The sequence below is a fragment of the Falco cherrug genome, chromosome 8, assembly GCF_023634085.1.
Source record: "Falco cherrug isolate bFalChe1 chromosome 8, bFalChe1.pri, whole genome shotgun sequence".
NCBI classification, from domain to species: domain Eukaryota; kingdom Metazoa; phylum Chordata; class Aves; order Falconiformes; family Falconidae; genus Falco; species Falco cherrug.
Window position 1 is genome coordinate 27,803,426 of NC_073704.1, and position 72,089 is coordinate 27,875,514.

The window sequence follows — 72,089 nt, forward strand, 5'->3', positions numbered from 1 at the left end:
CTCTGAAGGACTGTACAGCCCCATTCCTGATTCAGTCTGGTGTTTAAATCACTGTGATCCCAGCTCAGGCATCCTACTGCTGCTGGGGAGTAACGAGGGTTCATCAGATCATCAGAAATTACCTCACCTGTCTCCTGGCTGGCAAGAACCTGTGTTTATGGCAACACTCAGGACAGCAAACTAACAACAAGGACAGCATTTTTACAGTGAAGTTTAAAGTCTCAGTCAAAAATAATGGACCATAATATGCCAAACTGCCCATTGGTTCAAACAGAGGGTCGGCAGTAAAAATGCTTTCCAGTGTCTTGTGTACATCAGACCTATACACTAATAACCTCGTAAAAAAGAAATATTTAATACTGAACATTCATAAAGGAGCTGAATAAGGGCCTTATCCAGTATCTGTGGAAGTCAGTGGAAAAACTCCCCTTGATACCAGTGAGCTCTGAATCTATGATTTGGTATCACGAGGACAGCACATGGTGCTGATCCCAGAGACAGATGTGGTTTTCAGTAAGGGTAACAATCATTCTTCTATGGCCTCAAAGGTGCCAGGCCATAAAAATAAACAACTTGCACCAAAGCTGTAACACAGTTTAGAGTGAAAAGGACTTCTCTGTTTCAATTATGGTGCATGGATGGGTTACCTACTGCTAGAAGAGGAGGGTGTGAAAAATAAGGACTCCCAGCTTCCTTCTCTAACTGTGCCTCAGTGTCTTTTTACAGCTCAGAGGACATCAGTTTTTCTTTTTGCTCCAGGTCATGCAAGGTTTAATGTTATAAGCCTGGCCTGAGACAGATGAAGTCAACAAATACACTGGTTTAATGGTGTCTTTCAGGGATTTCTTCTGAGAAATCCTATATCTACTCCCTATGTGTAATTCCTTGCCTAGATTTTATTCTGCCAAAGCCTATTATGAAGAACTAACTCTTCTGCAGTGCTTCCTGCTCTGTCTGCTTGCTTTGTGTTACAAGCTAAATAACGATGGCATATCTTCCGAAGCTGGAGCATTTGTTCTCATTTTGCAGAGAACTCAGATAACTCTCTCTGAGTAACTGCTGTGTCACGACAACAGCAGCTGTATTCCTAATTAACATGTAAGTGTCAGAGGCTTTGACCAAGCGCACACACAACATAATGCCTGAGATCTGTAGGTCCGATACAGCATATTGCTGCTTTTAGTAGTGAATGAGCCGCTGGATGCAGCACTTTGTGGCAGGTCCCAAGGAGTGCATCAGAAAATCTTTCCAGCGTAGCTGTTGAAGACAGCATTGTGCGCCTACAGTGTCTCTTCAGCAAGAGCTGAATCTTGCATTTCATCTATCAGCAGAAGAGAGTAGCAAGTCACTTCACAGCTCTGCTCTCTAATACAAAACTTTGGAAGCTCCTGCAGGCAGGGATTGCCTTTACTGCATGTGACAAGAGTTAGCCTTAACTATCCAGACTGTCTGGCTGGAAGGAACAAAGACATCCATAGTGGAGGCAGTTCTTTTCAGAACGGAGTTAGCAGAAGACGGCAGCCAGTCCAGCCCATAATGAGGGGTTATTGTGATGCCCACCAGTATGGCAGCTGGCTTCTGAATGGGCTTCTGAGCATTATTATAATATAAATCACTCATGGAAAAAGGAGGAATCTCACATGGGAGAGACCCAGGCTGTGGATCAAAGCAGAGGGCTGAACCAGCATGCATGGCCTTTGCTCACATTGCTTGTGTGACACTGCCTACCTAGGTTAAGACAAAGTCCTGCTGGCAGTTTGACATTGTCATCTGCTAGGTCTAGGTCTAAGTGGCCAGCTAAGGACAATGGAAAACTCTGGATGTCCCGTGCTCCACTCGGCAGCTGCTGGCCCTACCAGAGTCTAGGATCAAAAGCTTTGCTACCCAAACTGGTGGTGAGTCTCATCTTTAAAAGACAGTCCTCATGTGCCCTCAGTGGACAGACTAGATAAGTGACAGTAAAGCAAGGCACTGGTCCCCAGTGCAGCATCAGAGGTTAGGGCTGGACCAGTGACAAGGACAATAATTATAGCCAGCAGCATGTTCACTATTACTCAATGAGCGGTGCCCATGAAATTTATTCAGTGTTTGCTGCCATTTAGTCGTACAAGCCAAATCTTCCTCTACACCTTTCTGGTCTAGATTGTGTAAACCTCATGTGTAGCACAAGCTTCCGAATATTTGTGGTGTAATCTGAGGATGAATTGTACAGGCTAACTGCAACATTTTTATTGTTGTAGTGGGAACATTGCTTGGATGACATAATGCTGGTAAAGATGGTTAAATCTGACTCCCTCAGTCCTGCAAAATCTATCTTCTTTTTTCATTTTTTCTTCTTCTTTTTTTTTTTAATTTTTTATATTATTTGGCTTTGAAACACCCATATGAATTTTATTCAGTGTTTCACAGAGAACAGGAGCTCTCTAGGGAGGAAAACCCCAGCACTCTGAGTGTGTATTTCAGACACAGATGGCAGCTTTATAGCAGAGAGTTTGTGTATAAAAGTATTGAAAAGACAATCAAAACGTCCCATGAACTCAAACATACTTAAACAAAAACAGATGAAAATCAAAGCAACAATTTCTTGGGAATGTGCAGGATACTAATGAATATTATAGATCAAAGAGCTACGGGTATAGTCTCCCTGTGTTTGACAGAGTTTGCCTGCCAGACTTACCAGCCCTATTCACAGCAGCTGAGGGAGTACTCCAAACAAACAGCAGTGCAATTTTCAGAGTTCCAAATACTGACTTGTGCTCATATACGGTACTTATTGGGGGCTAAGTAGTGCCAAATTACTAAAGTTTTCTGTTTCAGCCAGATTTATCCAATTTTAATACAGAGCAAACAATGAAGGCTAAAAATAGCCTGCAATATTCAATAGCAGCAACCCTTGTGCCTGCAGAGATGTGTGTCATGGGGGTGACATGGGTGCTACCATAGTGCAGTGCTGGAGATGAAATTATGCTGTGACACCCTGCACTACATGAGAAGATGGGGCATGGCACACAAGAATTATTATCCTCCACAAGCACCACGATTTTTATGGAAACTAATTTTTATGGAAAAGTAAAAAAATAACGTTTGGGATATTTAGTTTTAAGTCAAAAAGTCATTTTTCTATTTAAGTGAAACCATTATTTTACTTCTGAAAGATTTTTTAATTTCCCTGTATTTGCTATGAATCATCCCAGATGAAACAAACAAAATTAATTTCCTCTTCCCTACGCCCACACTGCTTTAACTTTTACTAAAGCTTGAAGTCTGAAAGCCAGAGAGTGTCAACCAGCTCAGTGTATGCTTGTTCTGGGCTGACCTACAAACAGCTCAGAAAGCTACTCACTTAGAGAACACCAAGAACTAGGAAACAGTAATTCACATGATAAAGTAGGTTAAGATAGGATAGTGGCATCTCTCTCCTCTGATAGAGGATCTCTTCAGATTTGTGTTATGGATAGGATGGGGAGAGGCCTTGTTTTATGTCTGCTAGTTTCATTTTGTTATAACTTCATCCTTTCCCAATAACTCTGGGTTTGTCTTTTATTCTGGGAAGGATAATTAGCCTTCAAATGATAACAATCCCATTACAGAAACAGCAAGCCTTCTTAGGGGAGGCAAGAACAGCTCAAACCCTGCCAGGCAGGGAAGAAGAAATCTCAAGGTTTCTTTCCAGATATCCCCTCCCACCCTGTGGCATCCTGCTGCTACCTCCAGGTTTATCCTCTCTGCCTTTCCCTCAAGAGGTTCAATTGCTTTCATCTTTGCATTTACGGAACTTGCAATGACCTGTCACAACATGAGCTCCCAGCAGCAATACGAAAGATGCTGATTTAGGCTGGGGGTGGCTGAAAGCTCACTCCTTTATTTTTCTTTCCGAATCCCATGGAAAAGAAGGAGTAAGGGTTTTCAGGGAGAGAGGTAAGACCTCCTGCACCTTCCCAAAATCCAGCTGTTTGCAGGTGCCTACTGCAGTGTAGTTCATGTGTATGTTACCAAGCATCCCATGATTATGCACAATCAGTTGAAGCAACGCTGCTGTCCTTGATCAAACCTTATGATCAGGTATTAGAGAACTGTATTTAATTCCCTTGCAACTATGTATGACTTCAGATGCAGCCACCCCTGAAGTCTGCAAGTCTAAAATCTGATTAGGTTTCTATATGTGGCCTATGCTTTTATTATCACCCCTCAGTCATTCAGACTCTTTCTTAGTAGTCCAATATTCAAAAAGCCACACTGAGATAAATAGGAACTTTTTTATGCTGAGTGGGGAATGATGGCTGCAAAAATTGCCCCAGAGTCCACACCCTTCTGTTTGCACTCACACTGAACTAACTAGGGCAGGTATAAAAGTCCCTTCTTCTTCCCTTATCTGTACCGTAATGTTACCTTGCAAAGGAAACGTGCCTGACCTTTTGGCATGTACTGCCTATCAGGCTGGTTCCACAGCACAGTAAATGCTAAATTTAGGTTTGCAAAATGCTTAGAGTGCTTTGTGTCCGAGACATGATGCATATTTAGAACAGAGTTACCAGTGCTGCAGTGAGCACTTCATTCAAGAAAAGGGCAGGGATCGATTGTAATGTTGCTTTAAGCAACATTGATCTAGGATATATAAGAAAGCTGCTTGGCTAAAGGATTTAAAACGCAGCAGCCTGCATGGACACAAACAATAAAGGAAGATGTCAGTGATGAGCTGCTAACATGAAGGCTGAAACCCCAGTTCTCCTAATCTCAGGAAGCTGGACAGGAGGTAGGGGGGAAGGGATAAGCTTGTCACATTTTCAGTGCAGAAATCAGGTGAGACGTGCAAAACCTGGAAATGCATTAATAGAAATTATGATAATGAATCGGTGTAAGAAAAAAATTCACAATGATAATTTCAAAGCACCAATAGTAAGCTCAGTTTTCTTTATTTTTTTAAAAAATAGTATGCAATTAGAACTTTGATGGAATGGAAAATATAAATTTTTGTCAGGCACATCAAAATAGGTAATTTCAACATTTTTTCTTCTTTTTTTTTTTTTTTTTTTAACTGAGAATGTTTTTCATATAGATTCATCTAGGTGGACTCATTCCTCTTGTAAGTTTTGTTTCCAAAGACAACAGCATTTCTTTTGAAAGGGAGAAATGTTTTGTTAATAGAATTTCCAGCTGTCTTACAACACCAAAAAGCTTAAGGAGATGAGCATCACAGCAGTATTACTAGAGGTGAAATGCAAGAGTGGAGGTAATGTGCATTAAGGTTGTTCTGTCTGGTCTGTCGCAACTACTTATGCTGAGTCCCCTGAGAAGTGCTGTGAATTAATCTTTGGAAAAGTAAACTACATGGCACACGCTACGTTCTGAGTTCCTGGTCTTCAGCTCCAGCTTTCTAGACTTTGTGGGACACATGCTCATTTCCACCACACCACTTCTGAATTCTTCACAACTGTACCTTGAGTAATTTGGCGTGAAGAGAAGCCTCTAAAGCACAATGCATGCAATACGCCTGTTTATTTCCTGCCTACTCCACAGGCTGTTGAAGTTAATGAGAGGTGTTCCCTTGGCTTTGCAGAGGTCTGAACCTGGCCTGAAGCAGGGTAGCATACTTGTGAATGGTGGTCTTAGAAAGACTGGCAGAAGTTTGCTGGAGGTATGCAAGATGGGATGTAATTTCATTGAGTAACTGAGTTATGAGGCAGCAACAGAGAGGTCTTGCTGATGTATAAATTGTAAATCTATGTACTTTGCCGGGGGGACTCAGTCTTCTCTGCCTATTAATTTACATTGTTCAATGTGCAAATAGGCAGACACACATGTAAGTTATTCTTGGCATGCTGCTATCAAATTTGCATAGCAAATAGAGCCTGCGATGTGCATGAAAAATTCCTTGAACAATTGTATGAAAGTTTTTTAAAACTTTGGTTCTGCCTTGAGACACTCAAGTGCCTGAGTGTCATCTCAAGGAACGTATGAGATTTACAACATTCATTTTAGAGGTGTTTGCTCAGAAGATAATATCCTAAGGTTGCTCTGGAGCTTGCAAATCACTTCCTTACCTTAAAGAATTTATGACACAAAATGTGTGTGAGTTCAGTGCAGATTTGGGGAAAAACTTCATGTCCAATGCTGTAGAAGTTTTATTCCTCTTTCCACAGAGGATGCCCAGCCTTTGCTTCAGAGAATAATTTCCTTTGTGTCCCAGACCACATTCTTTTGGCTTCACAATTTTTAGATGACCATGCTATATGAATAAATGCAACCTGCAGGGACAACGTACTTCCTTTGGAAGTGCTGTCCTTTCCATGAGGACATTTGAAGAGGTGTTCATCCCGATTCCCCTTAATTCACTTAATTAGTGACTCCCTACCTCCTGGTCAGGACCCCTTTATTACATTCTGACCCTTCTGTTCCTTTGCCATGGTTGCAGTTGGACAGAAGGTCTCACATTTCCAGAGTGTGGACCACAGGCTGAAGGAGAGAGGAACCACCCTTTGATGCACTCTTAGCTGGACTGCCTTCTCTCCTGCTGTCAATCAACTACGTCCCTGTGGCCACCCATATGGCTACTCAACTGGAACAGAAACATCAGGAAGATATTTATTCTTTATGAGTCTTAAAGCAAAATTAGCTATCTGAAAACAAGCAGAATAAGCCAGCGTCTCAGAATGAAGTATCCATGGAAGACCATAGACCTAATTTTACTAACTTTTGCTACCCATGCTGATGTCTGACAATCTGCTGCTGGAAGAATTTCCAGTCTTCTGCCACAGTGAGGCCAAATGCTGTTCCGGGAGCCAGGCTGGCTATGGTAATAATCCGCGGGGTTCCTAGTAAATGGATTTTGCTTGCTATCAGAGAGACAGCACAAGCAAGATGTACTGCTGGTGAAAGGACTATGGTGTCGATGATTACAGAACTGGGAAAAACATGAAATAAGTTTCAGACTCCTGAGTCACTTCCTTTCCCAAATATCTAACCAGAATTATTCTTTGTTCTTTAACGTTTAGATGAGGTCCACACTGCCTCCTTTCAGTGATTCCACTACATAGCACAATATCTGTCAGCAACTTTTCATTAAGACTGCCTAAAATTTCCTTTGCTCAGCTTGGTTTTAATAACCTTCTCTGTCAATTCCCTCTCCAACAGTTTGGTCTGTACTTCCCAGTTTATCTAATCTTTTCTTACAGATGCTTAGAATAACAGTAATAACATTCCTTTAAACAATTTTTTCTCCCATTTAGATATACCTAGTGCCTGGAAATCTCATCTAGGCAGAGTTTGAGGCTGTAGGATGTTTGTTCAGAATTTATAGCTGTTCCAGACATATGCATGTGCAAAATGGTGCAAAACAGCCTGTGTTCCCAGTTCCTTCCTGGTTTTATCTATTTATAGCCTGAAAACCTCAGCTTGAAATTTGGGACTCCCATTCATCTGGCATGATCTCCCATATACAGTTTGCCATTGCACTGAACCTCTTAGCTGAGCAAGCAGTCCAGCTTGGACATAGCAGAATTTCTCAGCTGTGGGGTGGACCTCAAGGGTATGTACAAGAGGTCCTTGAGGCAGGGGTCTAAAAGAAGCAGTTCTGTTGGCAACAAGGAAACATGACCATTTGCAGGGAGGAAAAAGAGATGCAAGTCATGGAGCTAATTTGCAGGGTGGAAATATGAAGTATAGTATCTAGAAGAGTCTGAGGCAAATGTTATTTGCATCAGCCTTTACATCTATGCTTTTGGTGAATTCTCAGCAATAGGACTATTTACTGATTCATCTCTTTCATTACCCTATTCATCATTCCCATTTTCTTTCTCTGCTGACTTGATTCAAGCAAACAGCAGCATCTGAAGCGTGTGGGGAGAAATTACAGCATCCGTCTTCAAAGTGACCTGCTTTTCTCTTTAAGCAACTTCTATGCCCTACCCAGGCTTTGGAGGTTCTCTGCTGGATAATGTTAAATGACACTAACTGGTCTATTTATATCACTGCAAAGTGACTACACGATGGGATAATTAGCAGTGCTGTATCTGCTGGAGTGAGCGGTAACACTGTAACACATTTTTGTGTTAAGCAACACAAACAATGCCTGCAGGTTAAACAGTACCTGAGCAGCTGATAGGCCTCCTGCACTATTATTTCCAGGAGGCAATATCTACTGGCTTTATTCATGCGTGAGGCACCGTTGTAATGCTGGTTTTATTACCTCTTGGAGTACTTGCCCCCCTATGCAGGTAAATGATTTTTGCAAGCAAGCTTGCTTTGGGCAAGTATGGGTATTCAAGACATTTTGCAGACAAGTAAGGTCATGTGGATTTGTAGATCTGCTAACAAAAACATTACCCTTGGATGAAAAGGTCCAAGTGCTTGGCCAGTCGGTCTCGCACTGCTGCTCCTAGATGGAGTCCAATAGCTTGTGCTGTGTTTCGGTTTACATATTACTTCAGAAAACATAGTCAGTCTTGACCTGAAGCCATAGAAGTGTAAATGTGATCCGTTCAGCCCATGTCCAGGTAGAAAGATTCTAGTTTTGCTGATGAAAGCCTTGACTTCTTTTAAGTATTAGCACAGCCACAGCGGACAAGAACCTGTTATACTATGATTCAGTGTATTTCAACAGTTAATCACACTCATTAAAAAATGTTTAATATGAATTTGCTCAATTTCAATTTCCATAAATTGTCTGATATGCCTTTCTCTGCAAGATTAAAGGACCATTTTGTATATGCTATTTTCTCCCCAGGAATGTTACTAATGCAATAATTATGGCTGTCTCAAGTCTTCTTTGAGATAAGATCAAATTTACTCCCCGTAAATATATTCTCCATCCCTTGAGTTATGTTTTTGTCTCCTCCCTACACACCCTGTAGTTTTTCAACATCCTCTTAAAGATGTCAACACCAGAACTGGACATGCCATTCCAGTATGCAGGAAACGTGCCAGCATCAGGTGAGCAGTGCCAGATGGAGAACAAAAATCATTGCAGTGCTTGCCTGCTGGTGCATCCAAGGAGTGAGTTTGTTCACCTATTATATTACCCTTGCAAAGTATGTTGTTTCTTTGTTATGAACTATGAATATGACTCACTAGTTACTAGGGTTCAGTTTCTCACTTCTTAAGATCAGTAACATTGCATTCCACTTAGCTAAAATGCACTTTGTTTGGATGGACCAAACTTTCAAAGCAAAATCTGTAACTGCCCTTATTGACCTTTATTCATCATGTCACCCTCTTCAATAAGAAGCAAGTCTATATTTACCTCCATCTCACCTATGGGATGCCCCATAGGAAGGGGGACTAGGAACTCTACAGCTCAGGCTTGTAATTCCTTGGTTCTAATGCAAAGCTGTTTCATGTTTCACTAAAAGACAAGAGAAGCGTCATTTAACCTTGGTAAAGAATAGCATTATGATTGTGAAAAGAAACTGGAGACTGACATGTAGGTGACACATGCTGATAATGTTCTCATGCTGTCAGCTAGTGTGAAATGTTCCCTTCCATAACTAGAATTAACCCCATCTGCAGCCTGCAGCTGCTTTTTGCTAGGACAGATTCCGGCCACCCATTTACTTGGATTCCATAAACAAGTCTAACCAAAATAAGACAGACTCAGGTCTGTCAGGTGTCCATCAGGACTTTGCCTTGCAAATTATCCTAGTTCAGTCCAGTGATCTCTGACACAACAGTTCAATATCAGGGAAAGAGAACAGCCTTTCACAAAGTGGAAGCCAAATATCTATTTTTTCATATCAAAGCTACACATGAAAACAGTCCTGAAAACCTTCTAGTGGTCTATAATAACATGAAGATTAAAATGCTGTCTGTTGCACAGAAGCCATGGATTGCAGAGTGTAATTTTGAATAAAGCTGCTGCCACAAATGCAGTATCTTGCTGACTGTATTATGCAGAGAATAGGTATGAAGCTTTAAAAGAGTCATTTAACACGAGTTGAGAACAATAAGAAAAAACATCTAAAGAATATTACTTTCTAGCTAATTTACTTTCACATTTTTTGAAAGTGCTGCTGTCTGTTTCCCCCATACAGGACACGTCATGTTACTGTAGCTGTCTTAAGGAGCCACACAAAGGTGTGTGGCTCACAAAGGATTCCAAGTGACATGAGGACCACTGAAGGAATTAGATGGAAATAACTGCTGGGCATCTGTTCTGATGCAAAGACTATCAGGGCTCTGCTGAGAAACTGTCAGGGACAGGTTCAGAACAAAGAAAAGCAGGTACTGCTTTACTGCTTCAGCATGTCTGAGACACAAAAATAATTTTGTAAATTCAAAACTTTCCCCTATAAGTTAAAGGAAGAAAAAGCCTTACAGTCTGAGAACACAATAACCTTTCTCTGATATAGGAAATCTCTAAATCATAAATGTTTGAGTATATTTTAGGGAAATTGCACCATCACCTTCCTCTGTCCTTGTGTTCTTCCCTTAAGTGTCTGCAATTGGGAAAGATTTGGAGATGAGGTACCAGGTTACTTGGACCTTGTATTTGTCCCAGTAAAGCTCTTTCATGTTACGCTTACCTCCTTATAGAGCTACACACCGTCCCTACAATAGCAGTCAGCCTCTAATTGCTTCTGCAGTTTACTGGGGTATCAGTATGAAGAAAGTGAGAGAGACTTGCTGGCCTGAATCAACTAGAGACAAAACAAGCTGAAAGAAAGCTCACTACACAGGGAACCAGACTTAGTATTCACTGGTGGGGAGCAAGTGCTCTAGTAAGAAAGAAATAAGGGCTAGGTGCAGTCAAGAGGTTGATAGCAGGATAACAACAGGAGAGCAGGGTAGAGAGGTGCCGCTCGGTAGTGTACACACTTGTCCCTACAACAGACCAGAGTGTGTGAGCCACGCTGGGTGCTGCTCATGTCTCAATGGGAATGATGCAATGCTGAGATCTGGGACTGAGAAGCCCACACCACACTGGCTGAGGTGTGCAGGGACAGAGTAGGGTGGAAGAAATTGCACCCCCTCTAAGTATCCAGCTCTGCCAGAAAATCAGCGTTACATAGAATAGCCATACAGAATTACACAGAAATACGGACCTGCTCTTCTAATTCAGAGCGTTCTGTTCTTCAACAACAGCCATTTTTAGGTGTTCTTCACTAAACCTCACTGTATTTTCACACTGCAGTTTAGCCTCCTTCAAACTTTTCTTCATACTTAATCTTTGGTACAAAGGTATTCTCAAACCCAAACAAAACCCACTCTGTTCTGCACCCCTCTAGCCAAATCAGAGGATTGACTCAAAAACTTCCTTATGAAAGCTTCTCCCCAGCTGTGGTTATTTACTAAATAAGAGAGGATTAGCTTCTTAGTGGAAGCAGGCATGGAAAGTTAACTACACCTAGTTGCGGTGTTAGATTGCAAACCCTAGGTGACTGGTAAGAATCATGGTTCTTGGATAATAGCAGTATTTTGGGGAATGAAATCCAGGTGTGCAGAGATTGAGTCAGTGTCAAGATACAAGGTATGCTAGCAGTTCTGAGTCATTGATAAAAAGCTTCTGGTCACTGAAGCCTAAAATAGCTTTGGTAGAATATGAGTTTAGGCTGAAATGAATCTGAGGCACTTAATGGCAAAGTGTTATTGTCAGTCTTAGTAGCAATGTATAAATGAAGTCTTTGTTATTGACCTTACTAGGCAGTAAACATAGGCTTTCTGAGATACCTCAAATGCATAGGTCTACCTCTCAAAAGCATCTCTGTTCAATTTTCTGTTAGGTCTAAAGGATCCAACTGTGTATCTCTATTTCTTATTATGAAGCAGTTACTGATAGGAAGGCTGCTTCTGAAGATAGGGTTCAACTCTAACTTAAAAACTCTAATCAAGTCTGGGGTCTACAGGTGAATTCTGTTCTCAGTTATCTCTGTGGAAATTGAGTAGCTTTATCAAAACCAGCTGATAGTATAAGAGCAGAGCGGTGGGCAGTGTATGCTCTATGTAACTTTGTCTTCTAAATAACCTTCCTTGTACTGCTACTAAATCACAATATTCCTTTTCAAAGAGTATCTGAAATCACTTCCCTGCAGAACCAAAGGAGCAGCAAATTTTAGAGTATTCTTTTGTTATCTGTTTTCCTCAGTCCTGCACCTACTTAAAAAAAAATAGGAAGAATAACTTATATATAAAAAATAATTGAAACTAATTTTGTGAACGTTGAACATTCACTCACAGTTCCCAGACTGAAGGGGTGGGAGAAGAAAGTTGTTCTTCCTCTTATTTCATACTGTAAGTTTAAGGGTGATGTCTTTACTTTGCAAAGTGCTTTGAGTTATGGGTGATGTTTTAAAAAATTATTTTTTCTATTCCTAATCTTCTTGTCCATTACTAACCCTAAATTTTACCACCCTTACCTGCCTGTGATAATTTCTGGCTGCCATACAGACAGGATTACCTATTCTAAGCATTATAGATCTAGTAATTAATTCCCAGATCTCTGGCAATTCTGAGTCAGTAAACTGTATTGTATGTGGTCTTTTAATAGGCAACTTAAATTTTGTTGGCTTTTTGATATATATTTTTTTAAAATCAATGACTTTCCAAGAATTTTGATCAGAAGTAATTACACTTATCAAATCTATATTTTTTCTCATCTGTTTCAATTTCTTGCCATTACCTTAAGCCATGGCTCTCCACAGAAAATGTGAGCAAAAAGCCGTGCCTTAAGAGAGACTCTCCAGCTTACATTCAATGCAAAACCTTGTGCAAGAGGTGAAAATCGATTGGAAGTTATTTTTTAAGTCCTCTATGACATTATATGCTCGAGATGCAGAACCTGCAAACTTTTCCCCTTGATCTGAATATTCTTATGAGGTAACTAACTTTGGACAGACCCATAATAGTAAAACTTTGTTGGTAAGTCTTCCTTTTCAAAAAAGCAGAAAAACTTGTTTAAAGCACCTTCCATCTCTGAAAGCATTTTCCCCTTCATAAACCTTGAAGTGCTACAGCAAAGCTGGAGCTGTCTGCATACAGAAGCCTGCCTGTCACTTATGGAAAACTCAAATTTCATATATCAAGGGCTTCTGTGAAAATTGGTTGAGTGTTAATTGCCCAAATGATTCAGCTTTATAAGAGCCTCTCTTACGTACTTGAGTATGTCTCATAGCACACTGAGTGCCAAGCTCCAATAGAGAGCCAGCTGTGCTCTGCTCCCAGATGTTTGAAGAAGATAATTCTTGCCCATAATTTCAGTCCCCCTCCCAAAGTCCTGAGAAATTCGTTTAATGAAGTCATTAATGCACAATAGCGTATTTCTTCTTCTTCTTTTTTTTTTTCCTGTTAAAAAAACTACTCTCCCTAGAATGTATGCGGGTTTGCCTTGGCTTATAATTACAGTAGCACATTGTCAGATTAACTGTGCTGAGGAGATAAAACAAAAGCTGTCAGTTCTGCAAAACTAAGACTCTGCCAATATAATTTAGAAAGAATCAGATCCCTCTGCTTTCAAAGATGCTGGTTTTTTGCTGTGTCTGAGGTAGTTTTAAGCCTCCAATTTACCTATTGCAACATGAATTGCTGTTGGAAACCTAACAAAAAATATACTCAGTTGTAATTCTTGGATTCAAACCTTTTTGTAACTATTCATCCAGATCTCAATTTCCAACATGTTCATTGGTCCTTGACCAATTTACATTGCTTAGTTTGTTTTAAGTTGAAGTCGCTGTGTTGAAGTCAAGGGATATGTGTTAATTTATACCAGCTGTCTGAATGGGCTGAGCTGAAACTCTGGATCCAAAACCCAAGAAAACAGCCTTTTACAGGGAGATCCTGCCTGGACTTTGCCAATCAGTGTGCAGGTGCAGAGAATTTCAAGGAGACATTTTCTGTGCTATATGGTGATAAAATATCCCTGAGATCCACAGCTTAATCTTCATAGTGAGGGGCCACCATCAATTCCTTCTTCTATCTGACGCAGCTGTCAGAAGTGATTTCTCTCAGACTATGTTGTAACTGAGTTTGAACAACCACAGATAGGTGCTGGGTTAATTCAGCCTGTCTTTGTGGCCAGGCTGCTTTTGAATCATAAGCATATAGCTGTATTTATACAGCACAGGTGCTAAGCAATGTGAGTTCTCTCCACAGTTCCTGAGGTACCATGGCAGAGCTCATCTGCCTTCCCAGGTCCATGTGTTTGTGTGTCACCCACCAACACACCATTACCGCAGGTTGCTCTGGTTTTACAGCATCTGGTCTGTAGAGAAATGAAGCTGGGTTAATTAGCATTGATAATATACAGCTGTGGGTTGGCTTCAGTGGCCGCAGGTTGGCCGATGTAGATAAGGTGCAGCTGTGGCTGGTTAAGTTAAGTGGTTGAGAGCCAATGAAGAGAGAGCAGCTGAGGAAGAAGCAAGAGAGAAGAGAACATGCCGTGGATGAGGCAAGATGAGGAGAAGGCAGCAGAGGGACTGTATGAAGAGTATGCTGGTATGAGATGGTAAAAGACCTTGTTGCAGCTTGATAGTTTGGAGAGAGATGTGACACTGATCTAGCTGCTGTTATGAGTTGTGGACTATGCCCAGCATCTGTAGTCTCTTTCAGCTGTTGTTAAAGTTATTGCAAAGTCCTTTTTTTTTTTTTTTTTGTTTTGTTTTGTTTAGTCAGGGGTGGTAAGATCTGCTGGAAAGCACTTTGTCTGTAGCAGGTAGCCCTTGCAAGCTGGTGACAGATGTTGATATGGAGGTTATTGAGGTTGCACACAGATCTGAGAGATGTGAGATGGTGAAGCTCCTTGCAATAACAGTGGGATGAAGCAGCTGCTCTGAAACAGAGCCACAGCTACAAAAACCTGTGCAAGGCTGGGGTGGTTGCAATGATTCCAGATGCTTGTTCTCTTTATGAAGCTAAGGGAGGAATTTGCTAGTATCTCTATCAAATGATCCATCCAAAATTAGGACATATGCACCTGCGGGTACAAATCATTCCCCTGTCTTGTTGCCACTGGTGTTAATGGGTACAGTGGTGTAAGGCTTAACTTTCTCTATATGTGGTTAAAAAGATACCTTAAGAAATACTATTTGTGTTGCTATCTTGTCCAGTTAGCTGGAATATGAAATTCTGTGGTTTGCAAGGTTGTTTCAGTGAGGTGTTGTGCAACCAGGGTATGTAATTTGGAGAATACATGTGAGAGGTATTGCTGTCTCACTCACCATCAGCAAGAACCTAGAAAACACAGGCAGAAACCTACAGACAGCGACTGGCTGTCTCCCAAGTCATGGAGATCTTTTTATTTCTGTGGTTTTACATTCAGGTGTTGCCTGTAGGTGGAAATATGATTTGGATTAGAATAGTTTAGCAGCCACAGCAGCCACTGACATGACAGTGGAATGGGCATGTCAATGTTCTACATGCGTGTACAGAGCAGAAGGCTATATATCTTTGGAGGGATTATTTTCTTTTACCAGGGAATTCACCAGCTAAGCTATGCGGCTGGAATGACATGTGAAACCATAACAATCCCAATTTACGTGAAAGTCAGCCAATCTTATGGCCCCAAGCATTTACGAGATGATACCTTTAGAAAGTTGTTCACCTTGGCAAGGGGCCTTATCTCCTGATATCTGCAATACTGACAATGCATGTCAAGTGCTTGTAACTAATAGTGGGTTTTTTAACATGGGAACTCTTTTAATAAGAGTGCTGTCTCCTTGTTACTCCAGAAACCACTAGTAAAATAAGCCAGTACTTAACAATTTCATTGTGAATTTGCTGCAAATGGATATTTCAGATACTCATTCTTTTTCTTTATAATTCTTAGGAAATGCTTAATTCTTATCCTGATGGGCTTTGCTAAGCAAATAAAATGTACTGGGCAAATATAACTGCTCTTTTGGGGAAGTCTTTCTTCTACTCTTTAACTCATAGAAGGCTTGTGGTGCCCCTGTATTGTCTCTAAGATGTTGTACAGATAAAGGGAGCCTCCTAAAACATAGTTTCTAGCTGCAATGGGATGAAATATTCACACCAATTTGTGGCTGGGGCAAAGAGAACTAAAATTTGTGTTTTATTGAAAAGGGATACTCACTGAGTATATATCATGATGCAGTGGACAAAGAAGTGCAGGAAGTCACTTGTGTTTTGGAACAGCTTTTAGTTGCTTAGCTAAATCTGGAGAAGCTTCTGCTTTTAGCTGTTAACAGTCACAGTTTCAGTTCTCTTTATGACCAATGGCTTCTAAGGTACCAGCATGTATAGCTGCAGAAATTCTCACCTTTGTGGAAGACAACATTGCTCCAACCTTGTTATTGTAAGGAATCTTTGAGCTTTACCTGAGATACGGGAGATTTTTGGTTTACTTGCAGAATCTAAAGGGGTTTCCTGCTTTCTACAGGACCAGCTTTAGTTAGGAAAGCCAAAGTCGGCTTTGACGATGCTAATTAAAATGAAATGAACATCCTACAAACCAGCTACTAGCAACAGAATGTACCATGACCCAACTGCAGCCTTGCACTGATAGATGAGGCTGTAATTTTCTCATGCTTTCTGGAAGAATGTTGGCTGAGATTTAAGATTGAAGAAATAGTGTCTTTAACACAGGAACAAGGTGGAGAAGATGATGTTGGAAGATTGTTAACAAATAAAAAGCAAGAATAGGTTCTTGCAGATCATCTGGGTAGTGACTACAGAGGAACATGTTAAATATACAATTTCAAGAAACTGTATAGCGTTTTCTCAGGGGTTTAATTTTCCATAATAACACCAATAAAACAAGATAGAGCACTTGGAAGATGTGAACTCCTGCCTGGACTCAGAGCCAGGCAATGGATGATTATACATATTTTCCCAGCTCCGCCTTAACCATCCAATGTACGTAGAGAGAGAGGGCAAGACCTGGGAAGACACTGCACAAGAAAAATGTTTATTAGATAAAATGACACAAACACATTCCATGAACGTTACTGCAGAGGGAAGGCGAAAAAAAAATATTACTTTGCTTTTGTGCAGTGTTAACAAACTCTACTTGCAGCACAGAACTGCTGGAAAATAAATAGTTTTAGTGCATAATGACCTCTCATTCATCTGTTTGATTAAAAATGCTTTTCTCTCGGATTGATTATTTATTTACTCTTTATTGCAGAGAGGAGACAATTATGAGGAGTTAAGAGGCGATTTTTTTTTCAATAAAAATTCAACTTTGGCCAAAGAATTGGTTTATAAAAATGATAATTGTTTGTTCCATGCCAGAACAATATTCTGGAAATGATTTCTTTTAGATGTTCTGTGTCCCCCTGCTTTTGGTAAGGAGGCTGACCTTTGGGAATGTGACCTTTCACAGCTATACCGTTACCTTCCTTACTGATATGCCTTACCAAATGGGGTTTCATGAAACTGTTCTGTCAAGTTATGAGTTTTGTTTTTTTTTTTTTTTGTATGGACAACCACCCCACAACCAAACCAACAACAATACCCTCCCTCCCCTGAAGATGTGATCTATGAAAAGGTCAGCCAGAATCTAATAGGAAACTTCCTGACTCTACAGGAGGGGAGGGCAAAAACTAGATTGCGGGGGCTGCGGTGAGATGAAAAAATTGGGACAGGCTTTCAAAGTCCATGTAACTTTATACCTCTGAGTGGCACAGTGAGTAAGCTGACTTGGTAGGTCAGATAAGGTTTAAAGTAATCTGATCCTGAACTATTTGCTCTTTTCATTGGACCTGTAATTCATTTTTCATTGCAGCCAGTGAAACTTCAGAGATGAGAGATCTGGTTAAACTTAAACGCATCTGCCAGATGTTTTTGGAGGGGAAGAAGGGGAGAGACTTATTGAATGCGAAGATTAAGAAAAAGAATTCTTTGGGGGTTGGGCGCAAGTCGCTATGACTGATTCTTGTGGCTTAACTTTTGGCAAGTGTTCAGCACCTTGGTGTTCAGGGGAATCAGCTTGTTCCTGATTCTGCAGTGTGTCTTTCATTTTTCATTCCGCTTTCTTACATCCCAGTGTCAGAAGTATCACTCATGTCATGCAAGAAGACTGACAGTCCTGAGCTCCCTTCATGGAACAATGGTCTTTATCCCTTTACCAGAAAACTGTGAGATGTAATAAACTCTGATTCTTCAGCTTCTGTTCTGGTAGGGAAGTTGTGCTGCTGCTGAACAGAAGGGAATGGAAATATTTCACCTCTATAGCAGAATTTTTGAGCATAAGGCTGTATTTGTGCATTACATTACAGGAATATTAGAAAAGGTATGGAGAGCCCTGAGGGTCACACACGCTTTTGTGAAACAAAAATTTATGAATGGAGAGGAAAGCAGAAATTGATGGTAAAGAACGGCAGAAAGCGTATTTAATTGAAATGCAATATAAAATCTTACTTGAGTTAAATATGACTTACAGTGGTCTTTATTAAAATGCTATTGATCACTCCATTAGGTGTTAGAATGAATAAAGATGATTGTTCCCACTAACCAAGAATGTGGTGTTGAGTTGCATTTTATTAGCATATCCATATGTCACATTGAGAAGGGCTTCCATGTGAATCTGCTAGCAATCCCTCAAGGAGATTAAATACTTTCTTTCCAAGATACTGGGATCTGAGTGACCACTCAGGTCTTTCTGGTCATTAACCAAACATCAGCAATTAGGAAACCTCTCTACATGTAGCCCTGGCAAGACCAGCTGCAAAAGATTGAGGTATTACACCTTTCTCTGATTTTTTTAAGTTGAAATAGAAATGTTAATCAAAATTTTTGCTGGGAGGCAGGTTCACTACTGCAGGGTCTGGACTCTTTTCTTTCTAAGTGTAGTCTATATATCCTGCACTGAGGCTTTAGGTTCAGCACCGATGATAGAAAATGTGTGAAGCAAATCATATGTACGTGTAAGATGTTGCTGTGTGATGGCACTGAAAACTCTTATTTTCACGTACGTCCCTTCATTTGGTATTTTTTCCTTTACTCAGCTCTTTGTTTCTGCTGTAAGCTTGTCAGCTGCTGGTCATCCGTGAAGGATTAATTTGGTACTGACACACTTTCATTATTTCTCACAAATGGTCTATGGCCAGTCTCCATGGAACGGCATGACATGCGGTGCCACTGGTAACAGCAAAATCCATCACAGATTTGGGCTGCTGAAGTACCTCCAATAACACTTAATCCCATTGTCATGTGGTATGAAGTCAAGGTCAAATTTCTGTAAGGCACTGGATAATAAGAGAATCCAGTGTGTAGTCTTACCCCTCTGCCTCTCATCCCAGCAAGAGCATTGCTGATGAACCATTTGGCTACTGCTAGCCTCTAAACAGCCCTACTCAACGAAGTCCACATGAAAGGTCCATTGGAAGAGCTGTTCTTACCACAACTTCTCCACTTATGAATATTAAAACTTAGAGGATCCACTGTCTTTCAGGTATCCTCCAGATTTTCACCATTTTGAGGCATTATTTTGACCCAATAACATCTCACTTAAAGATCTACTTTATTTTTTTTCCAACTAACAGCAATGATCTTTGAAAAAAGGGGTGACACTGGCTAGATTGTGAACAGTTGGACTCAGTGATCTTAAAGGTCTTTTCCAACCTAAATGATTCTATGAGTCTATTACAATACGTATTATACTAGGCAAAGCATCTGAATATTCTTTAACTAGGGATATATTAAGATAAAAGAGGAATTCTATGGGAAGCATGAAGAGCGAAGCAGAAGCATTCACGTTGCGTAGCAGTTGGGTGAAAGGCAGGCCGTCCATCAGTAAATACCCATTGGATGTTTGTAAGCTTGCCTAGAATTTTTAAGAACACTGTGTACAGGTCCACACTGGCATTCACGGGGTAATGTTCTTTCAGAGAAAATTATTGTTTTATTTCTTATTTGAAGTTTGATTCCTTCTTGAATCTATCAAAAGCTTCTGTTGCTTTTTTAATGTAAACACCACCAGTATATCTTTTAGGGTTTGCATGCTCTATTAAGAAAAATTCTAGCCTACTATTCCTTTTTGATCTACATTCTTATTAAAACAACATAATTGGCAATTCTAGAAGTTCATGGTATTTTAAAAGAGAACAAAAATATGAGAACAGTCTTTTAAATGCTGAAAATGACAACTTTAATTATAAAGTTATTTGTTTCTTTGTATTTTAGCTTCTTTTTCTTTTTTCAATTCAAAATATAGTAGATTTACACAAGCAGTGTAATGTATTTTGAATAGCTTTGGTAAATACAAACATTATAGTCAGTTTTAATGTACAATCAGCAGTAAGCTTTGAATGTCCTGTACTCTCTGTTCTTGTCATAGCACTACTGCAATTCCAATAGACTTTAATACAATGCATCAGATATTTTTCATCATACATACAGTTCAAAACAATAGAAAAATGGTGTGAAGGCAAGAGGTTATGCTGAAAGATCAGCACTTACAAAGATTTCTGCTTTAATTTAGTGTGTTTCTGATATGGATGAGAATGCATTTTTTTTTAGGGAGAATAAATATAGTCAGTGAAATTCTTGTCATGCTGAATTCAGTGGGATTTTATCCCAACCACACAAGGAACAGTTTTGTAGAATAAGGATTCCTTATTTCCAGTCCCTGACACTATTACCACCTTGAACTAGAGAAGGACCTCTACTACTATAGACTTTTAATTCCTTTGTAACATGGTTGGAAATTTTACTCACCATGTACGTTTTTGTTTGATATCATTAGTTTCCTTTATCACCTATCTGCATTTCCAGACATCAGATGTGTGCTCATTGCTTGTGCAGGTGTTCTTCAGTTTTCTGCCTTACATGAACTGCTGCTGTGAAGCTTCTGCATTTTCTAAACATACAAAGTTTTCTTATGTGAGGAAGTGAAAGATTTTAGAAAATGCAGTAAACAGCTCTTAACACTTTAAGGCGAGTACCCTTTTGGTGTGTATTTACCAGCATTTTTTGATTGGACTTGCACATGCAAGGAATTCAAACACCTCATATAATTCAAAGAAATTTGAAGTCAGCAGTTACCTTCAGTAAATACACTTCGGTTTCTCCAAACAGCAATATCTATTTTGTTTGATGAAAAACTGCTCTCCATCTCTAGTGGCATCTAATTAGTTTCTCCTAGTCTGTATATTTTCATGAATGTACATCTTGTCTAAATGTTCTCTGTATTCTGTGAGGAATCCTCACAGGCTTTAGCTAGTTGTGCTATTCTACTTTTCCTGCCGCTATAAATGTTTCAGCACTTGTCTGCGTTCCTTGCTGAAAAGGAATAGCCCTTTTTTTTTTTTTAATATTATTTTATTTTCCTGTCCTGGTGTTCCACCAATGATCCTTAGGTTTGATTTAAGAGAAAAATTGATATTAATGTTCTGAGGGATCCAATGGAACTACTTTTAATAGTCCCCCAAAGTGATTTGGTCCTGTTGTTCTAAAATAAAATTAAAAAAAAAAAAAAAAGTTACCTTGACTAGTGGCTGATTAAATCCTCCTCAGGACTGCATTAATGTGCAATGTCACATTGGATCTCAGGAAAACCTGGAATGATAGAGGCCAAGCCCCAGAAAAATATGCATACCGGGTCCAGCAATGGGTGGCCAGACACGCATTTGTGACTGGCTGCTTTTGGACAGAATTACTCTGCTGAGCTGTAATGCTGCTATAGGGGCTGACACTGTCTAGCAGTCATTTTTGTGCAGGGGAGGACTGTACAGGTATGCTCCAAAAATTAGAAGAAATTGAGTTCCACATGTTAAAGCAGAATAGCAGAATATTGAATCTGTGAAGATTGTTTTCAAGTTTCCCAAGAGATGATTTAAAAAGAGACTCATATTCCTTTGAAAGCAATGGGTTTTTCCAGTGAGAGAATTCGAAAGCTCCATGGACCCACTCTTAAAGCTTGCCCACATAATCAGAAATTTTGTGTTTAACTCTTGTCATTTCCATATATCTTTTAAAAATGTCTGATGTTCCTACAAGATCATATTTAACTTTTCTATTCCAGCCCCAGCAAATATTGGTTATTTCAATGCACAGCTTTCCTGTACATCATCTAAAAATGACTTATACTTTTAAAAGTAGACCTGTGGCTTTCTATGCAAAGTGGGATTCAACAATCTTTCATAGGGCATTAAGGCCTCAGGAAAAAAACAAGTTGCTTGAGGGATCATCATGCTACTCCCTTGTTTAGTGAACACTGGAGTTTATAGCACTAAATTTGACTAACTACCGAGCTTGCAGTGCTATTTTTAAGCCCGTTTTCTGTCAACATGTGGCATACATGATGACTCTGTAAATCAATCTCAGGTCAGGTTGGTCATGTTTGACCAAATTTGACACAGGATTGGCAATCCAAACCTAAACCTTTTTGAAAATTGGTTCTGGTCTGACAGAGAGGGACATGGTATCTTCATGGATAAAACCAGATAAATAAATGCATAAGTAAATGGCCAATCATTTGCCATAGGAAACGCAGTAGGGGTCTAGATAGGAACCTGGGGGACAGCAAGCAAGAATGGCAGTCACAGTTGGGGAGATGGGGCACCAGAGAGCTGCGGGACAACAGGCCACAGCAGTGGAGAGACCTGGGGTAAAAGTATGTGGGAGAAAAAGAAACTGTTTCTTTAATTCTATTCAGGAAGCAAATTGTAAAAATCATTTCATCATCAGTGATCAAAAGCTATGGCTGTCAACTGGGATGCTTCAGCATTGCACATGATGTTTGTTTTAGCACAGCATGTTGCTTGCAGAAGGATGTTTTGCTAATTAGTCCTAAATGTTATAGGAAGTTTGTCATGCACTCTTTTCACAACTACATTGAATGACTTAAGACAGTAGAGTTATTGTATAAGTAGAAAATAGCAGGATGAAGCCATTAGAGTCTGCCAGTCATCACATGTCATGAGCTTTCTTCATTACAAAGCAAAATTTGTCCTGAAAAACCCAAATAATTAGAAAATCTTCACAAACCATCTTTTCTCTCCATTCAGTGTGCTTGAGTCATTTCCAAATATGTAAAGGCCTGGAACCCAAAAGGATACTGTGAAAAATAAGCTAACTGAAACCACAGCTCTTGCTATAGTCACTGCTCTGGAAGTATTCAAAGTGGCTCGTTACCAACAGGGAAGCTGTTCCTCTATGTTTGAACTGTTTGTCAGCCTAGATGAACAGGGAAAATGGGATAAAGAGATTTAATTAAGCTACTAAGAAGTGATATAGTCAAAGACCCGTAGTTGCATTCAGTTCAGATTTAGGGGAAGCAATGACACAAAGCCTGGTGTTGACTGAACTGGTAAGAATTGACTGAGCTCCACTGAACTTATGTTGTACCACCAGAAAATCTGGTCTCTACAGTTCCAGCGTGGACAGTTAGTCTGTCTCAGTTCACCCCATAATTACAAAAATCACACGCACCCCAAAAGAGACACTAATTCAGGTCCTCCTGTGTATCAAGTATGACACAGTTGTCTAATTATAATCAGCAGGCTCAAGTAGCAAAAACCAGAATTTCATGACTGGGGAGACAGGCAGGAATTTCTTCCCCATGTCCCTCACACCTTCCTCTAAAGTAAATTTTCTTTAACAGCCAAACTAACATTACATGGTTCTGCATATATGAAAGGAAACAAGAGGCTAGTAGTCCTCTGTAAGTCCTGCTAGCACTGCAGGAAAGTGTTTTGGTGTTCCCACACCTTGTGTGGGAGATGCCACAGAGCTCAAGTCACCCCATTTACCCTGTCTTCAGAGGAAATATTTACATTTTTATTGAACTGGAGGGTCGGGGGTCTTCAGCTTTACAAATTCAGTCTTACAGATAAGTTTAATGAATTTCTCCAACACTTGTCCCAGAAAAATAAAGCCAGATATCTTACAAAAAAGTGGTAAAAAGAATAAAATAGTAATGTACCTTAGAAGAAAGAGTCAGATGCATAATATCAAAATATTTGAGCTCTACTAGTGCTGGGTTTTGTGCATTTTATACTGCGCTAGCCACAGAATACAACATGGTTGTGCAATAGTATGTTACAAAAAATATCTTCAGCATTTAGTAAATTTGGCACGACTATGATATTCTTTGGTTATAATGCAAGCACACAGGGATTTAAGATTAAAAAAATCAAAGGTATTTGGATTCTAAGAATAATTCAGAGTCCATCTCCTTCAGGAACTGAGAAAAGACTGAGATTGTGATTAAAAGACAAAATTGTCCCATTTTGTCACTTGAGTCCCCTTTTCTTGTTCAGATCTGTCTTCTCTTCCAGCATTTTTGTGGCCATTTTTGATAATGAATACTGGAGTCCAGGAGCTCTCCAAGCTTTAGTGCCAAGAAATGAGCACAAGTGATCATCAACAATGACTTGAAAGCACAGTTGTAGATAATTTTATATATATGTACATACATATATAGATTAAAACACAGGAAAAAACATATTGAATTTAGCAGAGCTCATCAATGTCTTATTTGTTATCATGTGTTTCTCCCCCTCTATTTTCAGTAGTCCAGGGCACCATCACAGCTGGGGATGAGCAGGTGCAGAGAACAATTATCCCCTTTCCAGAGCTAATTGTGGGCTCCAATTAGGAAGCCAACTTACTGGGGTAAAGAAACTCATCACTGTCAATTCTTAGGCGAGGAACAAGATCTTTTCATGTGGCCCACCATGACTAATCTATTTATTTATTTATAATAAAGCATCGATCGTAGGTATAATTCTCTTACCTAGCACAATACAGAGGCCATACAGAGGGAGACATCAATACAAGCCAGTGGGATGCAGATGAACAAGCTTATTTATAGTGGCAGTCTTATAGTTGCATTTGTGAAAGATTTATCTGTATCTGTATCTGCACCAGAACTGAATTCCTCTCCCTGAAAAAACCCAAAATTCTGCTGGCGGGCATTCAAGAGAATTTTCCAATGCAAAATAAATAAATAAATACTCAGGCAAAAATATCTTACATAAAAAAATCTAACTGAGCTCCATTGTTTCAAAAGGCCTGCTCAAACCAAAATGCTTTACCTTTAAATTTCTATCTATTTATGCATGCATGCAGGGAACTTACCAACTAACTGGAATCCTATTTGTAAGTCCACCGACTATTATACACTACATTGTGACTTCCAACATTTTGCAGTTCTCAAGCTGCCATGCAGAGCAAGTTAGAAAAAAATCCTTCATTCTTACATTTTCCATGTTTTCAGTTTATTTCTTTGAAGTGTCTTTGACTTTTATATATATAAAATCCAAAAAACAATGTAAAAATTCCCAATCTAAATCCCCAAACAAACAAAGCAAAGTCCCCTGTGCCCATAAAATTGCACATTTAAGGGGAAGGGGGAGATATCTGGGCTATAAAGCTATTTTTGTTGCAGCTACATCAGCTTTATCTAGTTTAATGTTTGTTCTGTGACCATTTGAAATTCAATTTCAGGTAGTTCTGTATCATATCAACATAGGATGCATCATTAGCTCTAAGAGGGTGTTTTCCATTGGCATCTGCTATTTTCACCAAATGTCAAGGCTTGACATTTGCTATCTGTACCTGGTTTTGGTGTATCACTCATACTGAGATTTTGTTTCTTCTTATCTGATACTGATTTCAACTGTGACCAGCTGTGTTGCTAATAAAATCAACAGGCAAGTATCTGGCATTTAGTTCTTCACCGGTGGAGGAAAAGAAACAACGCAGTGACAAAAAAAAAAAAAGTAAAGAGATACTTTTCAATTAGGATGCTTGCCTGTCTCCTCATATTATCCATCTCTCAGCCCTTCTGTTGATGTAGCATTTCTGATTGATTCCCTTGGGGAAGTCTCCATGGAAATCCTTGCCTCTCAGATGAAATATTCCTTTTTGCTCTCATCCACTGCTTCCTGGAGAGCAGGGTCATTTTTCAAAGCAGCATCTGCGCTTTCAGCAAACTCAGTTCCTTTTGCCTCGTTGGTGTGGTAGGTGCCCTTATGCCTGTACATGTACCGGACCATCACCACCAGCAGGCAAATGAGGACAAATACCACCGCAGCAATCACACCTAGAGGAAAAAGACGAGTTAAATGTATTCCCAGTAATAAAATAGAAGCAGTGTCTCACAGCCAGACATCACAACTTTAATTACTTGATAGGGAGAAGCCTGTGTATCATAAGGTGTTTGCATGTTGTGGTGGCCAGAGCCAGAACAGAGCCTGACACTGCAAAAAAAGCAGATGGGGTATGGATACTGCAGGAACGCAGGTCAAATTCTCACTAGCTTTCTTTCAAATCAATGGCTTGATTTTGTTGAACTCATTGGAGATACAAGTTCACTACAAAATGAGAAGAAATAAGAGGACATAAAGGAAAACCCAAATAGGTTTCTCTCATTCTTCTAGAAAAATATGTCCAGGCAAGTGTGTAGGTAACCTGGCCCTGCCTCCAAAAACATCCTCAGTATCAGGAGAAGTACAGGGCACTGGGTATTTTTTAGGAGACGTCCAACAAATAGCAGAGCTGTGTAGCTGCAGTACTGCTTTCTGTTTGCAAGCTGCCATTTCGTGCTATGCTCTGATTAGGAAAGCCTGATTGTAATGAACGTGGAAGGGACACCTGGGAGGAGAAAAGGATTCTGGGCAGATCTTCCCTGTCTCCTGGACTAAGGCTAATTACTGGCAATGTGTTGACTGGACAAAAATTTCCATAGGTAACCCAAATGTGCTTAAGACTAAATGGTGATAGGAAGCATTCCTACTGAAGGAAAGTAAATTTAAGTTCCAGGAGCGGTTGTGCAGAGAACACTGTGTGTCCTTGCTTCCCAGAGCTCTTTCCTTTTTTTTCTTTCCTACTGTGAAACGTAGAAGTCCATAAAAGAGAGGTACTCCTGACAAGTCCATTGCTAAATAATTACAAGATGCATCCCACTCCTCCCAGATCAAATTGTTCACATAAGAATTGTGAAAATAAATTATTTGAAGTTTATTCAACTTGTGTGATTTTTAATTTTTTAACAGTTTTTGCATACAATTGGGATCCACTTAATAAACGCTTTAGCTGTGATTCTGTACAAGTACATGATACTGAGCTGATTCTAGATTCACATGGCTCCAGGAGTAAACCAAACATTAAAGAAATACACAGTAAAGAGCACCAGAACAGGAGATTCCTAGGAAAATCCCATATGTGGAGTATAAAGCTGCTATGAGGACGCACTAAGTAGGAAGTAATCTGACTGATTGTAGGCATTTACAGTTCAGGAGGCTTCATCTAAGTTACTCCCCTTGGGCTTCTTCTACTGTCAGTAGATGGTATGTGTGCAGGTTGATTCCTCTTCTAGAACTGAATGTCTACATTTGGTCAGATGAATTGCTCCTTGGAAATCTCTACTATTCTACAGAGACTATGAGGTGTATGTACACAGTATCTCTTCTCTGTCCGCTGTGGTCAAGATGTGTGGCAGGAATGGGTATCTCAAAAGCTTTAGATTTCTCAGCTTCAGTAAACTGAGTGGGGATATCCAGTTGGCATGAAAACATGGGAATGGGCAAATATTAGCAGGGTAAATAAAAATGATAATTATGTCTTAAAAAACATGGCTGCAATGTTATCCCACAGATTTTATGGTGTCCGGTTCTGGAAAGTGAGGTTACTGCTAGCAGAAATGAAATTACTTGTACGAAGAACTTTAGGTTTATAATAGCATCATAGTTGCAGTGGGGGCTTCATCAATTTTTAGGACCTCACTGGTATCCCTTGACACAAGAAGCTTTAATAGGCTTTGGATGTAGCACAGTACTAATAAGCCTAAGGGACTAAGTACAAATCAATTTACCTGCTACTTGTTCATAGAAAGCTGAAATTAAAGTTACGAGAGATGGAACCTGAGGGAAAAACAGCAGAACCTCACTAATTTTCACTAATGATTGGTATACCCTCTTGTGAATGACTGAAATTAGTGCGTTAGCATGGAAATGAACAAACACAATAAAAATAAAAAGACAGGTTTTCTCCATGAACATAGCTTTGCTCATTTATCCTGACAACTGTATTTAGTTTAAATGGATGAGAGAGCTTTAATGGAACACCAGGAAATGCACTGTGGTATATTCTGTAACAATAAAGGGTCAGCTGGTATGAGCTAGAATGGCTCAAATCAAAGCTGTTACACCAGTTCTGTATTAAATGACAATCTTGGCCCACTGAATAATGAAGAATATCAGAAGTTGACTTTGCTGCTGGACTGTTGGGTATTTTGTCCTAAAATAAGGAATGGATGGGGCTGGTACTGCTCTATATGGTTTATGCTCATTATCTCATCTTGTTATCTTGCCAATAGCCCCTCTGGGAGCAGATTTCCCACTGGCCTAATTAACTCTAATTGTGCCACTCCTGTTGCCTTGTCAGCCAAAGCAGGGATTTTGTAAAATGCAAGAAACCAGCTAACCTGCTGTTTTAATTCTAATGGTGCTGCTTAGTATGGTCTTCTACTTACCTCCAATAACAGCCACATCTGCTCCAGCTGTGGGGGTCTCGATGTCTTCATCTATAAATAGATTAGAACATACAAAAGTTAATTAAAGAAAAAGGAATTGGATCATATGTAACAGCAGTAACTGTACTGGTGGTGCTGTATTATTTTAACCTCTGAAACTCAGAACTTAAATTAGATCTCTTGTTAGCAAAAGACATTTATGAAACTTCTCATTAGAGTTAGCTGTACTGTAACAGTTTTCTGTCACCATAACACTGGAAAATAAATAGCTAGCACATTATGCAAACTATCATGGCCCTGAGGGAAACACCCACTGTTTATTATGAGCACTTACCTGTAACATCCTCCAGTGAATGATTAAATTAAGAGGGTTTAGGTACTGCAATGCCTCTCAGAAAGGTAGTTTTGAGGAAAAAAATGTTGGTGCTTATTTATTTTCCCATTTATGGCTCTTTGGAGTATGGTCTGGATCTTGATTTGATGCAAATTAATCTGCCTTTATTGATTTCAATTAGTATTTATTTATTTGCAATACCCTGGTTTTAATCTTAGCATTTGTTTTCTTTTAAACTTACATTGGGAATGAAGGCAAGCCTGTTATGTGCGTGGTATAAAATATAGTCCCCACTTAGAGTAAGTTTGAATTTGGTGCTGATAAATCCAATTACATTCTTCCCTGGATTATAATTTATATAAAAAAGATAACTTTGCAATTTAAATGCAAAAAAGAAGTACCTGACCAGGTAAGAGACATGGTCAAGACGTAGGAAATCAGCCTGAAATGTTGTAAGCTGCTGGAAGAGCAGTTAGAATTTTAATTACATTTTTGTCGTAATTGTAGCACTTACTAAGAATATCCAAAACAACTAATGAATAGCCAAAGTATTTTAAAGGGGAGAGGAAAACAAATCCGAAAAAATGGTGAGGATTTTTCTCTCATTATTAGATACAGACCTCAAGTGAAAGTCAATTCATATAGACAAGCATTTCTTCACTAGCTTCCCCTTAGGTGATCAGGGTACAAGTCTGATCTTGTTCTCTGCTCCTTGTTTCATGCTGTTGGTATCAGCACACTTAGACCTGAATTATATGGATGACTGAGAAGGTGATGAACTCCTGGAGTTTTTCCATGCTAGGTTTATGACAGGACACTCCTTTCTTTGTTTATTATTATACTATTTATACAATTCTAAATGACATTTATTTCTGAACAAGGCAAAGAGCCTTATGTGAGGTCTTTTTTTAATTTCCCTTTGGTAAATACAGTAGATAGAAAAGTTCTCTGGAAAAGGTAAAAATGCTAATTCCAAATCCTTCTATAAATTCAACAGTGGCACTATGGCTGATAGCTGACTCTTTTGCTAAATCTGTGATATATGATGCAAGCATAAGACACCATCAGCAGCCTTCTCCTTACTCATGAGCAGTCTCTTATATCAAATTGCAATAAACTGAGGACAGCTGAGAGTCAAAGAATCACCCTCTTCCCAAACATGGGAGATGCTTTTTTTTCTAGAAAGCAGGAATACTTTCCTTTCCCCTAGAGATCCTTCCCACACTTTCTTCCAGCTATACACTGACAGAAAGGTTGAGCACACCTTGTGTAATTTAAAAACTCTAATTACATCTACGTCCATTCAAAACCCGTGTGCCTCAGAAGAGATTAATTGCTTCAAGGTCAAATTGTTCTGTATTTCTTTATATACCAAATATATGCTGCATGCCAACAAAGCAGGCTCCTCTACAACAATCAAATACTTGAAGGTGTGAATTCTAAAGTGCTTCCCTAGCCACACAGCTTGCTTCCAAACATTAATTCCAGATCAAATCATTATCCCTTTAATTATAAAAAGGCATGCAAGCAGCTCTCTGCTCTTTCCTGTTGCTCCCAGGTGCCTCTCAGATGCAGATAACAAGCAGGTGCCTTATCTCTAGTACTTGCCACCACAGTGCTTTTTGATATTGGGTTACAGTATCATCACTTTGCAGAAAAGTTTTTATTTCCATACTGTACTTTCTAAGTTTCCAGAGGGATGCTGGACCCATCTTGAGCTATCGTGTAGTTGGCACTGATCTGCTAAGCTGATGATGCTGGGCCTTTCAGCAGCTGGCTAACATCACGATGTGGCTTTACTCACCACAATTCCCATTTTACTGCAAGCATGAGAGTCTGACTTCTCCTTTGTGCATTGACTTGTGACCACAGAACAGGCTGCTTGTTCTCCCAGGTGGCCTTTTTGCTGCATTATCCAGAGTGCCAGGACACTGCAGTGACTGCCAATGACCAGAAGTTGCCAGGATCTGTTCCTCAGATCAGTTCTGGAGCAACAATGCTGGTGGGGAGAGACGGACCCTCAATGCCTGTCTCACAGCCTCTGAAATTTCATTTTGTCCAAAAACATTGAAGTAATTCATGGCAATATCAAAACATTGCTAGGCAGGGGCAGGGCAGGGGAAAGGAAGATAGTGTCATTTGATACGAGCAGTATCAGCCTTCATGAAAATTGATTGAAGAAAATGCAAGGCATGTGCTCATGAAATGAGGCCGTCTTCCCAGAGCAGAGGTGAGACAACAGCCACTATCCAGACAAGAATCTACACCTGGTCAGGAACCTCAGCATGGTCTCTCTAAACTTCAGCTCAGTCTATGTGAGAAATACACTGCATTACTGTGGGACTGACTCTTCACTTCTGAGGCAAAAAAGGTATCTATCATAGTGGAGGAATTTTTAGCTGATGGCTGTAGGCTTTGGCCTTCTTGTACCTTTTTTATTCTGCTCTCCTTTGCAGTCAGAGCACTCAGAGGATGGTGTTTCAGTAACTGCTGTCGCACCTGTTTTGGTTATTTTCCCTTGTTTCAAGGACATCTTTTGTGTTATCTGCTGCTAAATTGTCCTTGCAAAACTTCCTCTCACTGTTACACTGGCCCTTGTCCATAGCTACAATCTGGTCTCAAAAGCATTTAGACAGCGTTGTTATTTAGTGCTATTGGTTGCCATGACACACGGAAATCAAAAGATTCTGGGAAAACTTGTTTTTCATAAAATCTCTGGCCATCAGAATGAGTTGGCTAAATCAAGAATAGAACATACAAATCAAATTGCCTGTTGTTGGAAAGTATATTTCTAAAAGCCAGAATGAAGGGAAAGAAATGCCTTTGTCTCATGACCTGAAATTCATCAAATTCCAGTTCTGCCCATAAACTTACAGATAAGGAATTTTGCAATAGAACTACAATTGCTACCTGTCTCATTCTCATCAATCAAATCATGATGAGAAAGCAGCAGCTTCTGAAAACCCTAGGAATATTCCTGACTTAAATGCTGCAGGCAGATCTCTGGCTTTGCACTTCAAAGGTGAAAAGCCAGTACAACTAGCTTTTATCTTAATGTAGTCAGTGGTGAGTTTTCCTGCTAAATTTGTTGGTAAATTTGTTAAAGCATCTCCTCCAGCTGCAATTTTCAAATAAAACTTGACTTTTATTGATTTTGAGAGGTATTTTCTAGCTTAAACTGATCCCATTCCAGTTTGGCTGAGGAGCACTTGTTGGAAGGAGGCAGGTCCAACAGTGAAAATGTTTGAGGTTCAGCACTTTCCTTGTTTTGCTATGCACTTCTCCTGGCAGTTGCAATGGTTTCTTTTATTTTTTAAATCACAAATCTCAACCAGTAAAAGCCATAAGTCACTTTCTGTTTAAAAATTATGACACTGGCTTTAAAATAATTTAAAACTTTTTTTTTTTATTTGCCATTTCTTTCATACCTGAGCTTCATTCAAGCCTTACTTTCCTGCCCTGCCCTTCTCTACAATTCCAAAGAAGAAAATGTGCTTTGTCGATTAAAACTGAGGTTTTGGTATGCTTTTGTGACACCAGGAAGCAGATCTTTAAGGAAAACACAAAGCATTATGAGAATCCTGATAAAGACGCAAGACTTATCAGTGAGCTACTTTAGGAGCATTACCACATTAAGGCATTCAAACTGACAAGCTATTCAACTTAAATGACGATGGGAAGAGCCATATTCGTTCCCAAAATACTTTCTCCCATCCAGCATAGAAAGCACAATTTCAGATCCTACTACTTGCAGAAAACAATGACACATGCTTCTGTGGCTACTGTCAGTGACACACGGGATAAACTTGTAGTGAGGTTCAAGCTTTCTAGTTTTTCAGGCATCAATTTTTTGCCGGCTAAAGGAGTTTCCAGAAAAAAAAAACCAAAACCCACAAACATTTGGTACTTGCACCCTTAGTGGTTTTACACTCAACACTGTAAGTTAGCAATTGAAGTACCTACATATTTGCTTGTTATGGATTTATACATGGAAAAAGCATGAAAGGAGAACTGTAGCTGCAAAGGGATCCCCATTCAGCACATTTGATATGAATGCACGGGAATCATCATACGGGATAGACCAGGGTGCAAATTACCAGCTCTCTGCTGTGTAAATCCAGAAGGGCAATTTGATGGGATAACACAGACCTTACCCCAAACTTCTCAGTGTCTCTCTCATTTCCTGAGATAAAACTCCAAATTAAAGCTAAGTAGTGTCGAATACAGAAAGACACACACCCCGGATTACAGTTTGTGTTGTCACAATTTCCTTGCAGCTGTGGGTAATGCTGCTGTTTTGGAGTGGGTGAGTCAAACTGAGTGAATATACAGATATCTGTGTGTGATAAGCAGCTTTTACAACCCAGTTTTCAAAGTCACTCAGCACCAGTCAGGCAGCACTGCTCCTGCTCCTGCCTTTCAGGATTTTCCTACCCACAAGCTTGCGCTTTTCATTCTTAGCAACGTAAGCCATCTCTTATCATGATGCTCCATTGCTGCCTGCTTGGGGTTACAATCTCAGACAAAGCCTTGGCTGCTAAATTGCACTCAGGTAGGTCTCTAAGCGCTTTCTTGGGCAACTCATTTTCTCTCTTGATGTGCCTGTTTATTGCATAAGAAATGCTTGAAATTCATTCCATCCCTGTGAATGAGCTGAGCTCCTTAGGACAGTCATTTCCTTCTTAGGGCTTTCCTAGGTGTGCAGACTAGGAAATGCGCCATAAGATTTAATCTTCAATCAGCTCACCTAACCACCTTATGAAAAATACTGCTGCTAGTGGGACTTTTCCAGGTGAGGAACAACCCAACCTTATCTCAGTATACCTATGGATGTGCTTTGTAGAACCACCTCAAATATTGACTGTGTTGTCGCAGGTACATAAGCAATCTGTAGGCTTTTGAATTCAACTATTAAATGTTTAATGGTTTTCTCTTAAATAGTAGTAAAATCTATCTGCTTACTTCCAGTAAACAAGGGAGATGTTCAAACTGAATAATATCCACTTCATGGTTCACACCAGATAATAATGGGATTCAGAGAGGGATTTTGCCTCCATACTGGTTGTTCTTTCAGACATACATACATTTGAAAGAGAGCTTTAAGTATAACTGGAGATTAATGAAATACAGTTGACCCAGTAATACTGAGTCTAGTAAATTATTATTTATCTTTTGGATTGTATCAATTGACCTAATACAACATACCATACTAATTTTACATTATTTTTTAAAAGTTGTAATTTTAAAGGAAGACTGCCCTTTTCTGTAAAGAATTTAGTTGGAGTTTCAAAAGCACTCATCCCTGGTATAATTGCTTCCACTGAAAATGATAGTAAGGTATTTGACTGGGTTCAGTAAAACATAAACCTCTGGAAGTATTGAGGAATGTACAGAGTCTACCAGGAAGCTTCTGCAATTGTTAAAAGCCTTTACTATAATTTCTGCATTTTTTTTTTTAATATTATGTATATTAAAATGTATTTATTATAACTGTTCCTTTCTCAGGGGCTCTTTTTGTGCTTTGTACGCTCTTCTGCAGTCATCATTCCTCTTGACTGTAAAAGCAAGTCTTAATGTGTCCCTATTGCCACCACTGATGCAAGACTTTTCTTACCACACATTTAGTATGGAAGAACTAATGAAGTCTTAACATCTCCATTGTTTATGCAATGGTGGTAAGTCCTCCTTGCCCTTTGGTTTCTGTTTGTGCCTTGCCAATACCTTGCATTCATGAGAAAATCATTAATCTATTAACCTTAGCACACTGATTTAATTTACAAGCTATAGTTAGAACTGGTTCATTGCAGCTGCATGTGTAAAAACAAGTTGAACCAACTTCTGAAAACTTCATGTTAAAAGTATGTTAATTGCTCAAGCTGCTCTCTGGCCTGTGTTACAATATCAGATGCATTGCACTAAGGCCTTTCTGGATTAAAAAAAAAAGTCATTACCTATTTTAATATTTGCCACTAAGTGTGCAGTGCCCTGCCAGAGCTGGCATCTCTTATCCTGAAGGGTCATCAGCCTGAACCCATCAATTTGACACATTCTGCTGAAAAAGCCATCACCATCTCCCATTAGATAATAAAACACATCAAGGCTGTTCTTTCAAAATTAAGGAACAGTTTCTCATCTGTCAATCTGGAAAAGAGACAGAATAATTTGGCTTCCATTTATATACTAAATTATTATAAGGACAATAATGGTGACATACAACAACAACAACCAGATGATCTTTTTGGTAATTATATGGACAGTGCTGCAAATGTGAGGTAAATCATGCTGACTAAAAATATCTACAAAATTAAAATGCACTGGGCCCAATCCTCTTGCTATTCTAGCTAGCAAGTACTTCATCATTAGTCCTGAGAAGATAAAATCCAGTTTCATCCAATTAAAATAAAAATATATTCAAGACTTTTCAAACTTTGTAATAAAGTGATTATAAAAAGATATTGTCAAATTAGTTTAATTAGATTAGGGTTGCCACACAATTTTAGCCGTTCTTATTTGATTCTGGTATGCAGTGTCAGCAAAATATTTTTGTACCATTCTAGAATGTTATAAAGGAGATAAGAGAAAACATGTTTTCTAATGCTTGAGGAAGTAAAGGCTTCACTCACACAGTTTTTCCTTCTTTTGTGAAGCTGAATTGCACTTGAGTCTTGGGGAAAATCAGAGATGGAAAGACATTAAAAATGAGCTTGTAAAAAATAATCATATGATATCCTTACTGAAAAGAGGGACAAGGAGGAAATATTCATGAAATATGGGAAATTATTTAAGTGAAAAGTAGTAAGGATCTTTTCAAACTGAACAGACCTTCTATATTTTGTAATAAAAAATAAAAGAAGAAAATTATTTAAAGGATTACATAATCTATAAAAGCACAGATTTTTCAATTAAATCAAACTTCTGTTTATCCCCTCCAAAGAACCCTCCATCCCCAATTCCCTTTTCGGTTTGAACCACATACTCTTTCTTTTCATTTTATTTGCACTTACTAGAAGCATACATTAGAGTCCTTTAACTCCTTAACTCAAGGTAGCTGAATACCAACTACCGATTTTGATGGCAATTAAGAAAAGTGCATCCAGTAAGAGCATTAAAATGGCAATCCCACCTTAGAAGTACTAAATGTTACAACCTTAAAGTTCCCGTACAGTGTGGTGCTTGAGAGAGAGCTTATTGTAGGCCCATGCCCTCCCTTGTAACAGATATTTAACATGTCCTGTGTGTTCACACTCATGTATATATACAGTAAAAAACTGGCAGAGAAATTCAGATGGATCTGTCTGCTGCTTATAGCATCAGGGAAGTCAAGAAGGATTCAGGGCCAGTGAAGAAACCCAGAGCAAAGGAAAAGTTGGAGAAAGGAGCTGCCTCCCTGGCACTGGAGCTCCTTAGCAAGAGGGCAGTGAAGCTCACAAAAGGATGCTGTAGAAATCTTGGTTTTAGAGATGGGATGTTTGAAGCCACCAAGGCCCACCCAGAGGTGGTCTTGCTGCTCATGTATAGTGGTGGGTTTTTGCTGTGCTCCTATGGGAAAGCTGCTTGATGTCTGAAGAGCCAATGCTGCCTTCTTATCAAACAAAGGTGTGTGAAGTGTGTGGACCTGAAAGAATGTCTTTTTTTTTTTTTTTTTCCAAAAAATATTGTGTGTGGCAACTTCCAAGTTGTGCCCTGTTTTGTCTGCCTCATGTTTATAGTAATATCACTGCCAAAAGTTCCTTACTTTTCCATGGAAATATGTTAATGTAACCAGGCCATCATTTATATTTTTCCTCCAGAACCATCAAAGTTGGCTCATGCACCAAACATACAACATCTTGCTGGGGAAGGTGAATTGACCTGGTATTGCTTCATTAAAGGAGTGACAAAAGGGGTATGAATCAATCCATAAGGTACAGTCCACAAGCTGGATGTTTCCCTGCATATGTCCCTCCTCCTCCCACCTCCCTCACCTTCATCAGACCAAAGTACTCCTTTTGGGGACTTTTTAATTGGGAAAGTTTTGAAAGAAACACTATCTGGCAAATAATTTTTGCCTGACTTTCCTCCAAAGTCAACAATTTTAAGATCTAGTCAGTTTTTGCTGAATCAAAATAGGAACAAACCAGCCATTTGTTCATTCATTGAGATCAAAGCTGAATGGAAAGGAGTCACTGTCTTAATTGATTAACTATTACAAATGTTACAAATGACCATAGGTAATCAAAGGAGCTGACTATGAACATAGTGAAAGCCCATCTGGCAACCTCTAACAGATACTTAACTTGTAATTCTGGAGGAACAGTGCATGAAAGAAGCACACTTTGGTGACCTAAACTTTTCAAGTTAGAAACATAAGCATAAAAATTTGAGCCAGAACCTTTGAGTGGAAAGTCAGAGGCCAAGAGGTTTTGGAGAACATGACAATTCCTTCCCAACCCCTTGTGTAAATGGTTATACAATGCAGTAAGACACTGTTAAATTCCTTGTAATTATTTACCAAGATGTGCTTTTAATCTGTACCTAACAGCTCTACCAGCCCCAGTCCCAACTCTCGGGTCTTTTGACCATGTCATCAGAGGATAAGGTGATCTCTGTGTTTCCTAATGTTGCCGTGCTTGACATTATGACCTTAATAACTTCTCAAGATTAGGCTTTACATTTGAAACAGCCCATTTTTATGGATATGGAACTATTCAAGACGAACAGTTAAAATGAGGCCCCCTAACTAAGACAGACTGAAATGTTTGTTAGTCTTTGAAATATTTCCATTGAATACATTTGGCACCATTTTTGCATCAATTTTCTCTGTCCCTGCTGTGTGCCTGAATGTCCTTGTAACCTTCACAGGTTTTGACTCCATTATTAAACTGCAACTGTTTCTAAAGGAAGAGCAGGCAAACATAAGCACTTTGCCTCCATTTTCATGCAAACTGTAGGCTGGAAAGAAAAGGAAGACTAGAGTAGTCCAGCAGTGAAGGAACGGGGGCAAGGACTCAGCAATTTTAAGCTCTGTTTAGCAGCACATGCTTTCCAGGCATCATGCATGTAGATCCAGAGGAGCTGCAGCGAGTTGAATGGGGAGCTGTTGTGGGATGGAGCTGTTGTATGCTGGGGCTGGGATTTTTAGGGAGCAGAGACATAAATCCAAAAGGAAGAGTATTTCACTGGTTCTGTTGCTGGCAGAAAACTTCTTTTAATGAACACACACATGCAAGGAAAGAAACGTGGTGATTATTCTATTCAGGCTGATAAAGTCTGTTTCTCATTTTGAGATGAAAAATCTTGATTTTGTGTTTAAATTACAGGTGATATGATCAAATTACAGCTGATGTCATCTAGAAATCACCTGGAGCCTGGCAAAATCCTGCAGTTACGCACAAAAATATTATCCTGACAATGCGAAGAATGTAGTGCCAGTCTACTTTCCTTAGAAAAGCATAATTATTTTCCCAACGTGGCCAGGTTTCTTCCTTTATGTCTCATTGCCACCACCAATATTTTGTAGCAAAGCAGTCCAACAGGTGACACAGTTCTTGCAAACGGGAACTCTCTGTGCTTCATCCTCTAGCTTATTTGATATGAATTGTATTCATCTACATCCAGCTCCTACACCAGTGCTTGCCTAAGGCACTCTGTAGTAAGCATTGCAAGTGGAAATGTGAGGATGTTTAGCATATGCTCTTTAGGGACACAGATCTTTCCTGGAGCACTGACGAGGTTAATATTATTAATGGAGATACCTGTAATGGAAACAATCTTCCAAATGCTTTAAATATTGAGCATATTGAACAAAGAAAATAAAACGTGTTGAAACACCTTAGAAACTTGCAAGGCAAATAGTAGCCCAGGGCAACAACATTTCCCATTTTCCAAGGATTCTGCAATGAATATTCATATTTCATTTGCATATCTGCTCCATTTAAAAAGACAAAGCCCATTTTATTATCTCAAAAGCATTTACATATCAGTCCAAGCTGTCTGAATTGAGTTGAGCAATTTTAGCAAAACTTCTTTGCCATCTATCATTTATCTGAGCAATTCTAGACAGATTGTGCAATAATTGTTGAAAAGAAAAAAAAAAAAGAAAAATATCTTGCTTGTTTATTATTTTTGGACAGTTGTCTGGCATTATTTGACAAATAGCATATTGAATGCATTAACAGAGCTAAGCATGAAAAAACTTCATTGAAGCTGTATACTGAATGTTTTTCAGCACAGGACTAATATTGCTGTGAAATTCATTAACAACCCATTAGTAATGTTCCTCTCTCCTAATGAAACAGGAATAGTAAGTCCCATGTAGATGGAAAGCAGATAACCAGACTGGTGAGCTGTTTGACGGCTGGAAAGAAGTCTTTGTGGTCTGAACTGTCTCCACAGGTGCTGCAGAGAGGACACTAGTTGGCAGTTGGCCAAGATTGTTGTTGTAGGTCCCGGCCAGCTGGAACTCTTAATTCCTTTTCCTTTTTCCTTTTTCCTTTTTCCTTTTTCCTTTTTCCTTTTTCCTTTTTCCTTTTTCCTTTTTCCTTTTTCCTTTTTCCTTTTTCCTTTCCCCTTTCCCCTTTCCCCTTTCCCCTTTCCCCTTTCCTACTCTATTTCTATTCTATGCTATGCTATTCTAAACATGCCTTCTTGAAGGAGATCCATTCAGTTCCAACAGAGGTGGGATGAATCCTGGGGGATGGACTGGGAATTTCTTTTCTCACCAACCAAGCAGCAAACCCAGAAGATTAGTTTAGATTAGAAGTCTAGCTTTCTATATATTATAGATATATCTATAATTAGGGAAAATAAATCCCAGCCCTTTCCAAAGCCTGTGCTGACGGCTTAGCCTTTCTATAAGTTATTCAGTAGATTTTTTTGCAGACCTTTCAACATGTACTGGTCAGAAGGGCTAGGTCTCCCCTGCAGGTGCTTAAATAGTATCTTACACTCAGCTTTTGCCTGCTATTTGCAGTCATGTTTATAAAAGCCATCTTATTGTGCCAAAGTTTAATGCTACTACATTTCTAACTAGAAAAGAACTCCATTTAGTTTAGTCTCCTAATACAGAGTCCTTTTTGTGTTACTGCTCACTTGAATGGCTCTCTGTAGACAAGTGTTGACTTTCATATAACTTGGAGAATGATAATAATTTCTGGGGCTTCTGTTTCTCTTTCAGATCTGGTTGAAGCTGGTCAGTGCATCCAAAAGTTCTTGATGGGAGGTGACAGATGGATGAACAGATGATTATGCAGACAGATAGACAGCAGGAACACATAAGACTCATTTCGTTAGGAAACTGGACTGAAAACAGAAGTAGCAGTGGGTACTTGGATAATATTAATATTTTGGTCACCAATTTAAAAAATGCCATGGTTTTGCAACCATTTCGAAGCTTGTATATGATATCCTTAGTGGTATAAACAGCAAAGGAAAAACCAAAGAGACATTGCTGAGATTTTTTTCAGCTCCTTTTTTTGGTCAGAATGTTACATTTTTATGGTTTGGACTATATTTTAAACCTTTAAAACCAGATTTGGCTTGGAGAGCCCTGGCAATTTCAGTGGAGGATTAATGTGTGTCATTAAGCAAAGAAATATGGTCTAGTACTTTTCAATAGCAACTAATGCTTGCTATGGCACTTCTCTGATCAACATATTTTTCACTTACTGTAAAGCCTTTGGGCTGCTCCTTTCCTAAATGTATGAAATATATATGCAGGAAAGCTGAGGGTGAATTGTTGTGGCTTGAGCTGGCTGTTACATTGCAGCAGGAACTGGCATTCCTGTTCCTAACCCTTTTCCATTCAAGTTAATCCAGCAGAAAACCAGCCCAGCAAAAGGGAAGAGGTGGGTGGTATTTACCTATTGGCAAACTGATCCAAATCATCATGTAGTCTCACTGTCCATCGGTCTGTTAACTGGGAGTGGTTTGCTAGGTGCAGACAGAGAGGGCAAAACCCAGGAATGTTCTTTTGGGTGGGTGAAGTACATTGCAAATCTACACTACGAAAAAACTGTCCCCCCATAGACAAGTATAAGGAGAAAACCAGCTGGATAAAGTTGGGCATTTCCTTGCTAGGCCATTCTGAATGAAACAGAAAACTCCATATTTTCACAGCCAAGTGACTCCTTTGAAATACAGTAGCTTTAAAATGCCATGGAGAAAGCTGGGCTTGGCATTCCCTGTGTAAGAGTATATTGGAATGCACTAAGAAGTAAGGCTCCTCTCTCAGCTGTCAAAATAGGGACTCTAGGGCAGGGCTGTTACTATGTACCACTCTCCCTCCCTGGGGCGATGCTGCTCTTCCACAGCAGAATTCAAAGGGGCAGCAGCAGTTCCTGCTGTCCCATTTGCACTTGTATCAAAGCAGAGCAGTGCTCCAATACACAAAGTGAAATAGCAAGTGGTACACATACAAGGTGGGATTTGCAAAAGATCTTTTACACAGCTTCTGCTCCCTTTGAAGTTGGTGGCAGATGTGTCTTGCATTCCAACTGCTCTGTTAGGCCAACGGTGAAAACTTTTAAAAACTCCATTTTATGGATATTAGAAGCATGATAGAACAAAGGAGTAATCATCAACATCATCATATTTAGTCTCTGCCCATCTTCTCTGTTTTCCAGCTTCCCAGTTTAATTCAGTAGCTGATGCTGCCTAAGAGGCTGCAAAACTCTGTCTTCTCAAGCCATCATGAAAGCCTGCAAATTTCTCAAAGCCCTTTCATAACACACCCAAATTATTTAACATTGCCTCCAGAGAAGTCTGCTTTTAACAGTATCATAAGGTCAAGTTATCCCACTGAAACACCTATTAGTATAAATGGAGGAAAAAAAAAAAAAAGAAAAGAAAAGAAAAATGAACAAACCAACAGCGTTAGCACAACACTGGAAAATATGAAGTCATAAGTAGAGTTCAACCAGAGCAGACTCCCATTAAACTTTGTTTAAGAGCCAAGTTCCACCCCGAGATATGGGTGAGCTGCAGTTTATTTCAGGAGGAGTTATGCTGTACTTCGTGTTAGGGCAAGGCTTGGACACAAGTATGTATCTGTTACAAGTTAGAGATGAATAAAGCTCACATCCCTTCACATTCTTTGATTCTGTCTGCATAGATGGAATAAACTGAAAGAAGTGGATAAAACAGCCCACATTTTTACAGGGCCTGTCTGTTAAATTTAATTCCTTATTCCACAAGACCTGAATGCCTGTGTTTCTAAATCCACTAAGCTACTTTCATGAGATGTGGTAGCCCTGCCCCATGCCTCTGCCACCCTCATGAGAGTTAAACACATAGGCAGAAGCTCTAAGGCTTGTCTTTCTAGCTTCTTTGCTCTTGGGAGTCCTTGTAGCAGACAGTCAGCAAGAAACATTCCCTTGGATATGCTTATGCTTTGTAAGAACGGACATACACAGCAGCCTGGCTTTACCTCCTTAAAGCCTTCCACTGAAGTGTTTTGTCTGACAAGCAGGAGCTCTGCTGAATGAGGAGGGAAGAAGGAGTGGCAGAGGCTTCCCCTATCCCGCTTGCATTCCCAGACATGGGCTAGGCATGTCAACACCCTTGTGCTGTGCTGGGTTGCGTGGATAGCTTCACACAACAGCCTGTACAGTTTCTGGGGCCGGCTCCTGCTGCACAGCTGGCTGTTAGAGGGGACAAAAGGATAAAGTCACAACTGTGTGCATGTCTGCGTGGCTTCTGGAGGCACTGTGGTTACCTGGGGAAACAAGGCAGAGTGCCTTGCTCCCTGACACAAGCTGTGCCTTCAGTAATGCTGAGTTCCCAAGGTTGAATTCCTTCAAGTACAAGTTAAAAGAGCTCGTTCAAGAAGAGGGAAGAGGGGGAGGCAAGGCTCAGTCCTGCCAAGTGGATAAAACAGCCCACAGACCCAGCCTGAGTCTGGATGTGAACAGGACGTTAAAGTATTTAATATGAGAAACTCTGGTAAATGCAAAAGCTTTTATACCCCAAGGCAACCCTTTAAACACTGAAATACTAACTCTGGCTCAAGAATTTCCCATGCCTCAGATCCCTAGATGGTTGCCCTGTGCTTTAACTCTCCATTAGGCATCAGCTGCTGGCTGTAATGGGAAAGGTGGAATGTCAGCTCCATGCTCACTACAGCATTTTCATAGGCAGATCTAAAAAAACATTTAAGTCCTGGTTAGGCAAGAATACCCAGCACCATCAGGATCAAACCAATGTTGGTAATCATTTGTCATGGGTACTGCAGCAGATGGGAAGAGGTGGCAGTGTCCCTGGGAAAGAAAGTCTCTTTTTCTTAATACTGGTGTAACCATGCAGCCAGCTGGTAAGGGCCAAGGAAAACACACAGGCAGCTCTGGTAATGCCACACCACCATTTAATTGTTCAATGGTAGTGAAACAAAGTATGGGAAAAAATTGGTACCAAATACTGTTAGCTAGAAGATGGATTGGAAATATCCCAGCAAGGATGAGGAATGGGAAAGGCAGATATGCGTGCCCTGGGAGTCTGGAGAGATGATACGACCCTTGGCCACAGCTGGCATGACATAGTTTTGCGCCTGTTAAGGGACTGATTTTGCATTTCTTTCTATATCTCCCCTCACCCAGGATTATGTTCAGTGCGGGGTGGGGGGTGGGTGGGGTTGGGGTTGGGGTGGGGAGAAGTATCCTCTTAGGGATATAGATGCCTATGCCCACAGACATCAAGCTGCTACCTTAATGTGCCAAATACTGGCAAACAAAATCATCTGCAAAGCTGGACATCCATATTTATCAGTGTCTCCTTGGCAGACTTCCCCCAGCCACCCACAAACCCTGGACCTTGCTGTGTGCTGCAGGCAGCAGGGCATGACTGGGGAGGGCTGGTCCCTTAGGGAATTGACAGTCTCTTCTCAGGTGTGAGCTGTGAAGGAAATCACTTAGGTGGAAAATGGCATGTGCTAGATGTTCCGGTTTCCAAGCCTATTTTCCTCATTGAATGAGGAATATAATAAAAATACATCCCTCTCCTCTGGAATGAGTCACAGACACAATCTTTAATTACAGGATGTATGCCCACCCACCCCTACTCCCCTCACCGCCCCCCCGCAATAACTGCTGCAATTTCATATCTGACAAAAATAGGCTCCAACGCCTCCAAAGGGAGTAGCTTGCATTTCCCCCTCTGGCCACTTCCAGCAGCTGCCAGACTCTGCAAGGTCCTGGGGCTGTGCTACACTGCATTTGAAAGGGAAGGGATTTACCCAGCAATTCGGTACTCTGGTCACTTAAAAACAACACAATGGAAGCAACTACATGGAAGTCATGCTCCTATCTGCTCTGCTACCGGCCTCTGGAGAAAACAGGACACAGGATACGCTTCCTGCCCAGGGAGGGGTTTTGCAGCCTGGGAGAGAAGGCATGACCTTTTCTGTAAAGGAAATGCAAGTCATGAAGAGGAGTAAGGGGAAAAAGTCCAGGCTGCACTTTATCTTAAAAGCAGTCATGCAGTCGTACCTTCTCTTGCTTTCTTCCCCCATATTTAAAGCTGATCTTTACTTATTTAGCAATGACACATTTTAAACAGTTCCATCCATCTCTGCCTCCCCATTGTTGCTCCAGTTAGTCATGAACCTTCTGACACAAGTCAGATGCTGTTGAAATGAAAGGTTTCATTCATTACAAGCAAGGAAAATCAAAGGACGTACTCCAAGTGAAGGGCTTGGCTCATGCTCTGTTTCCAGCTCACAAATGTTTATGTCCCCAGGATGCAGAGATTAAACATCTCACACAGAACACAGGAGGAGGAAGAACAGTCTTTGCCTGAGATTCACAGATTTTAATGGATTCCAGAAGGGGAAATCTTTTACCAAGGAGCAACAGCAAAGTTCATAGAAATGCAAAACCATTTATGTCCCCAGTCACATTTCTGCCTTCCAAAAGCAGGAGGGGTGATTTACTCCTCCTTGGTACAAGGAGTCCCTTATGGATCATTAATCCACAGGGAGAATAAGCTCAGGAGCCATAGATATATTTTCTTAATGTGCAACAACCTTGAATCAGCAAGAAGTATTCTTCTTTGGGAGCATACAGAATCAGTTTATCTTTATTTGCTCCCCACTACCCTCTGCCTTCAATAGTGGTTCCTAGAAAAGCTCTAGTTACCAGTGATAAATCAAATCACTTTGCCTTCATTAAAATCTGTGGTGATAGTAGATAAGGCTGCTGTGAGGTAAGTCAAGGCATTTGAAACAGAATAATATTAAAAAAGTGAAGATGTGAAATCAGCAAATTCTAATCCAAAGTCCAATGAAATCAATATGAGCGATCTTGAGTTCCAGGGTACAAGTATCTCACCACCACTGACTTCAGCAATGCAGTGCTAACCTGCAATGAGTAAGGAATTTCCTGAGAAACTGCAGAAATGTGAAGGAGACAGAAATGGGCAACTATTAGTTTACATGCCAGGACCTCAGGTGATGAAGATTTCTGTTTGCAGCTACAGCTGATCAGAAAACAAGCACCAAAAGTTAAGGCAGGAAAGGGGTTAGATCTGGTGGATATCTCTCGTTATTATGTTCTCATTTCTTTAGGAGTAATAAAAAGAAAAAGAGATGCATTTTGTCTCACTTTGGCTCTGTGAAACCACCTGAAAATATTTTGACAATGCTTCAGTTGCTAAGTGAGGAACATTAAAGACTGGTTATATCTATCTATTCACAATATGCAGACATTTACAAATGCCACTAGTCTGTAGTGGATGGCATTTTATACTATTTTCCTTGGTGAAAAATACGCAGCAGAGAGCTACATTTTTCTATTTAAATCTCCAAAGAAGCACTCACTCCATGCTCAGAGTTGCCAGGTTCCACTTAAGTCTGGTAAATCCACATCCTTATTGCTGTAAATGACTTGCAAGAGCAGATGTGTAGCTGAAAGAGAAACCCCAAAGCTGACTGGTGTCTTTGGGCTTTATGCTTTCCTGTGTGTCTTTGTATGCATGCAGCATCCTTTATTTTTGCTCTTTGTCAAACGTTGTGTCACAGAGTTAGGCTTTGACAAGTTGAAAAGTTTGAAGATTAGAACAATCATGTTTACATGTATTACCACCTGCTACTTCATTTCTTCCATGGTGCTTAAATGTTCAGGCATGTGGCTTTGAAACACGCTACCTTTAATGCACTTTAAAACTCTGCTGGATTTCCAGCATGCTTTGATCTCCACAGTCTAGAGACTATCTCAGAGAATACAAATAAATATGTTTAGAGGGAAAATATTTTCAAGGAGAAAACACTAAAGTCCTTCCAACTTGATATACTTTGCCAGTTGATGTCCTACCTAAGGTTGGTTTTTTTGCATTTTATCTTTATGCTTCAGGAGGCCTAAATCTCTTCCCAGAATGAGCAACTTGATGAGGTAACTTGGAAAGATGGATGTGGTCAGTGCTCTTTGCCATCAGCAATGAAGTGGCAAATAATGGGTGACTTTTGTTTAGAAAGGAGACGGAAGGAGAGAGGATTTCTGTCCTGAGGAATCTGCAGACTAAACAAAGCAAAAAGGATAAATTCATGCAATGGAGGAGACCGTATTTTGTTAAGAAGGAATGGGAAGGATGTGAGAAGAAAGATGGTGGGAGCTTGCTATTAATAATGAGTAGGAAGGAGACGCTGACTGGAGAGCTGGAAACAGAGGAAGGACTTGGCTAACCCAGGCTATGAGCAATCTAGCTTCTTCCTGGGACTGGGCTGTACACCACCATCTTTTCCATCTCTCACTACATGAAGTCACCACACCACCACTGCCTTTGTGGTAATGGCTTGGACTTCAAGTAATCTCAAATTGTCCCTTGTACAGCAAGTAAGTAGAAATGAGATCTGGATTCTTGGGTTAGGGTGTGGAAAGGTAAGCTTGAGAAGGAGGAAGCATAAACTGGGGATATATGGTGAAGCGGGTGGGCAAGTAAGCAGGATGAGAAAAGTGTTTGGAGGGACCAGATCCATCCAGCTCTACAAAAGGTGAAACAGAAGGTGACTTCATTTTTTTTAAGAATAATCAAGGATCCTGACATTAGCTGTTGCTCAATCTGTACGTATGGAGGAGAAGACACCTCTCGGTGGGAGATGGGAAAGTGCCAAAGGCAATCAACAAGTTTCAGAATTTGTTCCTTTCCATTCGGTGGACACAGCCTGCACAAGAGGGACCTACAAAGCACCCTTCTCCTCTCTGACCTGGTGCAGCTCTTCTTGGCTGTGCTGATGTTAACAGAAGCCATTCACTCCACTCTTTCCTCATGACTGGGGCAAGAGTAGGATTGGCAAAAGGAAAAGTGATAGGGTGTGCAAAGCACACTGAGTGGTTTTGAAAAAGAGTGAAAAACCCATGACTTCTCCTTTTCCCAAAGCAAAGCGGAAGCTGGAACGGAAGCATGGCTCCCAACAGCAGTTGTGCTTCCTGCTCTGCTCTGCTCAACAGCTTAGGCAGGAGTTTCTGTAGAGATGTAGCCTAACCCTGTGTATATTGCCCTGTTTCCACCAAGGGCTTAATTGCCATTAACAACTGGTAGTATAGGCTTCTTTAAACTAAAAACTCCCAATGGGTTCAGTGAGAGTAAAATTGGATTTCTATGCAACACAGTCCAAAAATCAAAGTCCACTGATGTAATTATGGAAATTCAAAAGAGACAGACAATAATGAACTCTCTCAATTGTGTGATCCAGGATGTATAAGGTGTGTCCCAGGTTGTAAATAAAAATTCCTATGTGATGACAGGAAAGATCTGGAGGGGGGAGGTGTTTTGTAGCAATCTGTGAAGATGAAAGAACAAAGCCAAACCAACAGAGAAGAGGAAGGGAGATGGATAAGGGGGTGATTCCCAAAGGAAACAAGGCCTCAGCCCAGAGGAGGACAGGGGAAGATGTATGTCTTCCTTGTCTATGCTTTTCTTCCTTCCCACTGTCAGGACTGTGGGAGGTCCTTGAAAAAAGGGAGGGAATAGCATTTAACAACTGGGACCTGTGTGTCTTTCCTGTATTGAGATACGAGCACTTACCTGTGGGCTGAGAAAGGGTCAGACAGGAAGGACTAGGAGGTGCAGAGGGTACCTGAACTAGACAACTTGGGAGGTCAGGTGTGAGAGAGAGGTATTGATAGAGTCTGGTCCACTCTCTCAGAGCATACTTGCATCACAGATACAGCAATAATTTAATAAATTGGTAAATTTATAGCCCTAATACATGCTAAGAAAACCTTGAAAGCAAATTTTAACAATACACCCATATAGATCACAGAAGATAGAAATAAACCAAAAACATTCAGGGTGTCATTTTAAACATACTTTAGAATTTTTGAAAATATATACAGGTTTCCTGGATTCTTGGATGACCGCCTTGTTATGGTACCTCTTCACCTTGCACTAGAAATATTTTTTCCCTCTACTCATTCATACATGTAAGTCCTCAGTAACCTGTGGTTAAGTGATTTTCAGGCTCTTTGTTTTAACTAAGGTTTATTTGGTTTAGCTGAACTTGGTCATCAAGGGCTGCTGTTTCATCTCTTGTTAAGTGACTGAAATGTTTGAAACATCCAATTAGCAGATGAGAAGCCTCTTGCTTTTGTCTTAGTAAGAATGCTGCTGCAAAGAAAACAAGCTTATTTTTCTTGTGTACAGAGAAAAAAAATGCCTACACAAAAGGATCAAGTGAACCTGGAGTAACAATTCTGTGAAAGCTACTCCAGTATAAATTCATTTTCCCGTAACTGTTTGAGGTGAAACAATTACATAATAACATTGAATTGATTCTTGAATAAGTATTCTGTTTCCAAACGAGGGTAGTTATTCTTTAAAGAATAAATTTTTTTCAGCATGAACACGCTAAAATGACCGGTTTTTCTGTAAAACTGTCCTGAAGATGCAAGTACCAAATTCTCCCAGCACAGATGAGCTACTAGAAGAACACAAACCTGACCCAATCTCCTGCCTGCTTGAGGTTTAAACCATTCACTGCCTGAAGAAGAGTGCAGACATGGCCTGTCCTAATCTGGGTTCTCCCTTTTTAAATAGCTTGAGCCATATGGAACATCTACTTCCTCTTTGCTTCTTATTATCATTGCTTTTCTCTGAATCTTTGCTTATATGGACATGGGTCCTGTAGTAGTCTCCAAGATGGATTCAGGCAAGTAACGTAGATGCTTAATTTCAAAACATGGAGTGACTCAGTGTCTATACCGTCATGCGCTGCTACGCTCCAACTGTATATACAGTCAGCAGAGAGACATCTGAATCTGGCATCTGCAAGAGATAGTTTGTATAAGGCTGTTTCTCTAATGTTTTACTATATCATAAAAAAAGGATTTTTTGTAATGTTTTCAGCTTCTTATGTAGCCCAAACCATCTCCTTGCTTTCTTTCTTGTTCTTGAGTTTATGCCTCTGCTAAGCCTTCAAAAATACAGTCATTTTTTTCTGCCACTTTTGAAGGTATCTATCATACAAAAAGGGAAACGTGTTTGTGTGGGTATTGATCTGTGAATAGAGATATGGTCAGGGAAATAAAACTCCCTATACTGAGAAGTCTGACTAGTGAAAAGCCATGTAAGTGGTGAAGAGGGGTGTCCGTGTATAGATATGTATGTCTGTGTATATATATGCATACCGTTATACAGTATATTATATATAGATACACTGTGTGTGTGCATATATGTATGTATATAAAGAATTCAAATCCATTTTCTGGGTTTGATGATACTAAAATAGTCTCTATTTGCAAATCTAACCACCTACACATATGTAAAGACTTGATGTCTGATTCTGCATTGCTGTGACCTTGTCACATATGCTCTTTATAATGTGGACTGCCTCATAAAACTAGACATTTTAAACATACAGTCTCCAGTAAAATAGGCATTTATCACTCATGATAACATGGAGCTGTCTCAGGGTGTGTTCAAAAACCCCCCTGCAACTTACTGATAAAAAGCTTAACTCCATTTCAGGGCTTATCTGAAGAAGAAAGAGGTAGACCCTCATGAAATAACTGATTTCTTTTTTTCCCCCCTAAGATGAAAAAGAGAGGGAGAGAGAAGGAAAAAAATCACTTTAAAACTTCAATGCAGTAGAACTAGTTTAACCCATTGAGATTTTAAGTGAAGTTTTCTGCTTCATCAGGAAGAACCCTGTGGTGAAACATATGTCAGAAGAGAAGATATGAGACACTGGCCTCCTTTGCAGATGAGAAGATTAATTAAGAGGAAAATCACTTAGCCAGATGTCTCATTGGTGAAACTACACGTGCGAGGTACATCTGCAATAAGGGAGCAGCATAGCACAGACAGTGCATTTGATTTCCATGCTAACATTGGGAATCTGGTGTGAATTAGACCATGCTGACTCTTGGAGAAACAGAGTTCAGATCTTATTTCAGCTACAAATTACGAGCTGCATGTCTGTTGTTATAATGTTGCAGTATTGTTACTTGATGCAATTGAGTTATGGGTTACAAATAAATCATCCAGAGAAGACAGTCCCTTTCTCCATGCGTGTTCATAAATTGTTGACAAACCAAACCTGATTTCTCCAAGTGCCACTTTTCTTCATTCACCAAGTAGTTTTTCAGAATGCCTAGCAGCTGGTGAATTTTTCATCAACTCATTACTGGGGTAACACTGCCAAATTCATTTGACTTAGGAACTTAAGTCTTTCAGAAGTAAGTAAAACAGTCTGTGTGCTGTCCAAATATTTGCCCAGCTAAGGTGTTCATGTATTCTTGTCACTGCAACATCTGGGTGTCCCTCAATTTTTCATGCATTTCCTATCACAACTTCAATGTGAGGTAAAAAAAGAAGAAAAAGTAAACAAAGTTTCTACTAGCACCAAATATCATGTGTAAAATTTTTCTGTTCTTTCTGTGGGAAATAAACAGGGCAATTGCTAAATGATTTCAGACCTACCTTTTTTCCTAAGCATGTGTTACAAAATTAGAGAGTGGGAAGCAAAGAGTTGTTGCCCCAGTGGGTCTATTGGAATCAATACTAGCTCCTGCCTCCTGGCTGCTAAAAATGCCTTCCCACAGCCAAAAGCTGCCTCTCCAGAGTGCCCCTGGGAAGCAGTCATTTCTCTCCTACCTGTAATCCATCCTTTAGGTAGGCTACCAGCCTTTTGAAGAAAGGGTGCCTATACGGCACCTAGCACAATCAGATCCCTCTGCTGGCTTGAATTTCTGTATGCTATAGGAATACTAATCCCGCCCCAACAATAGAGACAGGCACTCCACAGAGCAGACACACAAACAGACTTTCATTAGAGAATGCAGTCCTGAAAGCCTGTTGTACAAAAGGCTTTGCTGATTGGACTCAGTCATTTGAACAGCGGTGGATACAGGGTATATTCCACCAGAGCCTAGAAAGAAAGGTGCAGCAGTATCAGCAATGAGATGCAGACACTGCATGATTCTGTAATACTAATAGGCTTAAGCACATAACCAGCCATAACCTGAATCTTTAACATCTATTGTGTAAATAATTGGCTTCTCTTTTCTTTTTCTCCATCCCCCTATTTGTGTGTGTGTGTGTGTATGTGTGAAAAGCAGTGTCCAGAAATGCTGAGAGCTGTGTATTTAAAAAAAGCAGACTCCTATCTGGGTGGACATCCCGCCCATTCCCTCCAGCTTAGAGGTTTACCAACATTTCTGCTGTTAATTACTGAAATTTCAGGTGCATTCTGGGTCTTTCAATTCACAGACTTTCACATCAACATCTCAGGCAATTGGGGTGTCAGGGAAAGCCCTGGGGTATAAAGCCAAATTTTCCAATTCATATGCACAGTGGTGAGAGACAAATATAGAAGCAGAGGCAGTCAATTTACATAAATGCTTGTGGGACCTGTTTTGAGACTTCTGTGCTAAAAATGAGAGGTTGTTATAATCTATAGGTTTCCTTGCTTATAAATGCTCACAAGTTTACCAGTGATGACCAAAATTTTCATAATCAATAGCCTCCATTTTTGTTTATTAGTTATTGTCACAGACAAGTGCTTCTGTTGATTAAGGGCAATGAAATCAAATCTATTGCCAAGACAGTGAATAACGTGATTAAAAGCCTACAGGGATCATCTGTGGCTTCTCACAGGCCCTGTGTGAAACCCAAGTGGTACTGCTCCATGAACATTTAAAGGATCAGTCTGCAGCCCCAAAATATATCTCAAAATGAGTTAAAGATAGGGCAAGGCTGCTGTCATAACCAGATTCACCATTCACTTTGCCTTTATTGGGGGGGGGGGGGGCACCTTTGGCAAGCTCTCAACCTCTCTGGAGGGGACATCCCACACATACTTGACTCTTTTTGCCAGAAACCCTAGCTGTCATTGTGGCAGGTGGAGAAGATGGGCATGATGGAGCTGAGACCTCCAGCTCGTGGGACAGAGGCAGCAGCAGGGTCTGCTCCCCCCAGAGCAGGCTTGCACTGCTGGGCTACTGCTGAACTACAGCTGGCAATGCAGATGGAAAACGTGCAGTTCACAAGGCATGCTTTGCTTCACCCTGTTCCTGACCCTCTTCCTTTTTCTGCAGCTGTGGCATGGCCTGAGGTCCAGTCTTGACTCCTGGTTTCCCTTTGGGCCAATTCTTCTGCAAAGCACAGACTGGACTGCTTCGCTACCTGCCCAGAAGAAAAACCTTTTCTGCTGGTAGGTGGTGAGGAAGAGAAGCCTCCACAAACTGCTTTCCTTAACCACTAATGCCTTTGACGGCTGGCATTTGGAGTATACAAGGTTCCAAATAAAACAGTCCCAGCATGCTGAGTACGGATTAAGTCCTGTAAGGTGCAGAGCACCTTCTCCAAAGGGATGAAAACGTTTGACCCCTGAAGATGGTTTTGCATAGATCACTGCCTCCCAGACCAAACTTTGACCAGGTGACATTTATTTGCGTGAGTCCTTCACCTCATTTGAGCTGTCCCATTGCCTCCAAACTGGGTCAGTGCAGTCTAAAAGGAAGAGCACAAAAGCTGCAGTCTCAACAGAGATTGACAAACCTATGGATTTCCTCAGATTTTATAATAAATCAGACATCTACTGCCTGTACATCTGAGCAGAGATTCGTGCAGTCAGGCTAGGTCCCCTTTATATCAGAAGAACTAAAAAAAAAAACCCCAAACTGGATACATATCCACAGCACAGTATTGTATTCAATCCAAGTCAATGAAATCCAAACCGAACTCCATTTTTGGCTTTGGTAACAGACTGCTTTACTTAGGCATTCCATTTTACTCCAGCCACACACAAATGTCCATTAACAATTAATGACGTAGTAAATATACACACACTGCCTAACATCAGCAGGTAGAATTACTGGCTCCCTTGCCTCTCTGTTGAGTAATACAGAGAGTCCACTCAAAGCAGTGGGATATCTGAGCTGGGCATGGGAAGTGCCCAAGGTTAGATGGTGTAGCATCCCCATATCGATGCGGAATACATTTGCAAGTTTCACAGAGTTGAATATTTTAAATCTGAAACAGTAGTCTGCTCCCACCTGAATTGCCAGGATCATACTGTATTTATAGAATGAATACAAATTCCTTATCAGCCTTGAGTGAACACAAGGAGATAAGCAAAGAACACGAGCAATTAGGTAACTTAACAGTGTTCAGTTTACATCAGTAGGCAGGTGCTCTGTGGTCTCACCTGCAGGTATTCAGCAAAGAATTAATATGTTCAGTATAGTCAAAGGTTTTTACTGATTCTTTATGCATTTTCACACCCATTTCAAAGATTTTCACTATGGTTATGAAGCAAATTTGTCTTCCCAATTACTCTGCCTCTCTGGCAAACATCTGCTGTCCATGCTGTGCAGTGCCTGTCAGTACACTGATCTTTCAATATCTTGTTTCTTGCAAAAATTGCAGGAATTTTACTGAGAAATAGGACCCTTTTCCACAAGACCTACCCCCAAAACCTCTACCTTTATAAAAACAATGCACCAAACTTGCATTATACAGGAATAGAATACTATCAGACTTCCCTCTAATTTAATTTTGGTTTTAATCCATAAATCTGATACATGTAATTTAAAAAAAAAAAATCAAACAAAGAGAGACTGAAACTAAATAAAGGAACATCCTGTCTGAATCAGTAAGGGAAATTCTGAGGTCAAATAAAGAATAGGTAGTAAATATTTTTCAGTCAGAATACTTCTTCTAGCTAGATTGGAGGCCATTCATTTTCACTGGCAATCATATGATCTTAAAATGGTTCAAGCTGAGAATTCCTGCCTAGATTTTGGAAAAAACAAGAGAACCTGATGAATCAGCCTTTTTTCATTATGAACAGACAAAAGGCCCCCTGGGGTACTAACTCCTCATCCAGATTCACCCTAGGGCCTTCTGTGGAGTCCTCGAACAATCTGGGTCTGTCAGAGAAGTAATTTGTAATGTATTCAGGACTTTAGAACTGGTCCTGGACTTGTCACCTGGCCAAGCCCATCACTAAAGATACAAGATTGGGTCTGGACCCTTGCTGATATTGCACAATGAACAAAATGCATCTCAGTGAGTCACAACCACCCACCTGCACAAGCTTGGAGAGCACCAATGGCAGAAAATTACTCAAGGTTTTCCAAACCCAAGCTCTCAGAACCCTGAATGTTTCTTTCCTATCAATAATAGAAACCAAGCCATAATAGAAACAATACAAAACAAGCTATAATATTCTAAACTGCTGAATAAAAAGGATCAAAAAATAATATAAAGTTAGTATCTAATCTTTCTTGTTGGTTAGAACTTGCAAAAAGGACTGAAGGGTAAATAGAAATTACTGGTCAGGATTGCAGAGGTGCTGCTCACTGTGTCATTTCTGCTGGATCAGCCTGCCTCATTCAGAGCTTGGGAAACATCATCAGTGTCAACATCCACGCAGAAAAAATATTCTTACAGCAGTCTCTGGATCAAATCCTGAACCACAGGCACATCACAGCAGTGTCGTCTGTACTTTTTGCCTTCATTACTGGTACCATGGTATGCTAAACAATTCTGCTATTGGCAGATATTTTTTATTATTTTATAATTTTATATAAAAGAATATTTATTAAGAATAATACAAAGCTACTGTCTTGAATTAAAACAGCAAAGATTATACTAAAGCCATAAAAGAGATATGGAGCTATTGCAACACTGAATATTCAGAATTTTCCCATTGATTTTCTCAGCTTATGAAAACAGAATCCTCCCTCTTTCCCTCTGCTTTCTTTTTAATACTGTCCCAAAATGAACGCTACCACGCTGCAGCTGAGCCTCCGTGCTCACTTGACTGTTCAGGCCAAACTCTCTTTTAAAATTTACTGAAATATGCAGAGTTACGCCAGCAGAGGACTTGCCCTCCTGTACCCTTTCTTGCTGAGAAACTAATTTCCTTGTCCTTAATCCCACGTTTCTAAATTTCCAGGAGCAGAAATGCATTGTGGCTTTAAATATAGACTGCCAGTTTGTGGCTTGTGTCTCATATTACACACAGACAGCTTGAAACTCTGAAGACAAGTTGGGCAGCACCATTAATATCTCAGAAAAGCGTCAGTATGCTTTTGAAATGCTCTATATTTTCATTCCTGAAGGTGGGGGGAGGGAAAAGCATTCAAATGAAACTTTTCTAAGCCAGGGTTTAGGCAGAAACGTTACTAACTTTGCTTGTTCCTATTCAGAAGCCAAAGTTTGCAGAGCCTCTTTCAGTTCTTCACACACCCGCGCGTGCACAAACACAAAGAATAAAAAAGGAAAACAGTTTCATCACAACTTTTTCTCTTCAGGATTAGTTTCAGGCGTTCTTTTTTCTTTCTTTTTTTTTTCTCTCTCTCTTTTTTTTTTTTTCCTTTTTACATATGAAACACATTAGACAATCTTTTCTTTAAGCAGCAGACTGAAAAAAACCACTCTTATTGTAAGGGGGGGTGGGGTGGGGGGAATAAGAGTACTCACGTGGTTGAGATGTTGTATTGTTTTGGTAACTCATAATTTACGCCTTTGAAAAATGCCTTATTTGTCTTGACAGTCTCTCTTCCCTGCTCAGAACCGACGGCAGGATTGAACAGAACAGCTGGAAGAGCCCAGGAAAATGCTCCTCTTGTTCGGGCTCTCCTTGCCTGGCTCCTGACCCCTTTACAACTGGAAAAGGAAACAGCACATGTGTCATTCTCTTTTGCCTGTGTAGCTCACATGAGCGGGGAGGGGCACCCATTTGCAGATAGCAGTAACTGTATTCAAGTTTTGCAACTTGGATGTGTTCCACCCCTTTGCTTTTACTAGCCAGCAACCAGTGGAAAGAAAATGCTCTTTTCATTCTTCGCCAAATCTAGATGCACCTATTAGATTTGCTTCCCAAAACCCTACTGACCACTGTTGATATTATTTCAAGTGCAAAACTTGAGCTGGCTACCTTCCCTATCACCAGTGGGTGAGACTGAAAGTAGGGCTTTCAATTTTCATTGCCCAGCAGCATCCTTAACACTCAGTCTAACCGATTCTGTCCTTTTAATGAGTGAAAATTGAGAATGACATTTACTAGGTCGGAGTAGTTGTGTCAGTATATAGCACAGATCTACCCTGTGCTCAAAACAAGGAGGAACCTGTGGCTGAGGCACAGGCTGAGGCACAGGTAACTCTAGTCCTGGCACTGACACAGGCTTCTTATGGCACCTTCAGCAAAGCATTTAATCTCTGCCTCAGTTTGCCGTCTGTAGAATGAAGATGATACAAGAGATGTCCCCCCAGTCTTAGAATTTTTATTTTAATCTCCAGGTAGGCATTGTTTATAAATAGGATATCTTTATTGGTGGGCATGGGTTAGTTTACTTATACTCCACAGCAAATTTTTCATCCTGGACTAGACTACCAGCTCCCTCATTTATATTTTTGACATTTAAAAATATTTGGCTATCCACATGCTATACTGCAATCAGCTGTATGTAGTTGTTTTAGGTGTGCAAACACAGCCTGTCTGCAGTTGACGTGGGCTAGGACTTCTAGGTCATACCAAAATACAACTAATTTATAATGCATATGTCTTAGACACTCAGAAGAGTGGACAAAGTTTCCATTTTCCTCGTCTCTGTGAGTCAGGGTGAATTAACCGCCTGCCTGTGACAGCAAAAACACAGTAACCATCGGAATGGAAGTGGAAAAAAACAGAGTCATGAAATTCAGGCTGAGACTCATCCTGTTTTGCAAAAGTGTTGCAGGGTATTTCTGTGAAATCATCTCAGTGACCTCCTACAAAAAATCAATGCTGCAAACTTGGTTCACAGTATTTATTAAACAGCTATAAAATCGAAAGAACAGTGACTTATTTACATGCCAACAACAAATAACAGCTTGTTTGTGAGCATGGATACAGTAAATGACTTTACTCAGCATTTTCCACACTCTGGGCTCACAGTAGAAAGCCCTGGAACATTTAATGATATACAAAGCAAGGCACAAAATACAGAGAGAAAAATAATAGAAAAAACTGACGTTGCTCCACTGCCTTCAACTCTGTAACACAGCATTGATTTACACCAGATAGATCCTCTATGAAAATACTGATGGGCATGTTATTTATTACCTCTTTTTCTATATTTGAAGCACAATGTGCACAGGTAAAATTGGAACTTTCTGTCCTAAGGCATGAGAATTGTTGTCATGCAAAGTTATTACATTTAAATCTTTCATCATCCTGATCCCTGAGAAATTTCACAACTGCTGTTGAGAAAGGACTTCTCAGCCACTGCAGCTGAACTGAAGTATTGATGCCTTCATTATGCTAGTGCCAGTGGCTTGGACCTTTCCCAGGAGTCTTGTGGCAGGCTACTCAAGATGGCATACACACACTCAAGTGGGCTGCCTAAACTCTACCCAGGTAGCTCCTAGTGCATAGCCCTTTTGCATCTGTGCAACACTTCCTGCATCTCTTTTCTTTGTTCTTATTAAGGCTACCCTCCTACCACCAAAAACACCGGGGGAGTTATACCCAAGTTTACATAGAAGGATTCTGGCAGAATCAAGCCCACATAGGAAAGTTCCCTTTGGCACCTTGATATTTTCACTCTTCTTAGGACTTCTTTCTTTGCTTATTGAATAGGCTGGGATTTCCAGGAAATCAGAAAGCCATTTCCCAAGGCTGTTGCGTGCCTTCAAGCAGGCCCTCAAGGACATACTCCCTGACCTTTCCCACTCACCATTAATGGGAAATATGTGAGGTTGAAAAGAGAAATGAGCACAACCAGCTCTACACAGCCCAGCATGCTCCTGGAGGAGCCTGAGACCGGGTTGTGAAACAAAGAGCAGCCCAGTGCTCTCTGCCTGCTCTGACCCTCAGCCGACTACCCCTGAGGGCCAGGAGGCACCAAGGGAACCCAGAGCAAAAGAGGGGAGTGGAGTCATGGTGGGGGAAATATGTGGTTAATTGTTGATTTCCAGCTTGTCTGAACTCTTTCCTAAACTTCAAATATAGTGGTTGCTTCTGGCAACACACCCCCCGCCCCCCCCCCCCCCCCCCCCCCCGCAAAACAAAAAAAAAGTGAAAGGGTGGCTGAAAGCATTTTATATCTAAGGGCTGTGGCGTTCATACAGGATACACCTGATCTGTGGGATAACACAGGTACACTGGGAAGTGTGTGTGTCAGCCGTATGGCTTTCATCGGCCAATTACTTGATCTTCTGGGGCCACCATGTTCCCATTAATGCGCAGTAGAAGTATAGGGTTTTTGCCCTCGTGAACACTTTTGTATCTCCAACCTTTGAAACCTCAGAGTGTTTTTCTGAGGAAGGAAACCAAAATTCCCTTGTTGTCTCAGTAGTGCTTTCAGATGTGGCAGTTCTTTCAGGTTCAAGAGTGTTAGCTCAGAAGTGAGACCTCTTTTGCCTCTGATACCGCAACTTATCCTACTCCTCCTGAACACAACTCGGTAATGGATTCATAGTCAGGCCCACACAGTTGTTCTCTTTGATACTATCTCGCTTCAAGATAAATGATATTTCATAGTCACTCAGGCTCGGCACACTGATGCCATGTGCTGCAGCTGTTTTTCTCAACAGGAAGGGAGGGTTTAGGCTGCTCTTGAAGGAAAATAAATAAATAAACCAAAGGAAAAAGTCTCTCTTCAGGAAGTTATGCTTGACAACAGTAGGTCATCAGACTAGAAACTAGATCTTCATGACAAAACATAATGCAAAATCTTTAATCTCGGCCTGTAAAAACTGTAGCAAGATTGAAAGAGGCTGAGTGGAAAACTCTTTAGTAATATCCCTCTTTGTCCACCCTGTGCAGCCCCCCAGCATCAGAGAGAGTGTTTGGATCCACCATCTGGACTTTTGAGGAGGGGATGTAACAGCAGCAGAAGCTAGGCTGAATCCTGAACGAGGGATACTTCATACGAAAGATGCTCAAGAAAAACGTTTGATTCTGGACTCCCTGTGAAATATGATTTTCTACTGATTACCTTTATCTCTGGAAGGAGTAATAGTCTGTTTATTTGTTACCATGTACAGTAGGGTCTCCACCCTGACTTCAGTCCTCCTGTTCCCCATTTATTTCTGTGCTAAGAGGGTGGGGATTACTGGCCATAGACTACCCATCCCTTGTGTGGGTGAAAGCAGGTCTAGTGTAATGTCATGGAGGATGAAACCTTTGTGACCATGCAAAAGGGATCAAAGTAGACTTACTACCCAGGTTGGAATATGAAGCTAGTATAACTCACATTTTTATGATGCCTATGCTGCCAGGGACTGTAAGCACAACTAGCTTGTGAAATCCTTGGGGCACAGAGTAAGAATTTTCTGTCTGCAATCATAACAGTAATTGTTACTGAACAAGTTCTTCAACCCTCATACAAGACCAAAAGAGAAGGATTTACTCTGAAGATAAGAGATCAGCTCTCCTTCCTACTTTGTATCTCAAACGTATGTCTTTATTTTTACCACGCCTCTGACTTCTGCTTGAATCTTTGGGATATATTCATATCCTTGGAACACAGTGTGCCCCCAGCTTATCTCACAACTATTTGCAGTTAAAGGATGTAGTGTGCCTGTTTGTGTTTACGGTGTCCCCACTTAGATTGTTAGTTTATTTGGGGCATGTTCTTTTCCATTTGTGTTTGTAAAGTATCTGTGTTCTCAGGGAAACCTCCAGTGTCACTAGAATGAAAATACTTCTCAAAACATGCTATTACTCTGTGAAACGGAAACATAAGGAGACTCTACATCTTCTTTACAGCCCTGTGCTTGGTTTTCCATGAGCTGTAGTTTGTTTAATGACACCATGGGGGGAAAATGGGTAAGGTCAAGAGCTCAGTGGACAGAGTGTTGCAGATTCTTTGTGACTGTCTATAATGTTTTCATGTCCAAAGATCAAACAGAATGCCTTAGACCCACTGATTCTTTCCTCCTCTCCAGTCTAATACCCAGCACCGCTGAAAAGCACATTATCTGCTTGTACTCTAGACCAGTCAACAGGATGTTGACATGCTGTTTGATGCTGCATGTTTGGGACAGTGGTAACAGACTGGGTAGATGTAGAGGGAGTGAATCATACTATTGGCTTGCTGAGTTCAAGAAATCTGAGAGCAGGCTTTGGTGCATGGATTTCTCATAACAAAGGAACAAAAAGATAAATAAAAAAAGTTAAGCATAGTGAACTTTAAAACAAAACGGAAGACTTGCTCACAGAAAACAGAATTAAACACTGGAAGTCATCTTTCCTAGGAGATCTGGTATAGTTAAACCTTCAGTTTGACTTAAAACCATCATTCTTGTTTACATAGTTGGAACCGTATTATCTGTAGCATAATTTCAGTAACTTGTGGGTTTTTTTGTCCCTGCATAACTCCAAGATGGCCAGGAAATTGAAAGGTAAGAGTCCTGGTGCCTTTTCAGCCTTGCATGCTTTGTCACCCCAGTGTTAAATTACGTTTTCACTGCTAGTTAAGTGCATCTCAAAATGCTCTCAAAGATTGCCTACCCATCACTTGGACTGTCCTTGTGTAACATCAACTATGGGCTTGTCTCCACCTAAGCTCTCTGAAAGGTTGGATCCTAAGCGCTCTTTTACTTTAGTAAAGACTACAGCATCTTTTCTACCCTTTCTAATCTGAATGGATCAGGCATGGGTGGGACACATCAAGAGTTGAGATCCTTCTAATTCATAGTGTGAAAGCTTTGACCAAAACAATAGTTGTGGCATGTCCAACAAAGGTGTTAGGTAAGTGTGTGCATTTTAAATCCATTCCTGAGTCTGCTCCCCATGTTTGAGCAGCGTGGAGCCAAACAGACACAGTCAGATTGGTAGATGCTTACCTGAACAGTAACAGACCTACTTGCTCTCATTTTTAGCTTGCATGTACTATCCTCTCTGGAGAAAAAGGCATCAGATTAAGACTGTTTTCTTCTATAAGTGCAAGAGCAAAGAGCTCTTGCTTCTCTTCTGTACCTCTGGTCAATGCACAACTGGCAGAATTACAAGCTAAATTTACTCAAAGGTACTTATCCTACCACATTAATGCTGTCCTGTTAATTTTTACAAGTACACTTCTAGAATAACTGTGCTAGATATCTTCCTTATCATATTGATGTAGCAACAGCCTTCACTTTGATTATTAGACTGCTTTTCATAGCCTTGAATCAATTATAAATTCAGAGATATTTCAGTGCAGTTTAGTGTTTCAACCCACAATCTGAGCACAAAGCTGGCACATGATAAAGGCATAGTAGTTACATTGAATGAAACCAGGACACCATGAGGACATGTGTGATGACCCTGAGATCCTGTTGCTTAGCTCTGCTCTTGTCACTGCTTTAAAAATAACTCCACAAAATTCCTAACCCAAGGGAGGTTTGAACTTCATTTTTCTCATGGGTCATGTGATTTTAGTTTTTTGTATCTTACAAGAACCTTAAACTGGCATTGTTCCTTCTTTAATTTTGCAACTTGTCTAAGCAATCATGAAGATGTTTGTGTTTACTGACTTGGTCAAGTTGCTTCCTTTCTTAAGTGATTAATTAAATAACTGGAAGACTTAGCAATCCTAATGGAGTTCATTAGAATTGCAGGAATAACTCAGCACTGCACCTGGAAGAAAGGGTTTACAAGCAGTTAGGACAGATCTGGGTCCTCCTAAACTCCCTCTGGGTGTGTTCTCTGATCCCTGGTGGTAGTGTTTGCAAATCCTTAGGCTTTTGGAGACCATTCCCAAGGCGGCAAGTGGTTACCATATACTGCATGCAGGGCAGCGCTTAGGACCATGAAGTTGACATTTGGGAGCTCCCAAAGCAATGAATACTTTTATGCTGGTAGTGTTGGGTTTAGTTTGTTGTTGTTTTGGGGTTTTTTTTGTTTTTGTTTTGGTTAGTGATTTTTTTTTCTTTTTGTTTTGTATTAAACCTTACTCTAAACAATTTCTAAATCAATAAGCATAGGATCTGGGGACCCCTGGCTAATATCCTGGTGTAAATTTACAGTAGAAATATTTTTCCTTATCTGCTCACTGGTGTACTGTAAGGAAAAAAACCATGTTTTTTTACTCCTGCCATATGAACACATGTGTCTTCCAAGTGCAGTAGTGTGACTGGGTTTACTAATATCCTGCAGACAGTTCCTCCCATTGCTTTCAAAAGACTATGCACTGGAATTAAGCAGATGAGAAAAAGACTGTAAAACCAGAGCTCCAGGGAGGACTCTCAAAGCCAAAATCAAGTATTAGACATGTGATTTCCCACTGTCTTTTAGTGAGACACGAGTGGGTGCCTTGTTTTTCCTTTTAATTTTAAAAGAATTTCACCCACCCCTGTTTAATGAGTAGTTGGTCGTTCTCTCAAATAGTAAAATATTTATCTCACAGTAGCGAGGTTCCTAAGCCACTGATAATAAATTTGTTTTACAAGAGTTGTACAGGGAGTGGGAGAGAAAGAGTTCCCCAAATGCAACTAAATGCACTGGATGTGGCTACCCTTGAGGTCCGCTCCCCAGGGAGTCCAGCTAAAATAGAATACTGTCTTCAGAATGGCTGATCTGCTGTTCCTTTTATTTGTGCTAAGTAAGTTTTTATACAAAAATGGATATAGCTGTCTGCTGTGATGGGAGTAAAAATTTTAAATGGTCTATTCTAATAATAAATTGCATGCTGATCATTTTTTTTTACTGCAGCAAAGGCAATTCAGCTGTATCTGATTGGCACTACTTCAAGATTTTTTACATTCAGCAGGAGAATATACAGCTGCAAGAACCAAAACAAAGCAAAAAACCCTCAAACTGCACATGCTGGAATGGCAATAAGCCCAACTGCAACAGCTAGCCAGACCCACTCACAACTAATCAGGCACTGGGGCACACAATGAATGCTTTTGCTGACTAAATTATACAATGAGTTTTGTTCTGTTTTAATGCAGAGTCCAAATGTTTCATGCTGAGCACAATGTCACTGACTTCCTTGAAACCTATTTGAATGACATGTATGACCATGTTGTTCAGCTGTTGATTCTGCAGCGTTCCCACAGATCTACTTTTTATCATCCCTGTGTTCCTGTTGAATATGGTAGGCATCAAACTGAAAGGAAAAGGCAAGATGGCGAAACGTAATACGTAGATATTACTCCTTTCTTGTAGCGAGCTGCATGCAAACTCTACTGACATACATATACTTCACTATGAAACCTACAATATGTTATTTGGAAATAGTTTTCTTCCTTATTAAATCAAAGAGCTGCCTGGGAAGTTATAAGTCAGGACAATAAACATAACTACAAGAAAAACATCTGAACAATATAAACATATCTTTTCTCTATCAGGTAGCTTAATATGAATTTTGGCTTGTGAAGTCAGGCTCAAAGGATCTGACAGGAAGAGTTCAGGAATGGAATTGGTTTAGATCAGGAAGTTTTGGGAAAGATCCTAGTTCAGAAATCTCTAGGATCACTGGATCTTGATAGTGTTTTAAATACTGAAAAAAGAGCTGGAGCAATTCTGTGTAGCACCAGCACTATACTACTGATTTGTCTCTAGAAGCTCAAATCTGTATTAGGAAAGCACTGAAGAATGCCCGTATGGCTACCTTGATTTAAGAAAACACAAAGAATGCTCTTAAAATTAAGTGCATGCTTAGGTCTATTTCTGAGTAGAAAGCATGCTTGAAGATCTTCCTCATTACTGCAAGCTTCCTATAAATATTCATATATGGACACTTTCTCTACCACATCACCCAAATCAAATTTCCTAATTAGATTCTAAGATGAGGCAGTCTGTTGAAGAAACTTTTTAAAGGTAAAGGGTTAGTGTCATTTTATGTAATTTCAGTGATTGAGGTATTAGTCACATAAGCTTTTCTAGTCTTCTGCATTTCCTCCTGAATCAAAGGAGGAGATAGAGGTTTCCAGAAGGTGATTTATTCTGTGGCTAAAATTAGTGAGATGAAATACATCACATCCAATACTTTTGTCTCCCCCCTAAAGAAAAAAAAGCAACCAAAACAACACCCTTCTTTGCTAAAATCCAGAAATAAAGGATGATACAGTATGTTTAGGAATATTTAAATTTGCTATTTCTACCCTGCTACCTTTCATGATCCTCACAGAGGCTGTCCCTCTTGTACTTAGCAAATACAAATGGTCAGAGTCCCTGCCTTTAGCATATAAAAGTGCTGGTATGCTTTGGAATAGTGGGCAATCAAATCGTCATTTAGTAAGTGTAACTGATTATATGCATCATGTAGCATGAATAAACACTCTGTGTTAATTAACACTGTATCAATATTCCATCATTTGAAATTTCACCTGCCATCATAATCTGGGTTTTTTCTTTTTTTTTTTTAACTTAAAACAATAAATGTCAAATTTTCTCTGAAATGTCCAGCTGTGCTGCGTTGACCCTGGTTGGGTGCCGGGTGCCACCGCAGCCGCTCTGCCTGTCCCCTCAGCTGGGCCGGGGAGGGAAAATGCAGCGAAAGGTTCCTGGGCCGGGATTAGGGCAGGGGGTCGCTCACCAGTGACCGTCACGGGCAAAGCAGGCTCGGCTTGGGGAAACTAGCTTAACTTACTACCAGTCAGATCAGTGGAGGATAATAAATAAAACCAAATCTTAAAATCACCTTCCCCCACCTCTCCCTTCTTCCTGGGCTGCCGGGGGGGGGGGATCTGCTCCCCCGGTGCCCTCCATGGGCTGAGGGGACAGCCCGCCTCGCCGGGGGCTTCGCTTCACACTTCACTGCGGGCTGCCGGGGAATCTCTCCTCAGGTGCCTGAAGCACCTTCTTTCTCTCCTTCTCCACCAACCTTGGTGTTTGCAGAATGGTTTCCTTCACAAATTCTCACTTCTCTCTCCAACTGCAGATTGTGTCACAGTTTTTTTTCCCCCTTCCTTAACTACGCTATCCCAGAGACACTACCACCATGGTTGACAGGCTCGGCCTTGGCCAGCAGCAGGTCCATCTTGGAGCCGGCTGGCACGGGCTCCATTGGATATGGGGGAAGTTTCTGGCAACTTCTCATAGAAGTTGCCCCTTGTAACCCCCCTGCTACCAAAACCTTGCCATGTAAACCCAATACACCAAATATAGTTTAAATATATTTAAATAAAGTGGTGTTATTGCATATTATACATAATATCATAAAAGCTTTAATTGCTTGAAAAGTACAATACTTACAGCCAAATAATTTTTGACTAACTTTATTTCTTTTACTCCTGTTGGGTTGGGTTTTTTTAACATTAATTCAAATCCTGACGTTTCTCTGAAAACCTCTACTGGTTTGTAGTCACTGTAGTCCTTGCTAATGTTCACCTCAGTGAGAATGGTTCCTCTCAGCTGTAATGCATGCAGAAATTTACTCAGCAACATTGTATGAGTACTGTGTTAATACAATGTAGAACACAATGTTAGATATAATTTTTGATAGTGAGATGGAGATATACCAGTTCTAATATAAGAATAGATTTTTTTGAAATGAAATGGTTAACTTCTACTAAAGAAGTAATTGCAAATACTTATTAACTTATCCCTCTGTTTATCACATATCGGCTCTAAGACCATCTTCTTTCAAGTTTAGAACTGGAAATAACCCCCAGAAAACTGAATTTCACTAGCTACCGTGGAATAATAATTTTTTTCTGCAATACCTTCAAAGTTTTGGAATTTTGCTATACGTAATAGCCTAAAATAATTAATCTTTGGGCTGTAAGATCACACATTTGATATCTGTACAAATATTGCTGTGTACTTTTTGTAGGTGGAGAAATAAAGGAGAGAAAGAGGAGCTTAAATATATCTAGGGGATTTGGACCCAATTTGCATATAAATGATCTAGCTTAGAGTCTCTCAGCTAAAATATAAAATGAAAAATAGAATGGTAGTGTCTTGCTCGTATCTGATGTTACCGAATAGAGTACCCAGATACTGTCTATGTATAAAGCCATTGTCGTTCATAGTGGTTATGATGATGTTTTGTCCTCCTAAGGTATTAAAAATGTGCAATTTACCTGAAAAAAAGTCAGAAACGCTTCCATGAAATAATGTTGTTTTTGTCTCATGTTACCATATAACTCTTTTGCTACTAGCCCTGACTTGTTAATCTTTCCACCTAACTTCTCCTAAATCACTGGTGATCCAGCACAACTGCCCAGCTGTCAGCCCAGCCCAAACATGGAGTGTGCTAACAGCTGTATCCAGCTACCCATACCTCATAACAAATGATCTGTGCATGTATATGAGCAATCTAACTCTCTTGTTATCATATCAGTTAATATTTTTATGTTGTCCACTAAAGTCAGCGTTGATGCTGTCAATGTAATTGAATGACCATGGGCAATACCTAGACATTAATTCCACAGACACCAAAAAAAAGGTATTTATGTCAGCTTTTTAATAGCATCAGGTCAATGTCTTATAAGTTTTGGAAGCTATGTGGGACATTCAGTAATTGTACTCATGAGTTATCCTACTGGCAGAAGGCAGACTGAATGTTTCTAACAATTTCCTACTCTGCCAGTGAACTCATATTGCAAAATCACAGTTTAGTGCCAGAGAGCTAAAAATTATGTGGATTCCTCCTAGGAACAGAAGATCACCTACATAGTAGTGACAGAAAAGGTTGGAAATGTTGAGGGTTTTGATCACTGGGGAAAAAAATATATTTTGAAGTATCTTGCACTGCAAATATTATCTAGAAACACAGCTATAATATTGAGATATGAAGGGGTTTTCTCCATTTAGAAGTTACGTTAGTTTAACATAAATCAAGTAAAAATCTTACATAATTTACATTCTGAAAGTAAAAATGTGGAAAGTCTGTCAGACTACAAATTATATCAACATAGTCTCTCCTTGTAAAATGTATACAAACACAATGAGAAGTCACTGCATCTCCACTTTGCTCTTAACTGATGTCTTTGCCACAGACAGATATTGATAACTCTTGACTTCTTTTACCTCTCTGCTCTGCCAAGAAGTTACCTTCCACTGGGGTCATGGCATAGCACTGTGGTTAGAGGTCATTGCAGACAAGTGAGATCACTGATTTCATGCTCCTAGTGTGAAAAGCCCTTAGGAGCACTCTGGGTTTCTTGGTGGGCACTCTGGCCACTGATTGATTTAGGTTCTTTCTTGCTTTTTCACTATTGAGTGTCTGTTTTGAATAGTGCATTTGTCATTGTGAAGGCAGAATGTCTGCTATACAGGGCTTATTTGGTTCATATTTGGACTTCTGTGCCCCACCATTTCTATGATGTAAGGTCCATTTGGGAGCCCACTGTGTGTGAGAGGATCGGACCACACCACAGAGAAATGGAGGCTACCTGTTGAAGCAGAGAAGGAAGAGTACTTCTTTTAGGTGTGCTAACTTGCATTTGGTGTCATTTTCTTTCCCTCTATTGACTGTACAGGGACTTTTGCTCCCCTGCGTAGACTGTCTGAATTCCCTGGGAAGGCCATTTGATTACTTGAAACTAAATGTGCCCTTCTAAAAAAATCTCATCAGCTGCATCTTTGTAAGAAGTCTGAGACAAACGACCAAAGGCTGGCCTCACCTCTTATGCAAACTGTGGAGGTCTGAGCTAACTTCTGTGTTCTTGTCAGAATTTTGGAAAACAAAAAGCAGCAGCATGGAGGAGCTTTTTCTTTTCCATTTTGAAAGCATGGAAGATAGATATGTTTAAGAATATTTGGTTTATGTTTCACTCAAGGCCAAGGCCTTGCTGCAGACATACATCCGTTTAGTTTATCAGAAAGAAGATCAAGAGGTAATATGACTATTACTAACAAGTATCTCCATGGGAAGGAAAAAGCAGGTATTAAAAAGGGTTTTGAATCTAGTGAGTTAAAGTTTAATGAGACTTAATAATTGTGCATTTACTCTGTAACAATGCAAATGAGAAGAAAAGAAACATTTTTTTAACAATCAAGATTTGGAAAAAGTACTGAGAAAAAAATATGATTTTTTTCTGTTTCTTGAAATCTTACAGACATCTTGCTGGAAGATTTATGAGCCAAACAGAAGTTATTAGTTCAATATCATTCTGTGGCCTGAGTGGCCTTGAAGATATTAATCTGTGAACTAGCCAATGAAAATCTATGGCCTGTAAAGGGCAGAGTACCCGATGATATGATTGTGATGTCTATTCTGTCCCTACAGGCCACATGCCGATGAAACCACATGTATTAGCTCACTCCAGAGTTTGCTGTTGTAGCACTGCTCAAGAAATTCACTGTAAACCACCTCTTTGTTCTGCCTTTATGTGTACATAAGTAGACTTGAGACCTACAAATCAAGCCATGAGCACAGAAGGTGGGGTGTGTCACCAAGCGAGCTATCAGTGTGACATTTTAAAGCTGCTGGCTGACTGCAGAGTGATATGCAAGTATATACATAAAGCATATGGGGAGGCAGGAGATATATATCAGACGGCAGCTGGTGTATCAAGTCCAGGACAGCTTCTACTGGAGAAGAAAATAGACTGCAATTCCAGACAGAGTGTCTTAACTCTTCTCTCCTTGCCCAGGAGATTTTTATTTCTTGTATTTGTACAATCCCAGTAATTTATTTCCAAGTTTAGTCCTTTTACAGTATGTTACTTCTGCTCTTATTGTACTGAAGCACACAGCTTACTTTCTGTTACCTCACTGTAAAAGTGGGATAGACCTATTGGATTTGCACTCAGTACTTTGGATTCAAGAGTAGATGAACTTCAGATGTAGCACTATGTAAATGAGAGTGATATTAGGTGTTGAATTTAATATAACTCTTCCCTGCACAAAAGAGAAAAGCCCAAATTCTCCACTGATGTAAAATGATAGACCTCAGTTGGAAATAAAAGAGATTCTGACCTGGGGTTCAGAATACCTAAAAACTAACCAGAAAGAACAATTGAGTAGGAGGCTATATTGTTTTCTACTTTATTCCATGACTTCAGCACAACTACTTTTCTCAGCATGAGCCCAAGTCATCAAAGTTTCTCACTGCAGAGGCATTCACTACAGGCTTTCTCTGCTATCCTGCTGTGGATGTTAGTGAGATGCCATGAGCTCTGTTGTACCTGCAGTTACGGTTTCTAAACAGATTGGTGTCCCCTGGAAATCATGAAACATTTGTCCCTGTGATGTAACCTCTTCTTCCCTGGTGTGACAAAGTGTGCTTTACCAAAAATAACCTGCTTGTTGTTACTTCCCCAAAATGCTCAAAAGGGTATAGTGTTACCAACAAAAGTTGTGCTGATGAAATGTATGGCAAACAAAGAGGTCAAGGATGGTTTGGTGCATGAAAGTGAGAAGTAGGAGGTAATCATGATTTAGTAAAAGGTAATGAGAAAAAATAATAGTAGTTGAAGTATTGTAGTATGTAGCATTGTAGTAAACAATAGGAAATTAAGTAATATTGCAGAACAAAGATGAAGTGGGGAAGAGCTCCAGAAAAAGGAGTGGGAAAGAAATTCTTTCTTTTAGAAAGAGGAAAAGGAGGGGCAGAGAGAGACAGACTATTCTGTCCAGAGTAAGGGTGCAATAAAGTAAACCAAGCTACCTCTGAATGAGAAGGTCTGTCTGTCTCAGTTCCGGGTGTCAGGAAGCAGGGTGAGTGTGGAGCTTTTCTAGAAAGGCAAGCATCCCTGGCAAAGCTCTGTACATTCTGTATTGCTTCTGGACATAACACTACTAAATAAACTAGCTTTTCATGGCACACCCTCCTTGTACAAAGCAGACATTTTCTACATCCCCTGTTAAAAGGTCACCCATGAGCTTCAAACTGGTCAGCATCCTGAGCATAGTTCAAGCATGTGAACCACAAAGGCAGCCATCCACTTGTTTAATGTAATCAGAAAGCCAGTTTTGTCTTGAAGACAAACTTTACGGATAGTCGTGTGCTGAACCAGCTCCCCACTATCTCAAATACCTCTCATCAGTGAGAACTGGGGTCCTTCTTCTCTGGTCTAACTCCAAAGAACACCAAGTATACTTTACTTCCCCCCCCCCACCCCCCCCCCACCCCCCCCCTACCCCCCCCTTCTCCTTTTTGTTCATAACTTGTACAGTTCATACTCTGTGTCTGGTCTGTCTTGCAAATTGTTGTCACCTCAAGTTTCAACACCGTCAGAAGTGTTTATCTCATTAGAAGGGCTGGAAAAGCAGTGCAATAAAGTAAAATTAAATTACTACAGTAGCTTGGGTATTAGTGACAATGTAGGAAAATGATAGCAACAAGAATGGCTGAGGAAGTTTTACAGCTCCCCAATGCCTAACACTGTAACAACTATTCAAAACAACTGTTATTTCTTTTTGATGTTTGCTTTTAATATCTGCTCTTTTTTTGGCACCAGATTCCTCCAAACCATGTATTAACGTTGCTTCCTTTTATGCTTTGTGAAGTCCTCAGGAGTCCTTGGGTTTTCTAATGTCTGGATGCTATTTATGAGGCATCTGTTTTCAAAGCTGAGGGCACCTGTTTCTAAATTCATCCAGTTTGAATTGTATGATATGCAATTTTACTGAAGTTTCTGGAAGGAGCTTGTATCAAAGTGGTGCCATGCATCCCAGAACAGGGCTGCAGATTGGTACCAAATTTCACCCTCTTGGAAAACTTTTTGTACTATAGTGCAGGTGGTGATTTGCCAGTAGGCTTCAAAGGTCTGTGTCTACATATGCCTTTCACTGGAAGGGGAATATGTCCTTGGGAGATAATGGAGAAAAGGATGGAGGCCAGAGCAGATGACCTGTCACTGAGAGCATTTTGACAGAAAGGAGTCTTTGAAACCAGCAATATCAATGATGAATCTTGATATTTACTACTTCTGTTGTTGCTGGTGGATGCCTTCACTAGAAAAAGGTTGCTTTGGTGAGGTCAGGGCAGATATTTACCTGTTCATTTCCTATTCCTTTATTGCTTTTTACTGTTCCTTTATACCTGTTACAGGTTTTCATATATAGTTATGCTGTTGCTTATCTAAGTGTACCAATAAAAAATGTGTTGGCAAAAGCTTGAATCATAATTTGCCTTTTGAAATGTCTTTGATTTCTTCTTTTCCTAGAAGTATTTTTTCATGTTTTTAAAACTCTTGGGTCTTGGTAATTCTATACCAAAGAGTTAGAAATTCCTGTAACTCCTGTCTGTGCAGAAATATCTGAAGACAAAAGAAATAAAAGCCAAGACCCCAAATCACTGAAAAATTTGAGAGTAAGATTAAGTCTGTAAATATGGAAAAAAAAATCATCTTCTTATCTGTGAGGTTTGCTGATTCAACAGTCAATTAGGATATAATGTACACATGAAGTGAATGCAATTACACACTTCAGGCATGCAAAAGAGTTGCTGTATATGCACATCAGACACCCAGCTATTCCTCCTACTTTTCTATATCTGTAGGTCCAACACATCACATTCACAGTGGGACCAAGTTCCAGTTCTGGGACACTAGTTCTTTCTCATGGTAACATAATCTAAAGGCCAGAAGAGCAGTCAACATTGTAGAAAAATGAAGCTGGGTTAATTAGCATTGATACCATACAGCTGTAGGTTGGCTTCAGCGGCAGCAGGTTGGCCGATGTAGATAAGGTGCAGCTGTGGCTGGTTAAGTTAAGTGGTTGAGAGCCAATGAAGAGAGAGCAGCTGAGGAAGAAGCAAGAGAGAAGAGAACATGCCGTGGATGAGGCAAGATGAGGAGAAGGCAGCAGAGGGACTGTATGAAGAGTATGCTGGTATGAGATGGTAAAAGACCTTGTTGCAGCTTGATAGTTTGGAGAGAGGTGTGACACAGCATCTCTTACCATGTATTATGAAGTTCAGCATCTCTAAGTGCTGAAGACTGACATGTAATTTTCCCACTCATATCTCACCTGATTGGCTGCAAATCAGACATGTGAGTAGTTGTACATTTGCATTGTGGTAGCTTAACACCAGGCTAATGGCTTTTTAAAATTTACAAAGGTTGAAGGCTCTGCTTGGAGTGCTTTATTGCAGTAAAATATGCAGC

At 40.1% G+C, this 72,089-nt stretch overlaps 1 protein-coding gene across 1 annotated transcript; it reads right to left on the minus strand.

Moving 5' to 3' along the window:
* Positions 1–21,357: 21,357 nt before the first annotated feature.
* Positions 21,358–55,804, minus strand: GYPC (glycophorin C (Gerbich blood group)). Its single transcript, XM_005432454.3, has 3 exons — positions 55,596–55,804; positions 28,367–28,417; positions 21,358–25,936 (listed from the first exon to the last, which is right to left on the minus strand). Exons 1-3 carry the CDS (start codon positions 55,627–55,629, stop codon positions 25,740–25,742), a joined length of 282 nt encoding a protein of 93 aa, XP_005432511.1. The 5' UTR covers positions 55,630–55,804; the 3' UTR covers positions 21,358–25,739.
* Between the last annotated feature and the right edge of the window lie 16,285 nt (positions 55,805–72,089).

What these genes read in the sequence shown, in the direction of transcription:
- GYPC (XM_005432454.3), bottom strand. Translation starts at nt 55,629, where the DNA reads ATGAGTTACCAAAACAATACAACATCTCAACCAC. An exon ending in CAATACAACATCTCAACCAC is followed by an intron (nt 28,418 to 55,595) that starts GTGAGTACTCTT and finishes ATCTATTTATAG; the next exon opens with ATGAAGACATCGAGACCCCC. An exon ending in AGATGTGGCTGTTATTGGAG is followed by an intron (nt 25,937 to 28,366) that starts GTAAGTAGAAGA and finishes TTTTTCCTCTAG; the next exon opens with GTGTGATTGCTGCGGTGGTA.